The 72,089-nt window shown below is 45.2% G+C and overlaps 2 protein-coding genes, 4 long non-coding RNA genes and 3 pseudogenes across 15 annotated transcripts; 5 read left to right on the forward strand and 4 right to left on the reverse strand.

Moving 5' to 3' along the window:
* The first annotated feature begins 560 nt into the window (after positions 1-560).
* Positions 561-6,687, forward strand: LOC123421399 (annotated as a pseudogene).
* Positions 6,688-10,729: 4,042 nt separating this feature from the next.
* LOC123421391 lies at positions 10,730-16,793 on the reverse strand. 4 transcript variants are annotated; one of them, XR_006619692.1, is made up of 4 exons: positions 15,302-16,793; positions 15,099-15,209; positions 12,921-13,031; positions 10,730-12,406 (listed from the first exon to the last, which is right to left on the reverse strand). It is a non-coding gene; the product is annotated as an uncharacterized LOC123421391 (long non-coding RNA). The 4 variants fall into 4 exon arrangements; XR_006619691.1 differs by having other exon boundaries at positions 15,099-15,212; XR_006619689.1 differs by having other exon boundaries at positions 15,099-16,793.
* A 2,844-nt stretch (positions 16,794-19,637) lies between these two features.
* On the forward strand, positions 19,638-23,246 carry LOC123421396 (beta-galactosidase 1-like). The gene is made up of 11 exons (XM_045107534.1): positions 19,638-19,802; positions 19,898-20,173; positions 20,260-20,352; positions 20,481-20,633; positions 20,748-20,836; positions 21,001-21,106; positions 21,229-21,316; positions 21,446-21,567; positions 21,669-22,027; positions 22,119-22,207; positions 22,303-23,246. The coding sequence occupies exons 1-11, from the start codon at positions 19,638-19,640 to the stop codon at positions 23,244-23,246; spliced, it is 2,484 nt and encodes an 827-aa protein (XP_044963469.1).
* Positions 23,247-27,288: 4,042 nt separating this feature from the next.
* On the reverse strand, positions 27,289-33,352 carry LOC123421394. Its single transcript, XR_006619701.1, has 3 exons — positions 31,658-33,352; positions 29,480-29,590; positions 27,289-28,965 (listed from the first exon to the last, which is right to left on the reverse strand). It is a non-coding gene; the product is annotated as an uncharacterized LOC123421394 (long non-coding RNA).
* Positions 33,353-36,196: 2,844 nt separating this feature from the next.
* Positions 36,197-39,805, forward strand: LOC123421395 (beta-galactosidase 1-like). Its single transcript, XM_045107533.1, has 11 exons — positions 36,197-36,361; positions 36,457-36,732; positions 36,819-36,911; positions 37,040-37,192; positions 37,307-37,395; positions 37,560-37,665; positions 37,788-37,875; positions 38,005-38,126; positions 38,228-38,586; positions 38,678-38,766; positions 38,862-39,805. The coding sequence occupies exons 1-11, from the start codon at positions 36,197-36,199 to the stop codon at positions 39,803-39,805; spliced, it is 2,484 nt and encodes an 827-aa protein (XP_044963468.1).
* Positions 39,806-43,842: 4,037 nt separating this feature from the next.
* LOC123421393 lies at positions 43,843-49,902 on the reverse strand. Of its 4 annotated transcripts, none has more exons than XR_006619700.1 (4): positions 48,415-49,902; positions 48,212-48,322; positions 46,034-46,144; positions 43,843-45,519 (listed from the first exon to the last, which is right to left on the reverse strand). It is a non-coding gene; the product is annotated as an uncharacterized LOC123421393 (long non-coding RNA). The 4 variants fall into 4 exon arrangements; XR_006619699.1 differs by having other exon boundaries at positions 48,212-48,325; XR_006619697.1 differs by having other exon boundaries at positions 48,212-49,902.
* Positions 49,903-52,750: 2,848 nt separating this feature from the next.
* LOC123421398 lies at positions 52,751-56,360 on the forward strand (annotated as a pseudogene).
* Positions 56,361-60,395: 4,035 nt separating this feature from the next.
* On the reverse strand, positions 60,396-66,459 carry LOC123421392. Of its 4 annotated transcripts, none has more exons than XR_006619696.1 (4): positions 64,968-66,459; positions 64,765-64,875; positions 62,587-62,697; positions 60,396-62,072 (listed from the first exon to the last, which is right to left on the reverse strand). It is a non-coding gene; the product is annotated as an uncharacterized LOC123421392 (long non-coding RNA). The 4 variants fall into 4 exon arrangements; XR_006619695.1 differs by having other exon boundaries at positions 64,765-64,878; XR_006619693.1 differs by having other exon boundaries at positions 64,765-66,459.
* A 2,845-nt stretch (positions 66,460-69,304) lies between these two features.
* LOC123421390 overlaps positions 69,305-72,089 on the forward strand; it is a 3,609-nt pseudogene continuing 824 nt past the window's right edge.

Here is a 72,089-nt window from a genome sequence, read left to right on the forward strand (position 1 = left end):
GGGAGAGAGAAAAGGTGAGGTGAGGAGAGCCTACAGAAATATTACGAGACCGAAAGTTGAAGATTTTGGAGAGACATGCGCGGCCTTCTTAAAAAGAATACTGATAGAGGCAAACTAGATGTACACAAAATAGAATAGAGCAGCTCATAATGTCTAGCACTATACACAAAATAGGCAACTTCAGAGAAAAATAGTAGTCGTACTCTAGTGAGATTGTAGGGAGGCGCCAAACCAGATGAGATCATGCGAATAACAAATCATTTTTTTGTAAAGATCTTTCAGGTAGGCAAGAACCTGTTTTTTTTCCGTTTTGAACAACTATAATAGAGCTGGCAAATGGTTGGCTCCTTCTTACAAGTCATTCAAAAGAATAGAACAGCTCCGTGATGTCTAGCACTCGAAAGCAATATGCTTCATTTCAAAGAAGGAAAAACAAAAAGACTCATTTGACAGAATAATAGGGCCAGTTCAAACAAAATAGGCAACGTCGCAGAAAAATACTACTCTAATGAGCTGGATCATTTTTCTGTACCAAATCTGAGGAAATCTGAGAGGATGAGATGGGTCGGAGCAGCTTATTACTTCCTTTCTGGTTTAGGGTCTTGAGCAGCAGCACATGCCTCCTCTCCCATGGTGCCTTCCACGCTCGCCATGGCCGGTGATAGGGTTCAGGTTCCTCTTGCCTGCTAGGTCGCCATGGCCGCGGGCTAGGGAGGGAGGGACTGCTGCTGGTGTGGCCATGGCATCGAGCTAGGGTTTCGTCCTGAGCTGCTGGATTCGATCTGGGGTGTAGGGAGAGAAGGGTGGCGTAGAAGGCGGAGGCCGGAAGGTCGCCGACGAGTCTGGGAGTGGGGAGCTCGCCGGTTGTCGGAGAGGGAGGTGGTCATTGGCGGCTGGATGGGGATGGGGATGGGATGGGGATGGGGATGAGATGGGGTTGGGGTTGGGGTTGGGGGCGGGGTTGGTTGGGAATCGGGAAGGAGGGCCTATCGTCTCTACTGGTTGGTGTTTGGTTATCTTAAAAATCATTTTTAATTGGCACCGATGGGCCTGCCCGCTGCAATAGTTCAAAACCATGAAAAATTTCATGTGGTCTTGGCGGGCCTGTACGCGCCGGTTCGAAACGAATTTTCCTTCTGGCGCGGACCAACAAGAGCGCGCGAGCCATAGAAGGTTTTCGTCATCGACGAATGCTTCTGATTGGTCAGCGTTGAGCTCTCATGGATCGATCCCCTCCTTCCATTTGGTCCATTCATTTTTTCGAATCCAACGACATACACTTCACGTCACGTGGATCATGCTCATTGCTCTCTGTATATCCCGTTTAACGATTCTAGCCTAAACTTCCTTCACCTATTATATATAAATCTAAATGTAAAACCTAATAAACATGTTCAATACAAATATACTCCCTTCGTCTGGAATTACTTGTCGTAAAAGTAATAAAAATAAATGTATCTACAACTAAAATAAACCTAGATACATCCATTCCAAACGAAGGGACTACGAAACTAAGAAGACGTTCAACTTTGTTGGTATAAGTTTTTTCTTCATGTCTACCTCGTCCCGTGTTCCTCCCTCGTCTGATGGTGGACACCCGACTAGTCCCTATAAATTTGACCATCAACTTTGTTGGTATAAGTTTTTTCTTCATGTCTACCTCTCCTTTTGTTGCTATTATTTTGTCCCTATAAAAGGCACAGTGTCCACAACAGCAGCGATCAATTCATTGCATGCAATGGTATTAATTAGAAAAATTAACATTTTTTTTTCTTTTTTTTCTCTTCGTCTTGGCCGCGATGCACAACCTAAGATGACCTATACACCAAGAAGGAGGAAGTACCTCTCCTTGATACTACCCATAGTGGGAGTAACATAGGTAGTACTCCCTCAATCTGGGTTTTATAGAGCATGTGCTTAGTTCAACTTTGTTGATTCCATGCTTCATGGCGGTAAACGGGCTCAATGCAGTAAGGATCCCGGTGGGATGGTGGATTGCCACTGGAGATAACCCTCCGACTCCATACGTTGGAGGCTCTCTCCAAGCCTTGGACAACGCCTTTCGATGGGCAGAGTACGTAGTCTAATTCACGAAATTGATTTTTTTCGAAACTTATCAATACAAAATTAAAGGAATTATGAATTAATCAACACATTTGTGGATGTATTTGTAGGGCACGCAAGCTAGGAGTGATCATAGGCTTGCAAGAAGCTCTTCGGTTGGGATTATTTCTCAATCAACTTTCACTTTTGGCTATGTTGATGCAATTTCAAACAATGCTTTAGGTTGAATGGCCTACCACAGGAAGCTTCCGTGTCCTTGTACCTTTCTTACAGAATTTCTACCACAGGGAGTTTTTCCACATGGTTTCTCACGAAAGGTTTTTAATGAGGCAATATCAATGCAAGCATGGACGATATATGTCATTTTCTCTTTATTTTCCCACTGGGTTTTAGAAGGAGTTTTTCATGGCATATTGTATGTTTTCTTCTCAATTTTTTCCACAGGGTTTTGGAGGAGAACATTTCAAAGATGATGGGTCTCAAGGACAAGCGAGGATTAGGGGGTGTTAGGATTTATTTTAAACTAATTATAATAATTAGGGAATAATCCTCCCTTGTACAGAACCGCTTCGTGCGGGTTGCTAGCCAACCGACGCGACGGTTTTTTCACGACCCCCACGAGCGGACGCATCCGTTCGTGGCGACGGTTAATTCCCTGTGTATTTAATCCTCATGGATCATCAATGAAAGAGACAGTTCGATCAAATCATACTTTCACAGATGCATGTGCTCTCTCATCGCGACTCTCTCCCTTCCTAATCAAAGAATAGATAAAACGAATAGACCATCTGATTTAAAACAAGAGTCCATGTGAATATGCACTTCCATATACACACGCGTGCTTATCCTACTAATCCATGGCTCTAACGCAGTTTGTTAGCTGCACGCATGAGTGCGTGCGTGGCTCTTTGCTTATCCTACTAATCCACGCCAATATATCTGTTCTTTCCCAATAAATACACACGGCCGGCGGTGCGTGCGTGCATCCTTTCTTCTCCCTAGCTAGCAGCTTCTCGCCATGGAGCGCGTGTCGTGGCAACCACTTGCGCTCCTCCTCCTCGCGGCGGCCGCGGCCGTCGCCAGCGGCACTGAGGTCGGGTACGACGGCCGGTCGATGGTCATCGATGGCGAGCGCCGCCTCCTCATCTCCGCTCCATCCACTACCCCAGGAGCACGCCAGAGGTATGCATTGCACACGGAGCAGCAGATGAATACACCATCGTCTCGTCTTAGTTTCCATGAATGAATTGTAAGTCTCGATCGTTGCTTGCCTGCAGATGTGGCCGGATCTGATCAGGAAGGCCAAGGAGGGCGGGCTGGACGCCATCGAGACGTACGTCTTCTGGAACGGCCACGAGCCTCGCCGCGGCAGTACAACTTCGAGGGCAGCTACGACATCGTGCGCTTCTTCAAGGAGGTCCAGGACGCCGGCATGTACGCCATCCTCCGCATCGGCCCCTACATCTGCGGCGAGTGGAACTACGGCGGCCTGCCGACATGGCTGCGCGACATCTCCGGCATGCAGTTCCGCATGCACAACAACCCCTTCGAGGTACCCACACTGCTAGCAGATCCTTCCCAACAATATAATGGTTTTCCTTGAGGTCAAAATACGACCAAGTTATTGATGCTTGCAGCAAGAGATGGAGACCTTCACGACCCTCATCGTCGACAAGCTCAAGGAGGCCAAGATGTTCGCCGGACAGGGAGGCCCCATCATCCTCTCTCAGGTACGTAGTAACTAACTAATATTAATTATGTGAAACTTATCTAGCTTGCATTCCTAGCTACTTGTCGTCGACAAAAGAGTGGATCAGTGAATATAACATATATATATGTGAACAATTTACATATATAGATCGAGAACGAGTACGGGAACGTCATGGACAAGCTCAACAACGACGAGTCGGCGTCTGAGTACATCCACTGGTGCGCCGCCATGGCCAACAAGCAGAACGTAGGCGTGCCGTGGATCATGTGCCAGCAGGACCAAGACGTCCCACCCAACGTGGTCAGCGCATGCACATTTTCATCTTTCCTATTTTTGTCTCTACCAATTATTATTCTTCTTTCTTCCCAAGTGTAAAACAAAAAAACTCAATGCTAAGTCTTCTTAATTACTAGATCAACACCTGCAACGGCTTCTACTGCCACGACTGGTTCCCCAAGAGGACCGACATCCCCAAGATCTGGACTGAGAACTGGACTGGCTGGTACCCTACATATATATATACCTGGATCAACCTTTATATATTAATTTTCCTTCTTTTTTTCTTATGGAACCTACATGCATATGCGCGAAATTGGTTAGCACGTTCTACTATATGTTGAATGAAGTTCAGATTGCTCTTACATTTTATCCACGATATATAATTAGGTTCAAAGCCTGGGACAAGCCTGATTTCCACCGGTCCGCCGAAGACATCGCCTTCTCTGTTGCCATGTTCTTCCAGACGCGAGGATCGCTCCAGAACTACTACATGGTGATTGATTTATAACTAATCTATACTTTTCTCTTCTACATTAATTTCCATCCTCTAGCAGGCTGGCATGAACTGAATTTTACATCATTTGACATGTTGATCGTCAATTTATATGTGATCAGTACCATGGTGGCACCAACTTTGGCCGCACGTCGGGTGGCCCATACATCACAACCAGCTATGACTACGATGCCCCTCTCGATGAGTACGGTACGTGAACCATCTCTTGTTGTTCCTTCAATTCATATATTCGTCCCAAGCTTATTTGCATCTTGTAAATTAATAATTAGTGTCAATATGCAAATCATATTCATTATCCTTTTATGTTTTTGTTTTCAGGTAACATCAGGCAGCCAAAATACGGGCACCTCAAGGACCTCCACAATGTCCTCAAGTCCATGGAGAAGATCCTACTCCATGGGGACTACAAGGACACCACCATGGGCAACACCAACGTCATGGTAACTAACATGCATTCACATACAATACAAAAATCCTAGCACTGTTTTTAATGGTGTTCACAACAAAATTGATCCATTTGGTTCATCAATATCTACACTAGGTTACCAAGTACACGCTGGACAACTCCTCTGCCTGCTTCATCAGCAACAAGTTCGACGACAAGGAGGTCAATGTGACCCTCGACGACGGCGCAACCCATGTCGTGCCCGCATGGTCCGTGAGCATCCTGCCGGACTGCAAGACCGTCGCGTACAACAGCGCCAAGATCAAGACACAGACGTCGGTGATGGTGAAGAGGCCGGGGGTGGAAACCGTGACGGATGGCCTTGCTTGGTCGTGGATGCCCGAGAACCTCCATCCTTTCATGACGGACGAGAAGGGTAACTTCAGGAAGAACGAGCTGCTCGAGCAGATCGCGACGTCGGGCGACCAGAGCGACTACCTATGGTACAGGACAAGGTAATCAAACATCTTGATGCTTAATACAGAACTACACTGTTGCATAAGATTGAAATATAAATTAATCTCTGGTGATGATCAAAATGTGCAGCTTGGAGCACAAGGGGGAATCGAACTACAAGTTGCACGTGAACACGACTGGCCATGAGCTCTACGCTTTCGTCAATGGCAAGCTTGTTGGTGAGCGTCCCAATATACTCTGAGTGGTTTGCACACTGATGGATTAATGAACTTGATCAAGCTAATGTTAATTGATTTGATTAATTGGCATGCAGGGAGGCACTACGCTCCTAATGGCGGATTCGTCTTCCAAATGGAGACACCGGTGAAGCTCCACTCTGGCAAGAACTACATCTCCCTCCTCAGCGCCACCATCGGGCTCAAGAACTATGGTGCTCTGTTCGAGATGATGCCCGCCGGCATCGTGGGAGGGCCGGTGAAGCTCGTCGACACCGTCACCAACACCACCGCCTACGACCTCTCCAACAGCTCCTGGTCCTACAAGGCCGGCCTCGCCGGCGAGTACAGGGAGACCCACCTCGACAAGGCCAAGGACCGCAGCCAATGGAGAGGCGGCACCATCCCGGTGCACCGCCCCTTCACCTGGTACAAGGCGACCTTTGAGGCCCCCACCGGTGAGGAGCCCGTGGTGGCGGACCTGCTGGGGCTCGGCAAGGGCGTGGTGTGGGTCAACGGCAACAACCTGGGCCGCTACTGGCCGTCATACGTCGCCGCGGACATGGACGGCTGCCGGCGGTGCGACTACCGCGGCACATTCATGGCGGATGGCGACGGGCAGAAGTGCCTCACTGGCTGCAACGAGCCGTCCCAGAGGTTCTACCATGTGCCACGGTCGTTCCTCAAGGCCGGCGAGCCCAACACGATGGTGCTGTTCGAGGAGGCCGGCGGCGACCCGACGAGGGTGAGCTTCCACACCGTCGCTGTCGGGGCGGCGTGCGCGGAGGCCGCCGAGGTCGGCGACGAGGTGGCGCTGGCGTGCAGCCATGGCAGGACCATCTCCAGCGTGGACGTGGCCAGCCTCGGCGTCACGCGCGGCAAGTGCGGCGCGTACCAGGGCGGCTGCGAGTCCAAGGCGGCGCTGGCGGCGTTCACGGCAGCGTGCGTCGGCAAGGAGTCGTGCACGGTGCGGCACACGGAGGACTTCCGCGCCGGGTCCGGGTGTGACTCCGGCGTGCTCACCGTGCAGGCAACCTGCTGATCCCCACATGAACCAAGGAATAAATTATAGTTAGTGTCGTTTAGGCTTAGTGTTAGCTAACGTCAATCAGGAGCTAGGCATATGTGTTAGGGGGCTAAGTAATTAGCCCAGAACAATTACATGGTTCGCTTCATGTGATTTTCGATGGAGATCATCGAGGTTAAACCAAGAATTTTTCGCCTCCTCGATCAGTTTGCTATAGGGTGAAGATTTTCGGTTGAAGAAACAGGCAGACAATACATATGCGTTGGTAATTTCTATTTCTTATATACATATGGGTTTGCTTATTTGAATCACAAGTAACAACGTGGGAAAATAAATTTTGCACCTTTAATTAAATTAAATATTTAACAGCATCCACGTATAGTTTAAAAAAATTAACTTTTTCTACATAATGTTCCATTCATTTGGCACAAACAAATACACTTATTTATTTTTAATGTTCTTTCTCATGTCTCATTCTGTTGATAATAAAAAGGTTTGTTTAAACTTCTTGTAAATCTAAATAATACGATTTTCCATTGCTTAACAAAAAAGTATTATTTCATTCTATTACATATATTTTCTGATTAACTCGCACAGTGGCCCTCTCAAGTGTGCGAGCAAGTGTTCTACTATAACCATCACAAACATTATGTAAATAACGTATCACTTATGTGGTAAAGTTCTTTAAATAAGTTATATGACATTTCGGGGAAAACATTTTAAATTGATGATCAAATGTGGTCTTCACATGCGATTGTTAGTGCTCTAAGTGTTAGCTACCGTGAGGAACAGGTTAATTATTCTGCAGGATATGTGTTAGGGGGCTAATTAGCCTAGAACAAATGCATGGTTCAGTTCATGTGATTTTTGATGGATCAAGGTTCAATCTAGAATTTGTTGGGGTGATTGTGGCAGCTCGTTTTGTTATGGGGAAGATTTTCCGTCGGAGACACAGGCACATGAAGAATTTGTTGCGGTGATTTTCCAAGTTTCATATGTACTCATCACATAGTTTGAAACAATAAGGTTCTGTAACTATCACAAATGTTATTCAATTAAAGTCCGGACCAGGAGCATATAGAATTTTAGATCCCACATCTGCGATGCTAGCTACATGTACTAAACTTTTGCTACACCTGGACGAATTCCATGTACCGTATCATTCTGATGCATGTGATAATGCAGGGCTCTTGTGTTAATTATGGTACTATATGCCTATGGACCATCTACAATATCATTCTTATGCATGCGATAACGCAGGCCTCTTGTGTCATTCATCAGCACGTAACACCCTCATATTCTTCTCACACATAGTTGACAATAAGAGTTACACTCGGGGGGGGGGGGGGGGGGCTAAACCGGCAGTGTGGTGCAGTACGGAGCAGTTACACATGACGCTGTAACATTCACTTACTCTGGGAGTTGGTCGTAATACTTGGTTAGGCCATGTTGAAGATCTTCTGTTCGCCCCTGTAAACACTGAAGCAGTAACAAGTTCGCGAGTTTGCCTTAAAAAATGTACTATTATTCTATACTTGTAAGTTCTATATACTTCAGAGTCATACCAGACCAGGAGCATCTAGAATTTTAGATCCCACATCTGCGGTGCAAGGTACTAAACTGTTGCTACCTGAACGAATTCCATGTATCGTTCTTACTATCTCTTATGCATGTGATCTTGCATGGGCTCTTGTGTTGAGTATGGTATATGCCTCCTATGCATGTGTTATTCTTCACGTAACACCCTCATATTTTTCTGACACAGAGTTGGCAACAATACTGGCGATCGAGTTACAACTGGGATGTAGGTTAACCGGCGACATGCCGCTCTCAACGTGCAAGTGCAGCAGCCCTATAACGTGCGTCCACATGGATCTCTGCAGTTGGCCGGTGGAAATCCATGGTGATTCCTATGTATTTCTGGCAATGTGCAGGCTCACTGCTGGCGCTGGGTGGCTACTAGGGGCGTACAAAGGCGGCTAAGTTTTCCTTCATTTTAAATGGTATTCTTGATTTGCGACAATCCTAAGGGCCTATTTAGCGGGAAAAATCTACCAAAATACTTTACCTTGATTTTGGTGATACATTGGGTTTTCGAAGGCGGACCGAGAGGGAGCTCGAAGCACGCCTCCTGCAGGTGTAGATGGTCACGGTGGAACACATGGTTTGTGATTGATGAGATATTTTAGGAATTTTACGATGGAAGCCACCCGCAATTGCCCAACAATTTTGTGTGAATATTTACGAAAGAGTATGGCTTTGACATTTAAAACATTTGGACATGTCCGAAATGTCTTTGACATTGATTGAAATATGAAAACAATAGAAATTTATGTGAGTATTTATAAATTATGTTTGTGAGCATCGTGAGTGTACCTTTTCAAAGCTACATTTTTTGTTTTGTGCGTGTACCATACAGTATTGTACAGGTCGACCAGGATAGAAAACCATGCGTGTTAGGATCTTGTTGCATGCAGCGTCACCATACAATATGAAGGCTCATGCGAGGGATGGTTCCAACTAGACAAAGATAATCCGGTCTTGATAGAGGGGCAAGGCTGTCCCATCGACAGTTTTCTTGAAAAACCCTGCGATCGCTATGCACGTAGGAAGGGGGTTTGACAAAAAAGCGACGAATAGGTGAACGTCACCAATTTTTTAGATAAGAAAAAGGAGAAGAAGGATGTTTACCGTTTGCTAGCAGACCCTTATATTACGGACCTATATCGCGCGTTTACAGTTTGCAAAAAATCGCTTTTTACGACTAGCGAGGGTCGCGGCAAAACATAACCCGCATCGTGGAACTATAAAACAGAATATTCACGAATATTCTGTTCTACAGTTTCATGGGCAGGTTCTGTTCTGCCATGGCCCTTGCCAACCCGCAAATCGCAAGAATTCAAACTTACAATTTGGCATCAATTCCATTGATTTGTAGCAAATTTGAACAACCAAACACAATTTTCGCTCAAATTAAACCATTGTTTTTTTTATCAAGACACTAAAGAACATCATGCAAAAGCAACCACCATCTTCACCACCGTCTTGGTTCTCGTTTCTCTCCACAACCCCAAAAGAATCTCACGCAAAAGCCATTATCATCTCCGTGACCATCATCGTCAACATCATCACTCTCCATTTCCGCCACCCATTCCCCCACCGGCGCTGAAGTCATCACACCTTGCAGCCATCATTCTTCTCTTCAAGATTTCTTTTCTTGCCATATCATGTCATTCTTTGGTGATGTCGTTCATTTTATTGTGATTCATTGTCATGATCTTGTTCTCCTCTGCAAGAAGCTTGGACAAAGCCTTGTTCTCCTCGGTAAGGGCTTTCCTCTCCTCAATGGCGGCCTTGCACAACCCTTCTTCCTTGAGTAAGGGCCACTTTCTTGCTTCTCCTGCGCTTTCTTCTCGGCCAACTCCTGCTTCATCTCCTCATTTGATTGCACCATGATATCTATCTTATCATGCAAGCTTGATGCCTTCGATTCCCTCTTGATCTTGTCCTTCGCCTTTTTGTTTCCATCCGACTTGTTCTTGTTTCTTGGGCCATCATCATCTTCATCATCATCATCCGTCTCGGTGAGGGAGCCATTCTTCGGTGGGGATTCTTCCTCAATGAACTCCCAGTTTTGGCTATGTTGATGCAATTTCGAACAATGCTCTAGGTTGAATGACCTACCATGGGAAGCTTCCATGTCCTTGTACCTTTCTTGCACAATTACTCCTAAAAAACAAAAACAAAATTCAACATATGAAACATGTTTCAAACATTTAAAGTACAACGTGAGAAAGAACTCACATAGTTCAATTCAACGGTATCACTTGGTGGTGCATTGCGGTCTTATTCCAAGCAAGCAGCCCAACGGCTACAAACCGGCTTGATAGCGTCCCAACGACCTTGAAGAGACCTCAAGGTGAGCGGTGTTCTATTGGGATACTTCGCCATGAAGCAGAGGAATTGACCCTCTATCATTTGCCAATAGCACTTGGCGGTTTGTCTGTGATGGTCGTCGCATCAAGAGACACAACTTCCCACGCCTTGATAAAAAACTAACAAAAGAATTGTCACCGCATGTTAATTTTTATGCCAAACAAACTAACAACAAGAAGCTATGCATATTCTTCTTATTATTCCACTCAAATCATGGTGAAGTCAGATTTGATACAGGGGATTACTCCACTTTAAGATTATATACAATTTAAAGTTCAGAACCGAGTGACCATACCAGCAGAGGAGAGTAGTCTACTTTGAACCATGCTTGCGCCTTTGTTCTCAAATCACGCGAGAAAACCAAAACATACAAACTGTGCGTGCTATGCAGATGTGGAGGAGGGGGGAAGCTCACCATGTTTGCTAGGATGGGCAAGCAGCCATCCGTCTGCTAGTCCTTCCACATGACCAATGTCCAGTCTATAATGAGCAAGCTAAAAAAAGTGTAATGTATGTGTCCAGTAAACATGCACACAACAAAATAGCAATCGGCCGGTCATCTAATCTATGTAAAACAATTCAGTGATCCCACTCCTATCTTGCATTGTTTCATTGACAAAACCCATTAAAATGAGAGTCATGAATGAGTGAAAAGAAATACATGTTCTGTTATGGAGCTAGCAGTTAGGAAATAGCATGTCTAGCTTTCCAAATCAAGAAGATTTAGACAATCGAGCAACAATAGATGATCAAGCAACAGTGAAAATGACCAAATGAACTGTACATGATCATAGGAACGATTGATATCAGGAATGCACTGTTAGGGTACATAGGACAGAACATGCCAGAATTTGATAACAACCCTAGGAATCAAACAACCATGTCATCACTAGTAGACGAATCAGAGTTATAGTGTTTTAGAGGACATGCCATAAGGGGCTTCTTTATAACAAAGCCTGGTAAACCATCACACATATCACACAGCCAAAACATTCCAACCACTGGCATGGAGATCAACCAAGGACCAACTGCAACCAGCACACACATTACCCAGCACGTCGACAAGGGAAACACTCCAGCGCATGCAACACAATACCCGGCAAAAGACAAAAACTCATAGGACTAAAATTGAGGGCTAAATCCACTAATTATTTTACCATAATCACCACGAGAAGCACAAGTGCTTGCATTAGAGACCATCAGCGCAACCCAGAATCCTAGAAATTGCCATGTAATTAAATGTACCAAGGATGGATGGTCATCAGCACAAGTGCTTGCATTGCAAGACGAGTGTTTGTGACTCCTTGAGCATCTCAATGAGTTCAAATCGATTTCCGAATGCAACATCATATGTGAACTATAATTATGTGCAATAATTCTGCCAACATAAACAAAATGATACGAAAACAAGGCATGATCGTACTGAAGAAAACTAATAAAATGAGCCTACTACTAAGTTTTCCACTCATTCAAAATTCATTTGTACTTTCAAGTAATACTTTGACAAAAACTCAGGTATAACTTGGTATTTATAATATAGCAGGCCCCCAAAACAAAACGAAAATAACAAATGGCAACTCATATGTGACAATTCTAGTAAAAAGCAGCAGCAAGTGTGATAAAAGGAAGTTCTTGTACTAGGTTGTAGTAGCAGTTGCTAGTACCTTTCTTCACGGACAGATGAAGAACAATAATGTTCTCTTCCTTTTCCTGACTGAGATCAGCACCACAATCTAGAATGTAACTGAAGAAGGGCGGGTTTAAGCCATCCACGGTGTGCCCCAACCTCCAGGGGAACCTTGACAATGTAACAATTTAATTCATGACACTGACAAAGACCAACATGTATATATATTAGGAAGTAGTAACAAACATGAGCAGGCTAATGGACATGGGAAGTGTGTAATCGTGTAAGGACAGGCTATGGTTTGATATATTCCAAATTATCACCATTTACATGAAAACCAAAAAGAACTGGACATATATTCACATGTTGAGCTATACTGTTTTTCCTGAATCCGAATAATGATAGGATGCCCAGTTTACATAGTGCCTACTCCAGCCACCAAGTCTCTAATTTAGAAAGAATGGGCTATATTCTACACTAACCCAGCAACACAGACATGATGATTCACTCCAACTGTATTTGAATATAAAATATATGTTTGGACCCCGGCTAGTCCCAGGGCCTATGCTAGTCCCAGGTTCCATTGAAACTAGTATAGAGCTTGCAAGTTGCAATTGTTGCATCAACATTGTGTACAATGATGTTTTGCCGGGGGGATGAGAATAGGAACGCGATGATGTGACACCTTTTGCACGCATCCTGGATAGGAGCAGTTAGTAGATACGTGCTTTGCCGACTACTAGAACCGTGGTCCATGGCCATCAATACCACAAATGGAAGGACAGGCTAGTTGGTTCTGTAAATTGAAAAAAAAACATTATTTCCATGTCAAAGTATTATGATAACAATCCGAAAATAGGAAATGGCCGATACTGAAATTTAAAGTATTGAACGTCACAAGCATGGGTACAGCTAGTGTCACACGTCCAACAATCTAAAGTGAGACTACTGCTGCTATCACTGGCAGTGGAGCAGGAAAGGCGCTAGTTTTGACAACTTGTATGTGTACTACTGCAAATGAACCAGATCAACCATGCGGCTAACTGAAAAATGGAAACAAAGTCCTCCACATGCCTTGGAATTATTTCTCACATGTTGACCCGACAAACAATTAACTAGTTGATTACTCGGATGTATGCAGACCGTTATTTATTTCTTCAAGTAATTTTTCGTTTCAGGTGATCCAAGTCTAGCCAGAATTGCACGAGGAATCGTACTTGCAAAATTAACTTGATGCTCGCGAGACTGGAGAGTGCTGCTACATGCACAAATTCAGTCTTCCAGGTTGACCTCTCAAATATTTTAGGTCTTGATAGATGACCATGTCATGGGCTCATGGCAACCTATGGTCACCATAGTACTATTAGAGTATCTCTAGCAGACCCCCTAAAAGGGCCGAACCCGCAAAATAACCGCCAAAATACAGGTCAAGGCGGAAAATGCTGCTAGACCAGACCCCACTACCGCGTCCGGCCCGTAATTTTTTTTTGCGGGGCGCGACAAAATGCCCACCCTAACCCGCGAAAATGCAGGTTCTTCCGCCCACCCCGTCGGTGCCCTGTATATATCTAAGCGGTTAGTTGGTGGGACATTTCACCCGCGCTTTTCCCCCACCTACCGCCGCCGGGTGCCGCCTTCGATTCCGGCCGTACCAGCCGTCCGGATCATGACGGTGGGCCGCCGCAGTCCCAAGATCGGCCTCCACCACGCCCTCGTGCCTCGGCTTACCGGAAAGCTACAAATCGGTGGTTGTTTTGTCGCGACCACCAGATTGGCTTTTCCAGCCACCGTTGGCTGCACCAAAGCCATGGATTGGTCGGGAGCACCCCGCACAGCCTCGGCAAAGCGCGAGCGCCGCATGCAGGTACTGGTTCCATCCTCTAGTTGCTGGCGTCGGTTTGCCGGCAAGGACTCTTCCGGCCATCGCTTGGGCTCGGCTTGCCGATGCCACTCATAGAGTGCGATGACTGCCTAGAAACAGTGTTGCGGCTCACATCCAACACACGGCAGCACCTCGGATGGGTATTCTTCAAATGCAGAAACGACGGGGTATGCCCTTCTTCCTCTTCTGCTTTGTCAACTTATTTGGTTAAATTATGGTAGCTTATTGAGGTGTTCATCTGTGTAGGAAGGTAGATGCTAATTTTGGTATTGGAAAGAAGAATACATCGATCTATTGATAGAAAGAAACTTAATAGATGTTCGTGCACTCCTTAGTATAATTGAACCTAACGATGCAGCTGCATGTGCAATTAGAATAGATATTAGAGGTGAATCAACGTCTAATTGTTTAGAATCAAAGCCGAAGAATGAAGAATGCAAGATGAAGAACCCCTGGATCAACAATGAATGCATGGAGAAGATGTTGATCCAACTAGTGGGAGCAGTTATGGAAGTTGGATATCTTCTAAAATGTCTAATTGTGGTTCTTGTTTTTTTTGGTCTTGCTGTTTTAGCAATAATTTGGTGAATTATGATGTATCCAATGCCTTTGAAGAAAATAAAGAAGCAACTAAATGTGTTTTCATGCCTGAAAATGCAATGGAAATAATAGATTTCGCAGGCCAGCGTGGGCGGCGGCCCAGCAGACCCCGTAAAATGGACCCTCATAAAAGGATATTTTGCCGCACACGCCGGTCCACAAAAGGGTTTTTCCGCGAACTGCAAACGACTTTTGCGGATCGGCTTTATACGAGGTCTGCTATAGATGCTCTTACATATAAGCAGGAGTCAAATACACGAATTCAGACTGAAGAAGCCATACGTACATGTTCCATATATTATCATCTATCATATAAATGAAGCAGGTATTTGTTCTACCCGAGCGCAACCAGAGGGGAGCAGGGGAAGGAGAGGAGCTAACCATGACTGTTATGGAGCCGATGCCGAACAGGCAGCGGGTCCAACGAAAGAGCCTACCACCACACACCTCGATGAACCCCTTGTCATCTCGTGTACCGATGGAATCCTGCTGCTGCTGCACAAGAAGGACATAACGAATGTTGATCTCAAATGGAGAAGGAAAAGAAGAAATCATGTCCTAGTAATGGATCCAGTAACAAAGACCTGTCCTAGACGCTGGAGCGGGGCTCCATGGAGTTCAGCTTGGGGGTGCCCTCCCTGGGTGAGCTTGTCGAGCCCCACCAACACGTACCAATGTTTAGCACCTGCACATGCAGTGCAAAAAAGAGGTCAATCAACATACCAAAGTGATGAGAGGTTTATGACCATTGTCAACCTGAACCCATGGTCAATACTGTTCGATCTAGTACTGGTTTCCGTGTGGATGTGTGCCTAGCCAGTATTCAAATTTATTGATTGAGCTCAATCCTTCTGCTCATGAACTTGCTCGTAGGGCTGCACGGTGGGTTTTTCCTGAAAAGGATGGACCTTTCATGTAGTTAATTCTGCTGGTATGACTTTAATCTTGTTCCTCCAAAATGGGGTAGAACATGGTGGTTTGATGACATATTTATCTGTTGTGGTTACTCTCAGTATCCGGCAATTACTTTCACCAACTCAAGAAATTATACGAGGCCATGAAGTTCAAAATTTTGGATAGACATGTGTCACTTTTTAAAAAGAATGTTGATACAGAAGTGCATCTCTCTCGAAGAAAAAGATACAGCTTTTTTGAAAACACATATACTATAGATAGGCAAGAACCTGTTTTTTTTTTCTTTTCTTTTAGAACAAATATAATAGACTTGGCAAATGGCTGGACCTGTTTTACACGTTATTCAACAGAAGAGCATATAATGAACATTTTATTCCACAGTAATGTCAATGTGAGCACTCAAAAGCAATATGCTTCATTTCAATGGAGGAAAAAATATCCATTTGACACAGGGATACGGTCAATTTCAACAACAAAATAGGCAACATCACAGAAAAATAGAACTCCGGTGAGATTGTAGAGGTGTTGGCAAGAGCCTCTCTCTCTCCCAATGGATGCACACACGCGCGCAAGCTGTTGGAGCAAATTGACACAAGCAAAAACAGAGGAGGAGGAGAGCAGCACACACACAGATTTGTTTTGCAGGCAACGGATGCCTTTTTTCTTTCTTCTTGCTTGACCAACAACACACACCGGTTCTGCTTTTGATGTCCAGTTACAAAAATCATTTTCTTGTACCGAATTTGAGAGGGGAAGATGGGTTAGAGCAGCTTACTACCTTGACGAGCGAGGAGAACCAGAGGAGGGATGTCCATGGCGTACAGAGCAGCAGCACAACAAGCAGGTGCATGTCCCCTAGAGCAGCAGTACAGCAGGCGGATGAAACAACCTTCCTCTCCCATGGCGAAGGTGCTCGATCAGGGAGAGAGAAAAGGTGAGGTGAGGAAGAGCCTACAGAAATATTACGAGACCGAAAGTTGAAGATTTTGGAGAGACATGCGCGGCCTTCTTAAAAAGAATACTGATAGAGGCAAACTAGATGTACACAAAATAGAATAGAGCAGCTCATAATGTCTAGCACTATACACAAAATAGGCAACTTCAGAGAAAAATAGTAGTCGTACTCTAGTGAGATTGTAGGGAGGCGCCAAACCAGATGAGATCATGCGAATAACAAATCATTTTTTTGTAAAGATCTTTCAGGTAGGCAAGAACCTGTTTTTTTTTCGTTTTGAACAACTATAATAGAGCTGGCAAATGGTTGGCTCCTTCTTACAAGTCATTCAAAAGAATAGAACAGCTCCGTGATGTCTAGCACTCGAAAGCAATATGCTTCATTTCAAAGAAGGAAAAACAAAAAGACTCATTTGACAGAATAATAGGGCCAGTTCAACAACAAAATAGGCAACGTCGCAGAAAAATACTACTCTAATGAGCTGGATCATTTTCTTGTACCAAATCTGAGGAAATCTGAGAGGATGAGATGGGTCGGAGCAGCTTATTACTTCCTTTCTGGTTTAGGGTCTTGAGCAGCAGCACATGCCTCCTCTCCCATGGTGCCTTCCACGCTCGCCATGGCCGGTGATAGGGTTCAGGTTCCTCTTGCCTGCTAGGTCGCCATGGCCGCGGGCTAGGGAGGGAGGGACTGCTGCTGGTGTGGCCATGGCATCGAGCTAGGGTTTCGTCCTGAGCTGCTGGATTCGATCTGGGGTGTAGGGAGAGAAGGGTGGCGTAGAAGGCGGAGGCCGGAAGGTCGCCGACGAGTCTGGGAGTGGGGAGCTCGCCGGTTGTCGGAGAGGGAGGTGGTCATTGGCGGCTGGATGGGGATGGGGATGGGATGGGGATGGGGATGAGATGGGGTTGGGGTTGGGGTTGGGGGCGGGGTTGGTTGGGAATCGGGAAGGAGGGCCTATCGTCTCTACTGGTTGGTGTTTGGTTATCTTAAAAATCATTTTTAATTGGCACCGATGGGCCTGCCCGCTGCAATAGTTCAAAACCATGAAAAATTTCATGTGGTCTTGGCGGGCCTGTACGCGCCGGTTCGAAACGAATTTTCCTTCTGGCGCGGACCAACAAGAGCGCGCGAGCCATAGAAGGTTTTCGTCATCGACGAATGCTTCTGATTGGTCAGCGTTGAGCTCTCATGGATCGATCCCCTCCTTCCATTTGGTCCATTCATTTTTTCGAATCCAACGACATACACTTCACGTCACGTGGATCATGCTCATTGCTCTCTGTATATCCCGTTTAACGATTCTAGCCTAAACTTCCTTCACCTATTATATATAAATCTAAATGTAAAACCTAATAAACATGTTCAATACAAATATACTCCCTTCGTCTGGAATTACTTGTCGTAAAAGTAATAAAAATAAATGTATCTACAACTAAAATAAACCTAGATACATCCATTCCAAACGAAGGGACTACGAAACTAAGAAGACGTTCAACTTTGTTGGTATAAGTTTTTTCTTCATGTCTACCTCGTCCCGTGTTCCTCCCTCGTCTGATGGTGGACACCCGACTAGTCCCTATAAATTTGACCATCAACTTTGTTGGTATAAGTTTTTTCTTCATGTCTACCTCTCCTTTTGTTGCTATTATTTTGTCCCTATAAAAGGCACAGTGTCCACAACAGCAGCGATCAATTCATTGCATGCAATGGTATTAATTAGAAAAATTAACATTTTTTTTTCTTTTTTTTCTCTTCGTCTTGGCCGCGATGCACAACCTAAGATGACCTATACACCAAGAAGGAGGAAGTACCTCTCCTTGATACTACCCATAGTGGGAGTAACATAGGTAGTACTCCCTCAATCTGGGTTTTATAGAGCATGTGCTTAGTTCAACTTTGTTGATTCCATGCTTCATGGCGGTAAACGGGCTCAATGCAGTAAGGATCCCGGTGGGATGGTGGATTGCCACTGGAGATAACCCTCCGACTCCATACGTTGGAGGCTCTCTCCAAGCCTTGGACAACGCCTTTCGATGGGCAGAGTACGTAGTCTAATTCACGAAATTGATTTTTTTCGAAACTTATCAATACAAAATTAAAGGAATTATGAATTAATCAACACATTTGTGGATGTATTTGTAGGGCACGCAAGCTAGGAGTGATCATAGGCTTGCAAGAAGCTCTTCGGTTGGGATTATTTCTCAATCAACTTTCACTTTTGGCTATGTTGATGCAATTTCAAACAATGCTTTAGGTTGAATGGCCTACCACAGGAAGCTTCCGTGTCCTTGTACCTTTCTTACAGAATTTCTACCACAGGGAGTTTTTCCACATGGTTTCTCACGAAAGGTTTTTAATGAGGCAATATCAATGCAAGCATGGACGATATATGTCATTTTCTCTTTATTTTCCCACTGGGTTTTAGAAGGAGTTTTTCATGGCATATTGTATGTTTTCTTCTCAATTTTTTCCACAGGGTTTTGGAGGAGAACATTTCAAAGATGATGGGTCTCAAGGACAAGCGAGGATTAGGGGGTGTTAGGATTTATTTTAAACTAATTATAATAATTAGGGAATAATCCTCCCTTGTACAGAACCGCTTCGTGCGGGTTGCTAGCCAACCGACGCGACGGTTTTTTCACGACCCCCACGAGCGGACGCATCCGTTCGTGGCGACGGTTAATTCCCTGTGTATTTAATCCTCATGGATCATCAATGAAAGAGACAGTTCGATCAAATCATACTTTCACAGATGCATGTGCTCTCTCATCGCGACTCTCTCCCTTCCTAATCAAAGAATAGATAAAACGAATAGACCATCTGATTTAAAACAAGAGTCCATGTGAATATGCACTTCCATATACACACGCGTGCTTATCCTACTAATCCATGGCTCTAACGCAGTTTGTTAGCTGCACGCATGAGTGCGTGCGTGGCTCTTTGCTTATCCTACTAATCCACGCCAATATATCTTTCTTTCCCCAATAAATACACACGGCCGGCGGTGCGTGCGTGCATCCTTTCTTCTCCCTAGCTAGCAGCTTCTCGCCATGGAGCGCGTGTCGTGGCAACCACTTGCGCTCCTCCTCCTCGCGGCGGCCGCGGCCGTCGCCAGCGGCACTGAGGTCGGGTACGACGGCCGGTCGATGGTCATCGATGGCGAGCGCCGCCTCCTCATCTCCGGCTCCATCCACTACCCCAGGAGCACGCCAGAGGTATGCATTGCACACGGAGCAGCAGATGAATACACCATCGTCTCGTCTTAGTTTCCATGAATGAATTGTAAGTCTCGATCGTTGCTTGCCTGCAGATGTGGCCGGATCTGATCAGGAAGGCCAAGGAGGGCGGGCTGGACGCCATCGAGACGTACGTCTTCTGGAACGGCCACGAGCCTCGCCGCCGGCAGTACAACTTCGAGGGCAGCTACGACATCGTGCGCTTCTTCAAGGAGGTCCAGGACGCCGGCATGTACGCCATCCTCCGCATCGGCCCCTACATCTGCGGCGAGTGGAACTACGGCGGCCTGCCGGCATGGCTGCGCGACATCTCCGGCATGCAGTTCCGCATGCACAACAACCCCTTCGAGGTACCCACACTGCTAGCAGATCCTTCCCAACAATATAATGGTTTTCCTTGGAGGTCAAAATACGACCAAGTTATTGATGCTTGCAGCAAGAGATGGAGACCTTCACGACCCTCATCGTCGACAAGCTCAAGGAGGCCAAGATGTTCGCCGGACAGGGAGGCCCCATCATCCTCTCTCAGGTACGTAGTAACTAACTAATATTAATTATGTGAAACTTATCTAGCTTGCATTCCTAGCTACTTGTCGTCGACAAAAGAGTGGATCAGTGAATATAACATATATATATGTGAACAATTTACATATATAGATCGAGAACGAGTACGGGAACGTCATGGACAAGCTCAACAACGACGAGTCGGCGTCTGAGTACATCCACTGGTGCGCCGCCATGGCCAACAAGCAGAACGTAGGCGTGCCGTGGATCATGTGCCAGCAGGACCAAGACGTCCCACCCAACGTGGTCAGCGCATGCACATTTTCATCTTTCCTATTTTTGTCTCTACCAATTATTATTCTTCTTTCTTCCCAAGTGTAAAACAAAAAAAACTCAATGCTAAGTCTTCTTAATTACTAGATCAACACCTGCAACGGCTTCTACTGCCACGACTGGTTCCCCAAGAGGACCGACATCCCCAAGATCTGGACTGAGAACTGGACTGGCTGGTACCCTACATATATATATACCTGGATCAACCTTTATATATTAATTTTCCTTCTTTTTTTCTTATGGAACCTACATGCATATGCGCGAAATTGGTTAGCACGTTCTACTATATGTTGAATGAAGTTCAGATTGCTCTTACATTTTATCCACGATATATAATTAGGTTCAAAGCCTGGGACAAGCCTGATTTCCACCGGTCCGCCGAAGACATCGCCTTCTCTGTTGCCATGTTCTTCCAGACGCGAGGATCGCTCCAGAACTACTACATGGTGATTGATTTATAACTAATCTATACTTTTCTCTTCTACATTAATTTCCATCCTCTAGCAGGCTGGCATGAACTGAATTTTACATCATTTGACATGTTGATCGTCAATTTATATGTGATCAGTACCATGGTGGCACCAACTTTGGCCGCACGTCGGGTGGCCCATACATCACAACCAGCTATGACTACGATGCCCCTCTCGATGAGTACGGTACGTGAACCATCTCTTGTTGTTCCTTCAATTCATATATTCGTCCCAAGCTTATTTGCATCTTGTAAATTAATAATTAGTGTCAATATGCAAATCATATTCATTATCCTTTTATGTTTTTGTTTTCAGGTAACATCAGGCAGCCAAAATACGGGCACCTCAAGGACCTCCACAATGTCCTCAAGTCCATGGAGAAGATCCTACTCCATGGGGACTACAAGGACACCACCATGGGCAACACCAACGTCATGGTAACTAACATGCATTCACATACAATACAAAAATCCTAGCACTGTTTTTAATGGTGTTCACAACAAAATTGATCCATTTGGTTCATCAATATCTACACTAGGTTACCAAGTACACGCTGGACAACTCCTCTGCCTGCTTCATCAGCAACAAGTTCGACGACAAGGAGGTCAATGTGACCCTCGACGACGGCGCAACCCATGTCGTGCCCGCATGGTCCGTGAGCATCCTGCCGGACTGCAAGACCGTCGCGTACAACAGCGCCAAGATCAAGACACAGACGTCGGTGATGGTGAAGAGGCCGGGGGTGGAAACCGTGACGGATGGCCTTGCTTGGTCGTGGATGCCCGAGAACCTCCATCCTTTCATGACGGACGAGAAGGGTAACTTCAGGAAGAACGAGCTGCTCGAGCAGATCGCGACGTCGGGCGACCAGAGCGACTACCTATGGTACAGGACAAGGTAATCAAACATCTTGATGCTTAATACAGAACTACACTGTTGCATAAGATTGAAATATAAATTAATCTCTGGTGATGATCAAAATGTGCAGCTTGGAGCACAAGGGGGAATCGAACTACAAGTTGCACGTGAACACGACTGGCCATGAGCTCTACGCTTTCGTCAATGGCAAGCTTGTTGGTGAGCGTCCCAATATACTCTGAGTGGTTTGCACACTGATGGATTAATGAACTTGATCAAGCTAATGTTAATTGATTTGATTAATTGGCATGCAGGGAGGCACTACGCTCCTAATGGCGGATTCGTCTTCCAAATGGAGACACCGGTGAAGCTCCACTCTGGCAAGAACTACATCTCCCTCCTCAGCGCCACCATCGGGCTCAAGAACTATGGTGCTCTGTTCGAGATGATGCCCGCCGGCATCGTGGGAGGGCCGGTGAAGCTCGTCGACACCGTCACCAACACCACCGCCTACGACCTCTCCAACAGCTCCTGGTCCTACAAGGCCGGCCTCGCCGGCGAGTACAGGGAGACCCACCTCGACAAGGCCAAGGACCGCAGCCAATGGAGAGGCGGCACCATCCCGGTGCACCGCCCCTTCACCTGGTACAAGGCGACCTTTGAGGCCCCCACCGGTGAGGAGCCCGTGGTGGCGGACCTGCTGGGGCTCGGCAAGGGCGTGGTGTGGGTCAACGGCAACAACCTGGGCCGCTACTGGCCGTCATACGTCGCCGCGGACATGGACGGCTGCCGGCGGTGCGACTACCGCGGCACATTCATGGCGGATGGCGACGGGCAGAAGTGCCTCACTGGCTGCAACGAGCCGTCCCAGAGGTTCTACCATGTGCCACGGTCGTTCCTCAAGGCCGGCGAGCCCAACACGATGGTGCTGTTCGAGGAGGCCGGCGGCGACCCGACGAGGGTGAGCTTCCACACCGTCGCTGTCGGGGCGGCGTGCGCGGAGGCCGCCGAGGTCGGCGACGAGGTGGCGCTGGCGTGCAGCCATGGCAGGACCATCTCCAGCGTGGACGTGGCCAGCCTCGGCGTCACGCGCGGCAAGTGCGGCGCGTACCAGGGCGGCTGCGAGTCCAAGGCGGCGCTGGCGGCGTTCACGGCAGCGTGCGTCGGCAAGGAGTCGTGCACGGTGCGGCACACGGAGGACTTCCGCGCCGGGTCCGGGTGTGACTCCGGCGTGCTCACCGTGCAGGCAACCTGCTGATCCCCACATGAACCAAGGAATAAATTATAGTTAGTGTCGTTTAGGCTTAGTGTTAGCTAACGTCAATCAGGAGCTAGGCATATGTGTTAGGGGGCTAAGTAATTAGCCCAGAACAATTACATGGTTCGCTTCATGTGATTTTCGATGGAGATCATCGAGGTTAAACCAAGAATTTTTCGCCTCCTCGATCAGTTTGCTATAGGGTGAAGATTTTCGGTTGAAGAAACAGGCAGACAATACATATGCGTTGGTAATTTCTATTTCTTATATACATATGGGTTTGCTTATTTGAATCACAAGTAACAACGTGGGAAAATAAATTTTGCACCTTTAATTAAATTAAATATTTAACAGCATCCACGTATAGTTTAAAAAAATTAACTTTTTCTACATAATGTTCCATTCATTTGGCACAAACAAATACACTTATTTATTTTTAATGTTCTTTCTCATGTCTCATTCTGTTGATAATAAAAAGGTTTGTTTAAACTTCTTGTAAATCTAAATAATACGATTTTCCATTGCTTAACAAAAAAGTATTATTTCATTCTATTACATATATTTTCTGATTAACTCGCACAGTGGCCCTCTCAAGTGTGCGAGCAAGTGTTCTACTATAACCATCACAAACATTATGTAAATAACGTATCACTTATGTGGTAAAGTTCTTTAAATAAGTTATATGACATTTCGGGGAAAACATTTTAAATTGATGATCAAATGTGGTCTTCACATGCGATTGTTAGTGCTCTAAGTGTTAGCTACCGTGAGGAACAGGTTAATTATTCTGCAGGATATGTGTTAGGGGGCTAATTAGCCTAGAACAAATGCATGGTTCAGTTCATGTGATTTTTGATGGATCAAGGTTCAATCTAGAATTTGTTGGGGTGATTGTGGCAGCTCGTTTTGTTATGGGGAAGATTTTCCGTCGGAGACACAGGCACATGAAGAATTTGTTGCGGTGATTTTCCAAGTTTCATATGTACTCATCACATAGTTTGAAACAATAAGGTTCTGTAACTATCACAAATGTTATTCAATTAAAGTCCGGACCAGGAGCATATAGAATTTTAGATCCCACATCTGCGATGCTAGCTACATGTACTAAACTTTTGCTACACCTGGACGAATTCCATGTACCGTATCATTCTGATGCATGTGATAATGCAGGGCTCTTGTGTTAATTATGGTACTATATGCCTATGGACCATCTACAATATCATTCTTATGCATGCGATAACGCAGGCCTCTTGTGTCATTCATCAGCACGTAACACCCTCATATTCTTCTCACACATAGTTGACAATAAGAGTTACACTCGGGGGGGGGGGGGGGGGGGCTAAACCGGCAGTGTGGTGCAGTACGGAGCAGTTACACATGACGCTGTAACATTCACTTACTCTGGGAGTTGGTCGTAATACTTGGTTAGGCCATGTTGAAGATCTTCTGTTCGCCCCTGTAAACACTGACGCAGTAACAAGTTCGCGAGTTTGCCTTAAAAAATGTACTATTATTCTATACTTGTAAGTTCTATATACTTCAGAGTCATACCAGACCAGGAGCATCTAGAATTTTAGATCCCACATCTGCGGTGCAAGGTACTAAACTGTTGCTACCTGAACGAATTCCATGTATCGTTCTTACTATCTCTTATGCATGTGATCTTGCATGGGCTCTTGTGTTGAGTATGGTATATGCCTCCTATGCATGTGTTATTCTTCACGTAACACCCTCATATTTTTCTGACACAGAGTTGGCAACAATACTGGCGATCGAGTTACAACTGGGATGTAGGTTAACCGGCGACATGCCGCTCTCAACGTGCAAGTGCAGCAGCCCTATAACGTGCGTCCACATGGATCTCTGCAGTTGGCCGGTGGAAATCCATGGTGATTCCTATGTATTTCTGGCAATGTGCAGGCTCACTGCTGGCGCTGGGTGGCTACTAGGGGCGTACAAAGGCGGCTAAGTTTTCCTTCATTTTAAATGGTATTCTTGATTTGCGACAATCCTAAGGGCCTATTTAGCGGGAAAAATCTACCAAAATACTTTACCTTGATTTTGGTGATACATTGGGTTTTCGAAGGCGGACCGAGAGGGAGCTCGAAGCACGCCTCCTGCAGGTGTAGATGGTCACGGTGGAACACATGGTTTGTGATTGATGAGATATTTTAGGAATTTTACGATGGAAGCCACCCGCAATTGCCCAACAATTTTGTGTGAATATTTACGAAAGAGTATGGCTTTGACATTTAAAACATTTGGACATGTCCGAAATGTCTTTGACATTGATTGAAATATGAAAACAATAGAAATTTATGTGAGTATTTATAAATTATGTTTGTGAGCATCGTGAGTGTACCTTTTCAAAGCTACATTTTTGTTTTGTGCGTGTACCATACAGTATTGTACAGGTCGACCAGGATAGAAAACCATGCGTGTTAGGATCTTGTTGCATGCAGCGTCACCATACAATATGAAGGCTCATGCGAGGGATGGTTCCAACTAGACAAAGATAATCCGGTCTTGATAGAGGGGCAAGGCTGTCCCGTCGACAGTTTTCTTGAAAAACCCTGCGATCGCTATGCACGTAGGAAGGGGGTTTGACAAAAAAGCGACGAATAGGTGAACGTCACCAATTTTTTAGATAAGAAAAAGGAGAAGAAGGATGTTTACCGTTTGCTAGCAGACCCTTATATTACGGACCTATATCGCGCGTTTACAGTTTGCAAAAAATCGCTTTTTACGACTAGCGAGGGTCGCGGCAAAACATAACCCGCATCGTGGAACTATAAAACAGAATATTCACGAATATTCTGTTCTACAGTTTCATGGGCAGGTTCTGTTCTGCCATGGCCCTTGCCAACCCGCAAATCGCAAGAATTCAAACTTACAATTTGGCATCAATTCCATTGATTTGTAGCAAATTTGAACAACCAAACACAATTTTCGCTCAAATTAAACCATTGTTTTTTTTATCAAGACACTAAAGAACATCATGCAAAAGCAACCACCATCTTCACCACCGTCTTGGTTCTCGTTTCTCTCCACAACCCCAAAAGAATCTCACGCAAAAGCCATTATCATCTCCGTGACCATCATCGTCAACATCATCACTCTCCATTTCCGCCACCCATTCCCCCACCGGCGCTGAAGTCATCACACCTTGCAGCCATCATTCTTCTCTTCAAGATTTCTTTTCTTGCCATATCATGTCATTCTTTGGTGATGTCGTTCATTTTATTGTGATTCATTGTCATGATCTTGTTCTCCTCTGCAAGAAGCTTGGACAAAGCCTTGTTCTCCTCGGTAAGGGCTTTCCTCTCCTCAATGGCGGCCTTGCACAACCCTTCTTCCTTGAGTAAGGGCCACTTTCTTGCTTCTCCTGCGCTTTCTTCTCGGCCAACTCCTGCTTCATCTCCTCATTTGATTGCACCATGATATCTATCTTATCATGCAAGCTTGATGCCTTCGATTCCCTCTTGATCTTGTCCTTCGCCTTTTTGTTTCCATCCGACTTGTTCTTGTTTCTTGGGCCATCATCATCTTCATCATCATCATCCGTCTCGGTGAGGGAGCCATTCTTCGGTGGGGATTCTTCCTCAATGAACTCCCAGTTTTGGCTATGTTGATGCAATTTCGAACAATGCTCTAGGTTGAATGACCTACCATGGGAAGCTTCCATGTCCTTGTACCTTTCTTGCACAATTACTCCTAAAAAACAAAAACAAAATTCAACATATGAAACATGTTTCAAACATTTAAAGTACAACGTGAGAAAGAACTCACATAGTTCAATTCAACGGTATCACTTGGTGGTGCATTGCGGTCTTATTCCAAGCAAGCAGCCCAACGGCTACAAACCGGCTTGATAGCGTCCCAACGACCTTGAAGAGACCTCAAGGTGAGCGGTGTTCTATTGGGATACTTCGCCATGAAGCAGAGGAATTGACCCTCTATCATTTGCCAATAGCACTTGGCGGTTTGTCTGTGATGGTCGTCGCATCAAGAGACACAACTTCCCACGCCTTGATAAAAAACTAACAAAAGAATTGTCACCGCATGTTAATTTTTATGCCAAACAAACTAACAACAAGAAGCTATGCATATTCTTCTTATTATTCCACTCAAATCATGGTGAAGTCAGATTTGATACAGGGGATTACTCCACTTTAAGATTATATACAATTTAAAGTTCAGAACCGAGTGACCATACCAGCAGAGGAGAGTAGTCTACTTTGAACCATGCTTGCGCCTTTGTTCTCAAATCACGCGAGAAAACCAAAACATACAAACTGTGCGTGCTATGCAGATGTGGAGGAGGGGGGAAGCTCACCATGTTTGCTAGGATGGGCAAGCAGCCATCCGTCTGCTAGTCCTTCCACATGACCAATGTCCAGTCTATAATGAGCAAGCTAAAAAAAGTGTAATGTATGTGTCCAGTAAACATGCACACAACAAAATAGCAATCGGCCGGTCATCTAATCTATGTAAAACAATTCAGTGATCCCACTCCTATCTTGCATTGTTTCATTGACAAAACCCATTAAAATGAGAGTCATGAATGAGTGAAAAGAAATACATGTTCTGTTATGGAGCTAGCAGTTAGGAAATAGCATGTCTAGCTTTCCAAATCAAGAAGATTTAGACAATCGAGCAACAATAGATGATCAAGCAACAGTGAAAATGACCAAATGAACTGTACATGATCATAGGAACGATTGATATCAGGAATGCACTGTTAGGGTACATAGGACAGAACATGCCAGAATTTGATAACAACCCTAGGAATCAAACAACCATGTCATCACTAGTAGACGAATCAGAGTTATAGTGTTTTAGAGGACATGCCATAAGGGGCTTCTTTATAACAAAGCCTGGTAAACCATCACACATATCACACAGCCAAAACATTCCAACCACTGGCATGGAGATCAACCAAGGACCAACTGCAACCAGCACACACATTACCCAGCACGTCGACAAGGGAAACACTCCAGCGCATGCAACACAATACCCGGCAAAAGACAAAAACTCATAGGACTAAAATTGAGGGCTAAATCCACTAATTATTTTACCATAATCACCACGAGAAGCACAAGTGCTTGCATTAGAGACCATCAGCGCAACCCAGAATCCTAGAAATTGCCATGTAATTAAATGTACCAAGGATGGATGGTCATCAGCACAAGTGCTTGCATTGCAAGACGAGTGTTTGTGACTCCTTGAGCATCTCAATGAGTTCAAATCGATTTCCGAATGCAACATCATATGTGAACTATAATTATGTGCAATAATTCTGCCAACATAAACAAAATGATACGAAAACAAGGCATGATCGTACTGAAGAAAACTAATAAAATGAGCCTACTACTAAGTTTTCCACTCATTCAAAATTCATTTGTACTTTCAAGTAATACTTTGACAAAAACTCAGGTATAACTTGGTATTTATAATATAGCAGGCCCCCAAAACAAAACGAAAATAACAAATGGCAACTCATATGTGACAATTCTAGTAAAAAGCAGCAGCAAGTGTGATAAAAGGAAGTTCTTGTACTAGGTTGTAGTAGCAGTTGCTAGTACCTTTCTTCACGGACAGATGAAGAACAATAATGTTCTCTTCCTTTTCCTGACTGAGATCAGCACCACAATCTAGAATGTAACTGAAGAAGGGCGGGTTTAAGCCATCCACGGTGTGCCCCAACCTCCAGGGGAACCTTGACAATGTAACAATTTAATTCATGACACTGACAAAGACCAACATGTATATATATTAGGAAGTAGTAACAAACATGAGCAGGCTAATGGACATGGGAAGTGTGTAATCGTGTAAGGACAGGCTATGGTTTGATATATTCCAAATTATCACCATTTACATGAAAACCAAAAAGAACTGGACATATATTCACATGTTGAGCTATACTGTTTTTCCTGAATCCGAATAATGATAGGATGCCCAGTTTACATAGTGCCTACTCCAGCCACCAAGTCTCTAATTTAGAAAGAATGGGCTATATTCTACACTAACCCAGCAACACAGACATGATGATTCACTCCAACTGTATTTGAATATAAAATATATGTTTGGACCCCGGCTAGTCCCAGGGCCTATGCTAGTCCCAGGTTCCATTGAAACTAGTATAGAGCTTGCAAGTTGCAATTGTTGCATCAACATTGTGTACAATGATGTTTTGCCGGGGGGATGAGAATAGGAACGCGATGATGTGACACCTTTTGCACGCATCCTGGATAGGAGCAGTTAGTAGATACGTGCTTTGCCGACTACTAGAACCGTGGTCCATGGCCATCAATACCACAAATGGAAGGACAGGCTAGTTGGTTCTGTAAATTGAAAAAAAAACATTATTTCCATGTCAAAGTATTATGATAACAATCCGAAAATAGGAAATGGCCGATACTGAAATTTAAAGTATTGAACGTCACAAGCATGGGTACAGCTAGTGTCACACGTCCAACAATCTAAAGTGAGACTACTGCTGCTATCACTGGCAGTGGAGCAGGAAAGGCGCTAGTTTTGACAACTTGTATGTGTACTACTGCAAATGAACCAGATCAACCATGCGGCTAACTGAAAAATGGAAACAAAGTCCTCCACATGCCTTGGAATTATTTCTCACATGTTGACCCGACAAACAATTAACTAGTTGATTACTCGGATGTATGCAGACCGTTATTTATTTCTTCAAGTAATTTTTCGTTTCAGGTGATCCAAGTCTAGCCAGAATTGCACGAGGAATCGTACTTGCAAAATTAACTTGATGCTCGCGAGACTGGAGAGTGCTGCTACATGCACAAATTCAGTCTTCCAGGTTGACCTCTCAAATATTTTAGGTCTTGATAGATGACCATGTCATGGGCTCATGGCAACCTATGGTCACCATAGTACTATTAGAGTATCTCTAGCAGACCCCCTAAAAGGGCCGAACCCGCAAAATAACCGCCAAAATACAGGTCAAGGCGGAAAATGCTGCTAGACCAGACCCCACTACCGCGTCCGGCCCGTAATTTTTTTTTGCGGGGCGCGACAAAATGCCCACCCTAACCCGCGAAAATGCAGGTTCTTCCGCCCACCCCGTCGGTGCCCTGTATATATCTAAGCGGTTAGTTGGTGGGACATTTCACCCGCGCTTTTCCCCCACCTACCGCCGCCGGGTGCCGCCTTCGATTCCGGCCGTACCAGCCGTCCGGATCATGACGGTGGGCCGCCGCAGTCCCAAGATCGGCCTCCACCACGCCCTCGTGCCTCGGCTTACCGGAAAGCTACAAATCGGTGGTTGTTTTGTCGCGACCACCAGATTGGCTTTTCCAGCCACCGTTGGCTGCACCAAAGCCATGGATTGGTCGGGAGCACCCCGCACAGCCTCGGCAAAGCGCGAGCGCCGCATGCAGGTACTGGTTCCATCCTCTAGTTGCTGGCGTCGGTTTGCCGGCAAGGACTCTTCCGGCCATCGCTTGGGCTCGGCTTGCCGATGCCACTCATAGAGTGCGATGACTGCCTAGAAACAGTGTTGCGGCTCACATCCAACACACGGCAGCACCTCGGATGGGTATTCTTCAAATGCAGAAACGACGGGGTATGCCCTTCTTCCTCTTCTGCTTTGTCAACTTATTTGGTTAAATTATGGTAGCTTATTGAGGTGTTCATCTGTGTAGGAAGGTAGATGCTAATTTTGGTATTGGAAAGAAGAATACATCGATCTATTGATAGAAAGAAACTTAATAGATGTTCGTGCACTCCTTAGTATAATTGAACCTAACGATGCAGCTGCATGTGCAATTAGAATAGATATTAGAGGTGAATCAACGTCTAATTGTTTAGAATCAAAGCCGAAGAATGAAGAATGCAAGATGAAGAACCCCTGGATCAACAATGAATGCATGGAGAAGATGTTGATCCAACTAGTGGGAGCAGTTATGGAAGTTGGATATCTTCTAAAATGTCTAATTGTGGTTCTTGTTTTTTTTGGTCTTGCTGTTTTAGCAATAATTTGGTGAATTATGATGTATCCAATGCCTTTGAAGAAAATAAAGAAGCAACTAAATGTGTTTTCATGCCTGAAAATGCAATGGAAATAATAGATTTCGCAGGCCAGCGTGGGCGGCGGCCCAGCAGACCCCGTAAAATGGACCCTCATAAAAGGATATTTTGCCGCACACGCCGGTCCACAAAAGGGTTTTTCCGCGAACTGCAAACGACTTTTGCGGATCGGCTTTATACGAGGTCTGCTATAGATGCTCTTACATATAAGCAGGAGTCAAATACACGAATTCAGACTGAAGAAGCCATACGTACATGTTCCATATATTATCATCTATCATATAAATGAAGCAGGTATTTGTTCTACCCGAGCGCAACCAGAGGGGAGCAGGGGAAGGAGAGGAGCTAACCATGACTGTTATGGAGCCGATGCCGAACAGGCAGCGGGTCCAACGAAAGAGCCTACCACCACACACCTCGATGAACCCCTTGTCATCTCGTGTACCGATGGAATCCTGCTGCTGCTGCACAAGAAGGACATAACGAATGTTGATCTCAAATGGAGAAGGAAAAGAAGAAATCATGTCCTAGTAATGGATCCAGTAACAAAGACCTGTCCTAGACGCTGGAGCGGGGCTCCATGGAGTTCAGCTTGGGGGTGCCCTCCCTGGGTGAGCTTGTCGAGCCCCACCAACACGTACCAATGTTTAGCACCTGCACATGCAGTGCAAAAAAGAGGTCAATCAACATACCAAAGTGATGAGAGGTTTATGACCATTGTCAACCTGAACCCATGGTCAATACTGTTCGATCTAGTACTGGTTTCCGTGTGGATGTGTGCCTAGCCAGTATTCAAATTTATTGATTGAGCTCAATCCTTCTGCTCATGAACTTGCTCGTAGGGCTGCACGGTGGGTTTTTCCTGAAAAGGATGGACCTTTCATGTAGTTAATTCTGCTGGTATGACTTTAATCTTGTTCCTCCAAAATGGGGTAGAACATGGTGGTTTGATGACATATTTATCTGTTGTGGTTACTCTCAGTATCCGGCAATTACTTTCACCAACTCAAGAAATTATACGAGGCCATGAAGTTCAAAATTTTGGATAGACATGTGTCACTTTTTAAAAAGAATGTTGATACAGAAGTGCATCTCTCTCGAAGAAAAAGATACAGCTTTTTTGAAAACACATATACTATAGATAGGCAAGAACCTGTTTTTTTTTTCTTTTCTTTTAGAACAAATATAATAGACTTGGCAAATGGCTGGACCTGTTTTACACGTTATTCAACAGAAGAGCATATAATGAACATTTTATTCCACAGTAATGTCAATGTGAGCACTCAAAAGCAATATGCTTCATTTCAATGGAGGAAAAAATATCCATTTGACACAGGGATACGGTCAATTTCAACAACAAAATAGGCAACATCACAGAAAAATAGAACTCCGGTGAGATTGTAGAGGTGTTGGCAAGAGCCTCTCTCTCTCCCAATGGATGCACACACGCGCGCAAGCTGTTGGAGCAAATTGACACAAGCAAAAACAGAGGAGGAGGAGAGCAGCACACACACAGATTTGTTTTGCAGGCAACGGATGCCTTTTTTCTTTCTTCTTGCTTGACCAACAACACACACCGGTTCTGCTTTTGATGTCCAGTTACAAAAATCATTTTCTTGTACCGAATTTGAGAGGGGAAGATGGGTTAGAGCAGCTTACTACCTTGACGAGCGAGGAGAACCAGAGGAGGGATGTCCATGGCGTACAGAGCAGCAGCACAACAAGCAGGTGCATGTCCCCTAGAGCAGCAGTACAGCAGGCGGATGAAACAACCTTCCTCTCCCATGGCGAAGGTGCTCGATCAGGGAGAGAGAAAAGGTGAGGTGAGGAAGAGCCTACAGAAATATTACGAGACCGAAAGTTGAAGATTTTGGAGAGACATGCGCGGCCTTCTTAAAAAGAATACTGATAGAGGCAAACTAGATGTACACAAAATAGAATAGAGCAGCTCATAATGTCTAGCACTATACACAAAATAGGCAACTTCAGAGAAAAATAGTAGTCGTACTCTAGTGAGATTGTAGGGAGGCGCCAAACCAGATGAGATCATGCGAATAACAAATCATTTTTTTGTAAAGATCTTTCAGGTAGGCAAGAACCTGTTTTTTTTTCGTTTTGAACAACTATAATAGAGCTGGCAAATGGTTGGCTCCTTCTTACAAGTCATTCAAAAGAATAGAACAGCTCCGTGATGTCTAGCACTCGAAAGCAATATGCTTCATTTCAAAGAAGGAAAAACAAAAAGACTCATTTGACAGAATAATAGGGCCAGTTCAACAACAAAATAGGCAACGTCGCAGAAAAATACTACTCTAATGAGCTGGATCATTTTCTTGTACCAAATCTGAGGAAATCTGAGAGGATGAGATGGGTCGGAGCAGCTTATTACTTCCTTTCTAGTTTAGGGTCTTGAGCAGCAGCACATGCCTCCTCTCCCATGGTGCCTTCCACGCTCGCCATGGCCGGTGATAGGGTTCAGGTTCCTCTTGCCTGCTAGGTCGCCATGGCCGCGGGCTAGGGAGGGAGGGACTGCTGCTGGTGTGGCCATGGCATCGAGCTAGGGTTTCGTCCTGAGCTGCTGGATTCGATCTGGGGTGTAGGGAGAGAAGGGTGGCGTAGAAGGCGGAGGCCGGAAGGTCGCCGACGAGTCTGGGAGTGGGGAGCTCGCCGGTTGTCGGAGAGGGAGGTGGTCATTGGCGGCTGGATGGGGATGGGGATGGGATGGGGATGGGGATGAGATGGGGTTGGGGTTGGGGTTGGGGGCGGGGTTGGTTGGGAATCGGGAAGGAGGGCCTATCGTCTCTACTGGTTGGTGTTTGGTTATCTTAAAAATCATTTTTAATTGGCACCGATGGGCCTGCCCGCTGCAATAGTTCAAAACCATGAAAAATTTCATGTGGTCTTGGCGGGCCTGTACGCGCCGGTTCGAAACGAATTTTCCTTCTGGCGCGGACCAACAAGAGCGCGCGAGCCATAGAAGGTTTTCGTCATCGACGAATGCTTCTGATTGGTCAGCGTTGAGCTCTCATGGATCGATCCCCTCCTTCCATTTGGTCCATTCATTTTTTCGAATCCAACGACATACACTTCACGTCACGTGGATCATGCTCATTGCTCTCTGTATATCCCGTTTAACGATTCTAGCCTAAACTTCCTTCACCTATTATATATAAATCTAAATGTAAAACCTAATAAACATGTTCAATACAAATATACTCCCTTCGTCTGGAATTACTTGTCGTAAAAGTAATAAAAATAAATGTATCTACAACTAAAATAAACCTAGATACATCCATTCCAAACGAAGGGACTACGAAACTAAGAAGACGTTCAACTTTGTTGGTATAAGTTTTTTCTTCATGTCTACCTCGTCCCGTGTTCCTCCCTCGTCTGATGGTGGACACCCGACTAGTCCCTATAAATTTGACCATCAACTTTGTTGGTATAAGTTTTTTCTTCATGTCTACCTCTCCTTTTGTTGCTATTATTTTGTCCCTATAAAAGGCACAGTGTCCACAACAGCAGCGATCAATTCATTGCATGCAATGGTATTAATTAGAAAAATTAACATTTTTTTTTCTTTTTTTTCTCTTCGTCTTGGCCGCGATGCACAACCTAAGATGACCTATACACCAAGAAGGAGGAAGTACCTCTCCTTGATACTACCCATAGTGGGAGTAACATAGGTAGTACTCCCTCAATCTGGGTTTTATAGAGCATGTGCTTAGTTCAACTTTGTTGATTCCATGCTTCATGGCGGTAAACGGGCTCAATGCAGTAAGGATCCCGGTGGGATGGTGGATTGCCACTGGAGATAACCCTCCGACTCCATACGTTGGAGGCTCTCTCCAAGCCTTGGACAACGCCTTTCGATGGGCAGAGTACGTAGTCTAATTCACGAAATTGATTTTTTTCGAAACTTATCAATACAAAATTAAAGGAATTATGAATTAATCAACACATTTGTGGATGTATTTGTAGGGCACGCAAGCTAGGAGTGATCATAGGCTTGCAAGAAGCTCTTCGGTTGGGATTATTTCTCAATCAACTTTCACTTTTGGCTATGTTGATGCAATTTCAAACAATGCTTTAGGTTGAATGGCCTACCACAGGAAGCTTCCGTGTCCTTGTACCTTTCTTACAGAATTTCTACCACAGGGAGTTTTTCCACATGGTTTCTCACGAAAGGTTTTTAATGAGGCAATATCAATGCAAGCATGGACGATATATGTCATTTTCTCTTTATTTTCCCACTGGGTTTTAGAAGGAGTTTTTCATGGCATATTGTATGTTTTCTTCTCAATTTTTTCCACAGGGTTTTGGAGGAGAACATTTCAAAGATGATGGGTCTCAAGGACAAGCGAGGATTAGGGGGTGTTAGGATTTATTTTAAACTAATTATAATAATTAGGGAATAATCCTCCCTTGTACAGAACCGCTTCGTGCGGGTTGCTAGCCAACCGACGCGACGGTTTTTTCACGACCCCCACGAGCGGACGCATCCGTTCGTGGCGACGGTTAATTCCCTGTGTATTTAATCCTCATGGATCATCAATGAAAGAGACAGTTCGATCAAATCATACTTTCACAGATGCATGTGCTCTCTCATCGCGACTCTCTCCCTTCCTAATCAAAGAATAGATAAAACGAATAGACCATCTGATTTAAAACAAGAGTCCATGTGAATATGCACTTCCATATACACACGCGTGCTTATCCTACTAATCCATGGCTCTAACGCAGTTTGTTAGCTGCACGCATGAGTGCGTGCGTGGCTCTTTGCTTATCCTACTAATCCACGCCAATATATCTTTCTTTCCCCAATAAATACACACGGCCGGCGGTGCGTGCGTGCATCCTTTCTTCTCCCTAGCTAGCAGCTTCTCGCCATGGAGCGCGTGTCGTGGCAACCACTTGCGCTCCTCCTCCTCGCGGCGGCCGCGGCCGTCGCCAGCGGCACTGAGGTCGGGTACGACGGCCGGTCGATGGTCATCGATGGCGAGCGCCGCCTCCTCATCTCCGGCTCCATCCACTACCCCAGGAGCACGCCAGAGGTATGCATTGCACACGGAGCAGCAGATGAATACACCATCGTCTCGTCTTAGTTTCCATGAATGAATTGTAAGTCTCGATCGTTGCTTGCCTGCAGATGTGGCCGGATCTGATCAGGAAGGCCAAGGAGGGCGGGCTGGACGCCATCGAGACGTACGTCTTCTGGAACGGCCACGAGCCTCGCCGCCGGCAGTACAACTTCGAGGGCAGCTACGACATCGTGCGCTTCTTCAAGGAGGTCCAGGACGCCGGCATGTACGCCATCCTCCGCATCGGCCCCTACATCTGCGGCGAGTGGAACTACGGCGGCCTGCCGGCATGGCTGCGCGACATCTCCGGCATGCAGTTCCGCATGCACAACAACCCCTTCGAGGTACCCACACTGCTAGCAGATCCTTCCCAACAATATAATGGTTTTCCTTGGAGGTCAAAATACGACCAAGTTATTGATGCTTGCAGCAAGAGATGGAGACCTTCACGACCCTCATCGTCGACAAGCTCAAGGAGGCCAAGATGTTCGCCGGACAGGGAGGCCCCATCATCCTCTCTCAGGTACGTAGTAACTAACTAATATTAATTATGTGAAACTTATCTAGCTTGCATTCCTAGCTACTTGTCGTCGACAAAAGAGTGGATCAGTGAATATAACATATATATATGTGAACAATTTACATATATAGATCGAGAACGAGTACGGGAACGTCATGGACAAGCTCAACAACGACGAGTCGGCGTCTGAGTACATCCACTGGTGCGCCGCCATGGCCAACAAGCAGAACGTAGGCGTGCCGTGGATCATGTGCCAGCAGGACCAAGACGTCCCACCCAACGTGGTCAGCGCATGCACATTTTCATCTTTCCTATTTTTGTCTCTACCAATTATTATTCTTCTTTCTTCCCAAGTGTAAAACAAAAAAAACTCAATGCTAAGTCTTCTTAATTACTAGATCAACACCTGCAACGGCTTCTACTGCCACGACTGGTTCCCCAAGAGGACCGACATCCCCAAGATCTGGACTGAGAACTGGACTGGCTGGTACCCTACATATATATATACCTGGATCAACCTTTATATATTAATTTTCCTTCTTTTTTTCTTATGGAACCTACATGCATATGCGCGAAATTGGTTAGCACGTTCTACTATATGTTGAATGAAGTTCAGATTGCTCTTACATTTTATCCACGATATATAATTAGGTTCAAAGCCTGGGACAAGCCTGATTTCCACCGGTCCGCCGAAGACATCGCCTTCTCTGTTGCCATGTTCTTCCAGACGCGAGGATCGCTCCAGAACTACTACATGGTGATTGATTTATAACTAATCTATACTTTTCTCTTCTACATTAATTTCCATCCTCTAGCAGGCTGGCATGAACTGAATTTTACATCATTTGACATGTTGATCGTCAATTTATATGTGATCAGTACCATGGTGGCACCAACTTTGGCCGCACGTCGGGTGGCCCATACATCACAACCAGCTATGACTACGATGCCCCTCTCGATGAGTACGGTACGTGAACCATCTCTTGTTGTTCCTTCAATTCATATATTCGTCCCAAGCTTATTTGCATCTTGTAAATTAATAATTAGTGTCAATATGCAAATCATATTCATTATCCTTTTATGTTTTTGTTTTCAGGTAACATCAGGCAGCCAAAATACGGGCACCTCAAGGACCTCCACAATGTCCTCAAGTCCATGGAGAAGATCCTACTCCATGGGGACTACAAGGACACCACCATGGGCAACACCAACGTCATGGTAACTAACATGCATTCACATACAATACAAAAATCCTAGCACTGTTTTTAATGGTGTTCACAACAAAATTGATCCATTTGGTTCATCAATATCTACACTAGGTTACCAAGTACACGCTGGACAACTCCTCTGCCTGCTTCATCAGCAACAAGTTCGACGACAAGGAGGTCAATGTGACCCTCGACGACGGCGCAACCCATGTCGTGCCCGCATGGTCCGTGAGCATCCTGCCGGACTGCAAGACCGTCGCGTACAACAGCGCCAAGATCAAGACACAGACGTCGGTGATGGTGAAGAGGCCGGGGGTGGAAACCGTGACGGATGGCCTTGCTTGGTCGTGGATGCCCGAGAACCTCCATCCTTTCATGACGGACGAGAAGGGTAACTTCAGGAAGAACGAGCTGCTCGAGCAGATCGCGACGTCGGGCGACCAGAGCGACTACCTATGGTACAGGACAAGGTAATCAAACATCTTGATGCTTAATACAGAACTACACTGTTGCATAAGATTGAAATATAAATTAATCTCTGGTGATGATCAAAATGTGCAGCTTGGAGCACAAGGGGGAATCGAACTACAAGTTGCACGTGAACACGACTGGCCATGAGCTCTACGCTTTCGTCAATGGCAAGCTTGTTGGTGAGCGTCCCAATATACTCTGAGTGGTTTGCACACTGATGGATTAATGAACTTGATCAAGCTAATGTTAATTGATTTGATTAATTGGCATGCAGGGAGGCACTACGCTCCTAATGGCGGATTCGTCTTCCAAATGGAGACACCGGTGAAGCTCCACTCTGGCAAGAACTACATCTCCCTCCTCAGCGCCACCATCGGGCTCAAGAACTATGGTGCTCTGTTCGAGATGATGCCCGCCGGCATCGTGGGAGGGCCGGTGAAGCTCGTCGACACCGTCACCAACACCACCGCCTACGACCTCTCCAACAGCTCCTGGTCCTACAAGGCCGGCCTCGCCGGCGAGTACAGGGAGACCCACCTCGACAAGGCCAAGGACCGCAGCCAATGGAGAGGCGGCACCATCCCGGTGCACCGCCCCTTCACCTGGTACAAGGCGACCTTTGAGGCCCCCACCGGTGAGGAGCCCGTGGTGGCGGACCTGCTGGGGCTCGGCAAGGGCGTGGTGTGGGTCAACGGCAACAACCTGGGCCGCTACTGGCCGTCATACGTCGCCGCGGACATGGACGGCTGCCGGCGGTGCGACTACCGCGGCACATTCATGGCGGATGGCGACGGGCAGAAGTGCCTCACTGGCTGCAACGAGCCGTCCCAGAGGTTCTACCATGTGCCACGGTCGTTCCTCAAGGCCGGCGAGCCCAACACGATGGTGCTGTTCGAGGAGGCCGGCGGCGACCCGACGAGGGTGAGCTTCCACACCGTCGCTGTCGGGGCGGCGTGCGCGGAGGCCGCCGAGGTCGGCGACGAGGTGGCGCTGGCGTGCAGCCATGGCAGGACCATCTCCAGCGTGGACGTGGCCAGCCTCGGCGTCACGCGCGGCAAGTGCGGCGCGTACCAGGGCGGCTGCGAGTCCAAGGCGGCGCTGGCGGCGTTCACGGCAGCGTGCGTCGGCAAGGAGTCGTGCACGGTGCGGCACACGGAGGACTTCCGCGCCGGGTCCGGGTGTGACTCCGGCGTGCTCACCGTGCAGGCAACCTGCTGATCCCCACATGAACCAAGGAATAAATTATAGTTAGTGTCGTTTAGGCTTAGTGTTAGCTAACGTCAATCAGGAGCTAGGCATATGTGTTAGGGGGCTAAGTAATTAGCCCAGAACAATTACATGGTTCGCTTCATGTGATTTTCGATGGAGATCATCGAGGTTAAACCAAGAATTTTTCGCCTCCTCGATCAGTTTGCTATAGGGTGAAGATTTTCGGTTGAAGAAACAGGCAGACAATACATATGCGTTGGTAATTTCTATTTCTTATATACATATGGGTTTGCTTATTTGAATCACAAGTAACAACGTGGGAAAATAAATTTTGCACCTTTAATTAAATTAAATATTTAACAGCATCCACGTATAGTTTAAAAAAATTAACTTTTTCTACATAATGTTCCATTCATTTGGCACAAACAAATACACTTATTTATTTTTAATGTTCTTTCTCATGTCTCATTCTGTTGATAATAAAAAGGTTTGTTTAAACTTCTTGTAAATCTAAATAATACGATTTTCCATTGCTTAACAAAAAAGTATTATTTCATTCTATTACATATATTTTCTGATTAACTCGCACAGTGGCCCTCTCAAGTGTGCGAGCAAGTGTTCTACTATAACCATCACAAACATTATGTAAATAACGTATCACTTATGTGGTAAAGTTCTTTAAATAAGTTATATGACATTTCGGGGAAAACATTTTAAATTGATGATCAAATGTGGTCTTCACATGCGATTGTTAGTGCTCTAAGTGTTAGCTACCGTGAGGAACAGGTTAATTATTCTGCAGGATATGTGTTAGGGGGCTAATTAGCCTAGAACAAATGCATGGTTCAGTTCATGTGATTTTTGATGGATCAAGGTTCAATCTAGAATTTGTTGGGGTGATTGTGGCAGCTCGTTTTGTTATGGGGAAGATTTTCCGTCGGAGACACAGGCACATGAAGAATTTGTTGCGGTGATTTTCCAAGTTTCATATGTACTCATCACATAGTTTGAAACAATAAGGTTCTGTAACTATCACAAATGTTATTCAATTAAAGTCCGGACCAGGAGCATATAGAATTTTAGATCCCACATCTGCGATGCTAGCTACATGTACTAAACTTTTGCTACACCTGGACGAATTCCATGTACCGTATCATTCTGATGCATGTGATAATGCAGGGCTCTTGTGTTAATTATGGTACTATATGCCTATGGACCATCTACAATATCATTCTTATGCATGCGATAACGCAGGCCTCTTGTGTCATTCATCAGCACGTAACACCCTCATATTCTTCTCACACATAGTTGACAATAAGAGTTACACTCGGGGGGGGGGGGGGCTAAACCGGCAGTGTGGTGCAGTACGGAGCAGTTACACATGACGCTGTAACATTCACTTACTCTGGGAGTTGGTCGTAATACTTGGTTAGGCCATGTTGAAGATCTTCTGTTCGCCCCTGTAAACACTGACGCAGTAACAAGTTCGCGAGTTTGCCTTAAAAAATGTACTATTATTCTATACTTGTAAGTTCTATATACTTCAGAGTCATACCAGACCAGGAGCATCTAGAATTTTAGATCCCACATCTGCGGTGCAAGGTACTAAACTGTTGCTACCTGAACGAATTCCATGTATCGTTCTTACTATCTCTTATGCATGTGATCTTGCATGGGCTCTTGTGTTGAGTATGGTATATGCCTCCTATGCATGTGTTATTCTTCACGTAACACCCTCATATTTTTCTGACACAGAGTTGGCAACAATACTGGCGATCGAGTTACAACTGGGATGTAGGTTAACCGGCGACATGCCGCTCTCAACGTGCAAGTGCAGCAGCCCTATAACGTGCGTCCACATGGATCTCTGCAGTTGGCCGGTGGAAATCCATGGTGATTCCTATGTATTTCTGGCAATGTGCAGGCTCACTGCTGGCGCTGGGTGGCTACTAGGGGCGTACAAAGGCGGCTAAGTTTTCCTTCATTTTAAATGGTATTCTTGATTTGCGACAATCCTAAGGGCCTATTTAGCGGGAAAAATCTACCAAAATACTTTACCTTGATTTTGGTGATACATTGGGTTTTCGAAGGCGGACCGAGAGGGAGCTCGAAGCACGCCTCCTGCAGGTGTAGATGGTCACGGTGGAACACATGGTTTGTGATTGATGAGATATTTTAGGAATTTTACGATGGAAGCCACCCGCAATTGCCCAACAATTTTGTGTGAATATTTACGAAAGAGTATGGCTTTGACATTTAAAACATTTGGACATGTCCGAAATGTCTTTGACATTGATTGAAATATGAAAACAATAGAAATTTATGTGAGTATTTATAAATTATGTTTGTGAGCATCGTGAGTGTACCTTTTCAAAGCTACATTTTTGTTTTGTGCGTGTACCATACAGTATTGTACAGGTCGACCAGGATAGAAAACCATGCGTGTTAGGATCTTGTTGCATGCAGCGTCACCATACAATATGAAGGCTCATGCGAGGGATGGTTCCAACTAGACAAAGATAATCCGGTCTTGATAGAGGGGCAAGGCTGTCCCGTCGACAGTTTTCTTGAAAAACCCTGCGATCGCTATGCACGTAGGAAGGGGGTTTGACAAAAAAGCGACGAATAGGTGAACGTCACCAATTTTTTAGATAAGAAAAAGGAGAAGAAGGATGTTTACCGTTTGCTAGCAGACCCTTATATTACGGACCTATATCGCGCGTTTACAGTTTGCAAAAAATCGCTTTTTACGACTAGCGAGGGTCGCGGCAAAACATAACCCGCATCGTGGAACTATAAAACAGAATATTCACGAATATTCTGTTCTACAGTTTCATGGGCAGGTTCTGTTCTGCCATGGCCCTTGCCAACCCGCAAATCGCAAGAATTCAAACTTACAATTTGGCATCAATTCCATTGATTTGTAGCAAATTTGAACAACCAAACACAATTTTCGCTCAAATTAAACCATTGTTTTTTTTATCAAGACACTAAAGAACATCATGCAAAAGCAACCACCATCTTCACCACCGTCTTGGTTCTCGTTTCTCTCCACAACCCCAAAAGAATCTCACGCAAAAGCCATTATCATCTCCGTGACCATCATCGTCAACATCATCACTCTCCATTTCCGCCACCCATTCCCCCACCGGCGCTGAAGTCATCACACCTTGCAGCCATCATTCTTCTCTTCAAGATTTCTTTTCTTGCCATATCATGTCATTCTTTGGTGATGTCGTTCATTTTATTGTGATTCATTGTCATGATCTTGTTCTCCTCTGCAAGAAGCTTGGACAAAGCCTTGTTCTCCTCGGTAAGGGCTTTCCTCTCCTCAATGGCGGCCTTGCACAACCCTTCTTCCTTGAGTAAGGGCCACTTTCTTGCTTCTCCTGCGCTTTCTTCTCGGCCAACTCCTGCTTCATCTCCTCATTTGATTGCACCATGATATCTATCTTATCATGCAAGCTTGATGCCTTCGATTCCCTCTTGATCTTGTCCTTCGCCTTTTTGTTTCCATCCGACTTGTTCTTGTTTCTTGGGCCATCATCATCTTCATCATCATCATCCGTCTCGGTGAGGGAGCCATTCTTCGGTGGGGATTCTTCCTCAATGAACTCCCAGTTTTGGCTATGTTGATGCAATTTCGAACAATGCTCTAGGTTGAATGACCTACCATGGGAAGCTTCCATGTCCTTGTACCTTTCTTGCACAATTACTCCTAAAAAACAAAAACAAAATTCAACATATGAAACATGTTTCAAACATTTAAAGTACAACGTGAGAAAGAACTCACATAGTTCAATTCAACGGTATCACTTGGTGGTGCATTGCGGTCTTATTCCAAGCAAGCAGCCCAACGGCTACAAACCGGCTTGATAGCGTCCCAACGACCTTGAAGAGACCTCAAGGTGAGCGGTGTTCTATTGGGATACTTCGCCATGAAGCAGAGGAATTGACCCTCTATCATTTGCCAATAGCACTTGGCGGTTTGTCTGTGATGGTCGTCGCATCAAGAGACACAACTTCCCACGCCTTGATAAAAAACTAACAAAAGAATTGTCACCGCATGTTAATTTTTATGCCAAACAAACTAACAACAAGAAGCTATGCATATTCTTCTTATTATTCCACTCAAATCATGGTGAAGTCAGATTTGATACAGGGGATTACTCCACTTTAAGATTATATACAATTTAAAGTTCAGAACCGAGTGACCATACCAGCAGAGGAGAGTAGTCTACTTTGAACCATGCTTGCGCCTTTGTTCTCAAATCACGCGAGAAAACCAAAACATACAAACTGTGCGTGCTATGCAGATGTGGAGGAGGGGGGAAGCTCACCATGTTTGCTAGGATGGGCAAGCAGCCATCCGTCTGCTAGTCCTTCCACATGACCAATGTCCAGTCTATAATGAGCAAGCTAAAAAAAGTGTAATGTATGTGTCCAGTAAACATGCACACAACAAAATAGCAATCGGCCGGTCATCTAATCTATGTAAAACAATTCAGTGATCCCACTCCTATCTTGCATTGTTTCATTGACAAAACCCATTAAAATGAGAGTCATGAATGAGTGAAAAGAAATACATGTTCTGTTATGGAGCTAGCAGTTAGGAAATAGCATGTCTAGCTTTCCAAATCAAGAAGATTTAGACAATCGAGCAACAATAGATGATCAAGCAACAGTGAAAATGACCAAATGAACTGTACATGATCATAGGAACGATTGATATCAGGAATGCACTGTTAGGGTACATAGGACAGAACATGCCAGAATTTGATAACAACCCTAGGAATCAAACAACCATGTCATCACTAGTAGACGAATCAGAGTTATAGTGTTTTAGAGGACATGCCATAAGGGGCTTCTTTATAACAAAGCCTGGTAAACCATCACACATATCACACAGCCAAAACATTCCAACCACTGGCATGGAGATCAACCAAGGACCAACTGCAACCAGCACACACATTACCCAGCACGTCGACAAGGGAAACACTCCAGCGCATGCAACACAATACCCGGCAAAAGACAAAAACTCATAGGACTAAAATTGAGGGCTAAATCCACTAATTATTTTACCATAATCACCACGAGAAGCACAAGTGCTTGCATTAGAGACCATCAGCGCAACCCAGAATCCTAGAAATTGCCATGTAATTAAATGTACCAAGGATGGATGGTCATCAGCACAAGTGCTTGCATTGCAAGACGAGTGTTTGTGACTCCTTGAGCATCTCAATGAGTTCAAATCGATTTCCGAATGCAACATCATATGTGAACTATAATTATGTGCAATAATTCTGCCAACATAAACAAAATGATACGAAAACAAGGCATGATCGTACTGAAGAAAACTAATAAAATGAGCCTACTACTAAGTTTTCCACTCATTCAAAATTCATTTGTACTTTCAAGTAATACTTTGACAAAAACTCAGGTATAACTTGGTATTTATAATATAGCAGGCCCCCAAAACAAAACGAAAATAACAAATGGCAACTCATATGTGACAATTCTAGTAAAAAGCAGCAGCAAGTGTGATAAAAGGAAGTTCTTGTACTAGGTTGTAGTAGCAGTTGCTAGTACCTTTCTTCACGGACAGATGAAGAACAATAATGTTCTCTTCCTTTTCCTGACTGAGATCAGCACCACAATCTAGAATGTAACTGAAGAAGGGCGGGTTTAAGCCATCCACGGTGTGCCCCAACCTCCAGGGGAACCTTGACAATGTAACAATTTAATTCATGACACTGACAAAGACCAACATGTATATATATTAGGAAGTAGTAACAAACATGAGCAGGCTAATGGACATGGGAAGTGTGTAATCGTGTAAGGACAGGCTATGGTTTGATATATTCCAAATTATCACCATTTACATGAAAACCAAAAAGAACTGGACATATATTCACATGTTGAGCTATACTGTTTTTCCTGAATCCGAATAATGATAGGATGCCCAGTTTACATAGTGCCTACTCCAGCCACCAAGTCTCTAATTTAGAAAGAATGGGCTATATTCTACACTAACCCAGCAACACAGACATGATGATTCACTCCAACTGTATTTGAATATAAAATATATGTTTGGACCCCGGCTAGTCCCAGGGCCTATGCTAGTCCCAGGTTCCATTGAAACTAGTATAGAGCTTGCAAGTTGCAATTGTTGCATCAACATTGTGTACAATGATGTTTTGCCGGGGGGATGAGAATAGGAACGCGATGATGTGACACCTTTTGCACGCATCCTGGATAGGAGCAGTTAGTAGATACGTGCTTTGCCGACTACTAGAACCGTGGTCCATGGCCATCAATACCACAAATGGAAGGACAGGCTAGTTGGTTCTGTAAATTGAAAAAAAAACATTATTTCCATGTCAAAGTATTATGATAACAATCCGAAAATAGGAAATGGCCGATACTGAAATTTAAAGTATTGAACGTCACAAGCATGGGTACAGCTAGTGTCACACGTCCAACAATCTAAAGTGAGACTACTGCTGCTATCACTGGCAGTGGAGCAGGAAAGGCGCTAGTTTTGACAACTTGTATGTGTACTACTGCAAATGAACCAGATCAACCATGCGGCTAACTGAAAAATGGAAACAAAGTCCTCCACATGCCTTGGAATTATTTCTCACATGTTGACCCGACAAACAATTAACTAGTTGATTACTCGGATGTATGCAGACCGTTATTTATTTCTTCAAGTAATTTTTCGTTTCAGGTGATCCAAGTCTAGCCAGAATTGCACGAGGAATCGTACTTGCAAAATTAACTTGATGCTCGCGAGACTGGAGAGTGCTGCTACATGCACAAATTCAGTCTTCCAGGTTGACCTCTCAAATATTTTAGGTCTTGATAGATGACCATGTCATGGGCTCATGGCAACCTATGGTCACCATAGTACTATTAGAGTATCTCTAGCAGACCCCCTAAAAGGGCCGAACCCGCAAAATAACCGCCAAAATACAGGTCAAGGCGGAAAATGCTGCTAGACCAGACCCCACTACCGCGTCCGGCCCGTAATTTTTTTTTGCGGGGCGCGACAAAATGCCCACCCTAACCCGCGAAAATGCAGGTTCTTCCGCCCACCCCGTCGGTGCCCTGTATATATCTAAGCGGTTAGTTGGTGGGACATTTCACCCGCGCTTTTCCCCCACCTACCGCCGCCGGGTGCCGCCTTCGATTCCGGCCGTACCAGCCGTCCGGATCATGACGGTGGGCCGCCGCAGTCCCAAGATCGGCCTCCACCACGCCCTCGTGCCTCGGCTTACCGGAAAGCTACAAATCGGTGGTTGTTTTGTCGCGACCACCAGATTGGCTTTTCCAGCCACCGTTGGCTGCACCAAAGCCATGGATTGGTCGGGAGCACCCCGCACAGCCTCGGCAAAGCGCGAGCGCCGCATGCAGGTACTGGTTCCATCCTCTAGTTGCTGGCGTCGGTTTGCCGGCAAGGACTCTTCCGGCCATCGCTTGGGCTCGGCTTGCCGATGCCACTCATAGAGTGCGATGACTGCCTAGAAACAGTGTTGCGGCTCACATCCAACACACGGCAGCACCTCGGATGGGTATTCTTCAAATGCAGAAACGACGGGGTATGCCCTTCTTCCTCTTCTGCTTTGTCAACTTATTTGGTTAAATTATGGTAGCTTATTGAGGTGTTCATCTGTGTAGGAAGGTAGATGCTAATTTTGGTATTGGAAAGAAGAATACATCGATCTATTGATAGAAAGAAACTTAATAGATGTTCGTGCACTCCTTAGTATAATTGAACCTAACGATGCAGCTGCATGTGCAATTAGAATAGATATTAGAGGTGAATCAACGTCTAATTGTTTAGAATCAAAGCCGAAGAATGAAGAATGCAAGATGAAGAACCCCTGGATCAACAATGAATGCATGGAGAAGATGTTGATCCAACTAGTGGGAGCAGTTATGGAAGTTGGATATCTTCTAAAATGTCTAATTGTGGTTCTTGTTTTTTTTGGTCTTGCTGTTTTAGCAATAATTTGGTGAATTATGATGTATCCAATGCCTTTGAAGAAAATAAAGAAGCAACTAAATGTGTTTTCATGCCTGAAAATGCAATGGAAATAATAGATTTCGCAGGCCAGCGTGGGCGGCGGCCCAGCAGACCCCGTAAAATGGACCCTCATAAAAGGATATTTTGCCGCACACGCCGGTCCACAAAAGGGTTTTTCCGCGAACTGCAAACGACTTTTGCGGATCGGCTTTATACGAGGTCTGCTATAGATGCTCTTACATATAAGCAGGAGTCAAATACACGAATTCAGACTGAAGAAGCCATACGTACATGTTCCATATATTATCATCTATCATATAAATGAAGCAGGTATTTGTTCTACCCGAGCGCAACCAGAGGGGAGCAGGGGAAGGAGAGGAGCTAACCATGACTGTTATGGAGCCGATGCCGAACAGGCAGCGGGTCCAACGAAAGAGCCTACCACCACACACCTCGATGAACCCCTTGTCATCTCGTGTACCGATGGAATCCTGCTGCTGCTGCACAAGAAGGACATAACGAATGTTGATCTCAAATGGAGAAGGAAAAGAAGAAATCATGTCCTAGTAATGGATCCAGTAACAAAGACCTGTCCTAGACGCTGGAGCGGGGCTCCATGGAGTTCAGCTTGGGGGTGCCCTCCCTGGGTGAGCTTGTCGAGCCCCACCAACACGTACCAATGTTTAGCACCTGCACATGCAGTGCAAAAAAGAGGTCAATCAACATACCAAAGTGATGAGAGGTTTATGACCATTGTCAACCTGAACCCATGGTCAATACTGTTCGATCTAGTACTGGTTTCCGTGTGGATGTGTGCCTAGCCAGTATTCAAATTTATTGATTGAGCTCAATCCTTCTGCTCATGAACTTGCTCGTAGGGCTGCACGGTGGGTTTTTCCTGAAAAGGATGGACCTTTCATGTAGTTAATTCTGCTGGTATGACTTTAATCTTGTTCCTCCAAAATGGGGTAGAACATGGTGGTTTGATGACATATTTATCTGTTGTGGTTACTCTCAGTATCCGGCAATTACTTTCACCAACTCAAGAAATTATACGAGGCCATGAAGTTCAAAATTTTGGATAGACATGTGTCACTTTTTAAAAAGAATGTTGATACAGAAGTGCATCTCTCTCGAAGAAAAAGATACAGCTTTTTTGAAAACACATATACTATAGATAGGCAAGAACCTGTTTTTTTTTTCTTTTCTTTTAGAACAAATATAATAGACTTGGCAAATGGCTGGACCTGTTTTACACGTTATTCAACAGAAGAGCATATAATGAACATTTTATTCCACAGTAATGTCAATGTGAGCACTCAAAAGCAATATGCTTCATTTCAATGGAGGAAAAAATATCCATTTGACACAGGGATACGGTCAATTTCAACAACAAAATAGGCAACATCACAGAAAAATAGAACTCCGGTGAGATTGTAGAGGTGTTGGCAAGAGCCTCTCTCTCTCCCAATGGATGCACACACGCGCGCAAGCTGTTGGAGCAAATTGACACAAGCAAAAACAGAGGAGGAGGAGAGCAGCACACACACAGATTTGTTTTGCAGGCAACGGATGCCTTTTTTCTTTCTTCTTGCTTGACCAACAACACACACCGGTTCTGCTTTTGATGTCCAGTTACAAAAATCATTTTCTTGTACCGAATTTGAGAGGGGAAGATGGGTTAGAGCAGCTTACTACCTTGACGAGCGAGGAGAACCAGAGGAGGGATGTCCATGGCGTACAGAGCAGCAGCACAACAAGCAGGTGCATGTCCCCTAGAGCAGCAGTACAGCAGGCGGATGAAACAACCTTCCTCTCCCATGGCGAAGGTGCTCGATCAGGGAGAGAGAAAAGGTGAGGTGAGGAAGAGCCTACAGAAATATTACGAGACCGAAAGTTGAAGATTTTGGAGAGACATGCGCGGCCTTCTTAAAAAGAATACTGATAGAGGCAAACTAGATGTACACAAAATAGAATAGAGCAGCTCATAATGTCTAGCACTATACACAAAATAGGCAACTTCAGAGAAAAATAGTAGTCGTACTCTAGTGAGATTGTAGGGAGGCGCCAAACCAGATGAGATCATGCGAATAACAAATCATTTTTTTGTAAAGATCTTTCAGGTAGGCAAGAACCTGTTTTTTTTTCATTTTGAACAACTATAATAGAGCTGGCAAATGGTTGGCTCCTTCTTACAAGTCATTCAAAAGAATAGAACAGCTCCGTGATGTCTAGCACTCGAAAGCAATATGCTTCATTTCAAAGAAGGAAAAACAAAAAGACTCATTTGACAGAATAATAGGGCCAGTTCAACAACAAAATAGGCAACGTCGCAGAAAAATACTACTCTAATGAGCTGGATCATTTTCTTGTACCAAATCTGAGGAAATCTGAGAGGATGAGATGGGTCGGAGCAGCTTATTACTTCCTTTCTGGTTTAGGGTCTTGAGCAGCAGCACATGCCTCCTCTCCCATGGTGCCTTCCACGCTCGCCATGGCCGGTGATAGGGTTCAGGTTCCTCTTGCCTGCTAGGTCGCCATGGCCGCGGGCTAGGGAGGGAGGGACTGCTGCTGGTGTGGCCATGGCATCGAGCTAGGGTTTCGTCCTGAGCTGCTGGATTCGATCTGGGGTGTAGGGAGAGAAGGGTGGCGTAGAAGGCGGAGGCCGGAAGGTCGCCGACGAGTCTGGGAGTGGGGAGCTCGCCGGTTGTCGGAGAGGGAGGTGGTCATTGGCGGCTGGATGGGGATGGGGATGGGATGGGGATGGGGATGAGATGGGGTTGGGGTTGGGGTTGGGGGCGGGGTTGGTTGGGAATCGGGAAGGAGGGCCTATCGTCTCTACTGGTTGGTGTTTGGTTATCTTAAAAATCATTTTTAATTGGCACCGATGGGCCTGCCCGCTGCAATAGTTCAAAACCATGAAAAATTTCATGTGGTCTTGGCGGGCCTGTACGCGCCGGTTCGAAACGAATTTTCCTTCTGGCGCGGACCAACAAGAGCGCGCGAGCCATAGAAGGTTTTCGTCATCGACGAATGCTTCTGATTGGTCAGCGTTGAGCTCTCATGGATCGATCCCCTCCTTCCATTTGGTCCATTCATTTTTTCGAATCCAACGACATACACTTCACGTCACGTGGATCATGCTCATTGCTCTCTGTATATCCCGTTTAACGATTCTAGCCTAAACTTCCTTCACCTATTATATATAAATCTAAATGTAAAACCTAATAAACATGTTCAATACAAATATACTCCCTTCGTCTGGAATTACTTGTCGTAAAAGTAATAAAAATAAATGTATCTACAACTAAAATAAACCTAGATACATCCATTCCAAACGAAGGGACTACGAAACTAAGAAGACGTTCAACTTTGTTGGTATAAGTTTTTTCTTCATGTCTACCTCGTCCCGTGTTCCTCCCTCGTCTGATGGTGGACACCCGACTAGTCCCTATAAATTTGACCATCAACTTTGTTGGTATAAGTTTTTTCTTCATGTCTACCTCTCCTTTTGTTGCTATTATTTTGTCCCTATAAAAGGCACAGTGTCCACAACAGCAGCGATCAATTCATTGCATGCAATGGTATTAATTAGAAAAATTAACATTTTTTTTTCTTTTTTTTCTCTTCGTCTTGGCCGCGATGCACTACCTAAGATGACCTATACACCAAGAAGGAGGAAGTACCTCTCCTTGATACTACCCATAGTGGGAGTAACATAGGTAGTACTCCCTCAATCTGGGTTTTATAGAGCATGTGCTTAGTTCAACTTTGTTGATTCCATGCTTCATGGCGGTAAACGGGCTCAATGCAGTAAGGATCCCGGTGGGATGGTGGATTGCCACTGGAGATAACCCTCCGACTCCATACGTTGGAGGCTCTCTCCAAGCCTTGGACAACGCCTTTCGATGGGCAGAGTACGTAGTCTAATTCACGAAATTGATTTTTTTCGAAACTTATCAATACAAAATTAAAGGAATTATGAATTAATCAACACATTTGTGGATGTATTTGTAGGGCACGCAAGCTAGGAGTGATCATAGGCTTGCAAGAAGCTCTTCGGTTGGGATTATTTCTCAATCAACTTTCACTTTTGGCTATGTTGATGCAATTTCAAACAATGCTTTAGGTTGAATGGCCTACCACAGGAAGCTTCCGTGTCCTTGTACCTTTCTTACAGAATTTCTACCACAGGGAGTTTTTCCACATGGTTTCTCACGAAAGGTTTTTAATGAGGCAATATCAATGCAAGCATGGACGATATATGTCATTTTCTCTTTATTTTCCCACTGGGTTTTAGAAGGAGTTTTTCATGGCATATTGTATGTTTTCTTCTCAATTTTTTCCACAGGGTTTTGGAGGAGAACATTTCAAAGATGATGGGTCTCAAGGACAAGCGAGGATTAGGGGGTGTTAGGATTTATTTTAAACTAATTATAATAATTAGGGAATAATCCTCCCTTGTACAGAACCGCTTCGTGCGGGTTGCTAGCCAACCGACGCGACGGTTTTTTCACGACCCCCACGAGCGGACGCATCCGTTCGTGGCGACGGTTAATTCCCTGTGTATTTAATCCTCATGGATCATCAATGAAAGAGACAGTTCGATCAAATCATACTTTCACAGATGCATGTGCTCTCTCATCGCGACTCTCTCCCTTCCTAATCAAAGAATAGATAAAACGAATAGACCATCTGATTTAAAACAAGAGTCCATGTGAATATGCACTTCCATATACACACGCGTGCTTATCCTACTAATCCATGGCTCTAACGCAGTTTGTTAGCTGCACGCATGAGTGCGTGCGTGGCTCTTTGCTTATCCTACTAATCCACGCCAATATATCTTTCTTTCCCCAATAAATACACACGGCCGGCGGTGCGTGCGTGCATCCTTTCTTCTCCCTAGCTAGCAGCTTCTCGCCATGGAGCGCGTGTCGTGGCAACCACTTGCGCTCCTCCTCCTCGCGGCGGCCGCGGCCGTCGCCAGCGGCACTGAGGTCGGGTACGACGGCCGGTCGATGGTCATCGATGGCGAGCGCCGCCTCCTCATCTCCGGCTCCATCCACTACCCCAGGAGCACGCCAGAGGTATGCATTGCACACGGAGCAGCAGATGAATACACCATCGTCTCGTCTTAGTTTCCATGAATGAATTGTAAGTCTCGATCGTTGCTTGCCTGCAGATGTGGCCGGATCTGATCAGGAAGGCCAAGGAGGGCGGGCTGGACGCCATCGAGACGTACGTCTTCTGGAACGGCCACGAGCCTCGCCGCCGGCAGTACAACTTCGAGGGCAGCTACGACATCGTGCGCTTCTTCAAGGAGGTCCAGGACGCCGGCATGTACGCCATCCTCCGCATCGGCCCCTACATCTGCGGCGAGTGGAACTACGGCGGCCTGCCGGCATGGCTGCGCGACATCTCCGGCATGCAGTTCCGCATGCACAACAACCCCTTCGAGGTACCCACACTGCTAGCAGATCCTTCCCAACAATATAATGGTTTTCCTTGGAGGTCAAAATACGACCAAGTTATTGATGCTTGCAGCAAGAGATGGAGACCTTCACGACCCTCATCGTCGACAAGCTCAAGGAGGCCAAGATGTTCGCCGGACAGGGAGGCCCCATCATCCTCTCTCAGGTACGTAGTAACTAACTAATATTAATTATGTGAAACTTATCTAGCTTGCATTCCTAGCTACTTGTCGTCGACAAAAGAGTGGATCAGTGAATATAACATATATATATGTGAACAATTTACATATATAGATCGAGAACGAGTACGGGAACGTCATGGACAAGCTCAACAACGACGAGTCGGCGTCTGAGTACATCCACTGGTGCGCCGCCATGGCCAACAAGCAGAACGTAGGCGTGCCGTGGATCATGTGCCAGCAGGACCAAGACGTCCCACCCAACGTGGTCAGCGCATGCACATTTTCATCTTTCCTATTTTTGTCTCTACCAATTATTATTCTTCTTTCTTCCCAAGTGTAAAACAAAAAAAACTCAATGCTAAGTCTTCTTAATTACTAGATCAACACCTGCAACGGCTTCTACTGCCACGACTGGTTCCCCAAGAGGACCGACATCCCCAAGATCTGGACTGAGAACTGGACTGGCTGGTACCCTACATATATATATACCTGGATCAACCTTTATATATTAATTTTCCTTCTTTTTTTCTTATGGAACCTACATGCATATGTGCGAAATTGGTTAGCACGTTCTACTATATGTTGAATGAAGTTCAGATTGCTCTTACATTTTATCCACGATATATAATTAGGTTCAAAGCCTGGGACAAGCCTGATTTCCACCGGTCCGCCGAAGACATCGCCTTCTCTGTTGCCATGTTCTTCCAGACGCGAGGATCGCTCCAGAACTACTACATGGTGATTGATTTATAACTAATCTATACTTTTCTCTTCTACATTAATTTCCATCCTCTAGCAGGCTGGCATGAACTGAATTTTACATCATTTGACATGTTGATCGTCAATTTATATGTGATCAGTACCATGGTGGCACCAACTTTGGCCGCACGTCGGGTGGCCCATACATCACAACCAGCTATGACTACGATGCCCCTCTCGATGAGTACGGTACGTGAACCATCTCTTGTTGTTCCTTCAATTCATATATTCGTCCCAAGCTTATTTGCATCTTGTAAATTAATAATTAGTGTCAATATGCAAATCATATTCATTATCCTTTTATGTTTTTGTTTTCAGGTAACATCAGGCAGCCAAAATACGGGCACCTCAAGGACCTCCACAATGTCCTCAAGTCCATGGAGAAGATCCTACTCCATGGGGACTACAAGGACACCACCATGGGCAACACCAACGTCATGGTAACTAACATGCATTCACATACAATACAAAAATCCTAGCACTGTTTTTAATGGTGTTCACAACAAAATTGATCCATTTGGTTCATCAATATCTACACTAGGTTACCAAGTACACGCTGGACAACTCCTCTGCCTGCTTCATCAGCAACAAGTTCGACGACAAGGAGGTCAATGTGACCCTCGACGACGGCGCAACCCATGTCGTGCCCGCATGGTCCGTGAGCATCCTGCCGGACTGCAAGACCGTCGCGTACAACAGCGCCAAGATCAAGACACAGACGTCGGTGATGGTGAAGAGGCCGGGGGTGGAAACCGTGACGGATGGCCTTGCTTGGTCGTGGATGCCCGAGAACCTCCATCCTTTCATGACGGACGAGAAGGGTAACTTCAGGAAGAACGAGCTGCTCGAGCAGATCGCGACGTCGGGCGACCAGAGCGACTACCTATGGTACAGGACAAGGTAATCAAACATCTTGATGCTTAATACAGAACTACACTGTTGCATAAGATTGAAATATAAATTAATCTCTGGTGATGATCAAAATGTGCAGCTTGGAGCACAAGGGGGAATCGAACTACAAGTTGCACGTGAACACGACTGGCCATGAGCTCTACGCTTTCGTCAATGGCAAGCTTGTTGGTGAGCGTCCCAATATACTCTGAGTGGTTTGCACACTGATGGATTAATGAACTTGATCAAGCTAATGTTAATTGATTTGATTAATTGGCATGCAGGGAGGCACTACGCTCCTAATGGCGGATTCGTCTTCCAAATGGAGACACCGGTGAAGCTCCACTCTGGCAAGAACTACATCTCCCTCCTCAGCGCCACCATCGGGCTCAAGAACTATGGTGCTCTGTTCGAGATGATGCCCGCCGGCATCGTGGGAGGGCCGGTGAAGCTCGTCGACACCGTCACCAACACCACCGCCTACGACCTCTCCAACAGCTCCTGGTCCTACAAGGCCGGCCTCGCCGGCGAGTACAGGGAGACCCACCTCGACAAGGCCAAGGACCGCAGCCAATGGAGAGGCGGGCACCATCCCGGTGCACCGCCCCTTCACCTGGTACAAGGCGACCTTTGAGGCCCCCACCGGTGAGGAGCCCGTGGTGGCGGACCTGCTGGGGCTCGGCAAGGGCGTGGTGTGGGTCAACGGCAACAACCTGGGCCGCTACTGGCCGTCATACGTCGCCGCGGACATGGACGGCTGCCGGCGGTGCGACTACCGCGGCACATTCATGGCGGATGGCGACGGGCAGAAGTGCCTCACTGGCTGCAACGAGCCGTCCCAGAGGTTCTACCATGTGCCACGGTCGTTCCTCAAGGCCGGCGAGCCCAACACGATGGTGCTGTTCGAGGAGGCCGGCGGCGACCCGACGAGGGTGAGCTTCCACACCGTCGCTGTCGGGGCGGCGTGCGCGGAGGCCGCCGAGGTCGGCGACGAGGTGGCGCTGGCGTGCAGCCATGGCAGGACCATCTCCAGCGTGGACGTGGCCAGCCTCGGCGTCACGCGCGGCAAGTGCGGCGCGTACCAGGGCGGCTGCGAGTCCAAGGCGGCGCTGGCGGCGTTCACGGCAGCGTGCGTCGGCAAGGAGTCGTGCACGGTGCGGCACACGGAGGACTTCCGCGCCGGGTCCGGGTGTGACTCCGGCGTGCTCACCGTGCAGGCAACCTGCTGATCCCCACATGAACCAAGGAATAAATTATAGTTAGTGTCGTTTAGGCTTAGTGTTAGCTAACGTCAATCAGGAGCTAGGCATATGTGTTAGGGGGCTAAGTAATTAGCCCAGAACAATTACATGGTTCGCTTCATGTGATTTTCGATGGAGATCATCGAGGTTAAACCAAGAATTTTTCGCCTCCTCGATCAGTTTGCTATAGGGTGAAGATTTTCGGTTGAAGAAACAGGCAGACAATACATATGCGTTGGTAATTTCTATTTCTTATATACATATGGGTTTGCTTATTTGAATCACAAGTAACAACGTGGGAAAATAAATTTTGCACCTTTAATTAAATTAAATATTTAACAGCATCCACGTATAGTTTAAAAAAATTAACTTTTTCTACATAATGTTCCATTCATTTGGCACAAACAAATACACTTATTTATTTTTAATGTTCTTTCTCATGTCTCATTCTGTTGATAATAAAAAGGTTTGTTTAAACTTCTTGTAAATCTAAATAATACGATTTTCCATTGCTTAACAAAAAAGTATTATTTCATTCTATTACATATATTTTCTGATTAACTCGCACAGTGGCCCTCTCAAGTGTGCGAGCAAGTGTTCTACTATAACCATCACAAACATTATGTAAATAACGTATCACTTATGTGGTAAAGTTCTTTAAATAAGTTATATGACATTTCGGGGAAAACATTTTAAATTGATGATCAAATGTGGTCTTCACATGCGATTGTTAGTGCTCTAAGTGTTAGCTACCGTGAGGAACAGGTTAATTATTCTGCAGGATATGTGTTAGGGGGCTAATTAGCCTAGAACAAATGCATGGTTCAGTTCATGTGATTTTTGATGGATCAAGGTTCAATCTAGAATTTGTTGGGGTGATTGTGGCAGCTCGTTTTGTTATGGGGAAGATTTTCCGTCGGAGACACAGGCACATGAAGAATTTGTTGCGGTGATTTTCCAAGTTTCATATGTACTCATCACATAGTTTGAAACAATAAGGTTCTGTAACTATCACAAATGTTATTCAATTAAAGTCCGGACCAGGAGCATATAGAATTTTAGATCCCACATCTGCGATGCTAGCTACATGTACTAAACTTTTGCTACACCTGGACGAATTCCATGTATCGTATCATTCTGATGCATGTGATAATGCAGGGCTCTTGTGTTAATTATGGTACTATATGCCTATGGACCATCTACAATATCATTCTTATGCATGCGATAACGCAGGCCTCTTGTGTCATTCATCAGCACGTAACACCCTCATATTCTTCTCACACATAGTTGACAATAAGAGTTACACTCGGGGGGGGGGGGCTAAACCGGCAGTGTGGTGCAGTACGGAGCAGTTACACATGACGCTGTAACATTCACTTACTCTGGGAGTTGGTCGTAATACTTGGTTAGGCCATGTTGAAGATCTTCTGTTCGCCCCTGTAAACACTGACGCAGTAACAAGTTCGCGAGTTTGCCTTAAAAAATGTACTATTATTCTATACTTGTAAGTTCTATATACTTCAGAGTCATACCAGACCAGGAGCATCTAGAATTTTAGATCCCACATCTGCGGTGCAAGGTACTAAACTGTTGCTACCTGAACGAATTCCATGTATCGTTCTTACTATCTCTTATGCATGTGATCTTGCATGGGCTCTTGTGTTGAGTATGGTATATGCCTCCTATGCATGTGTTATTCTTCACGTAACACCCTCATATTTTTCTGACACAGAGTTGGCAACAATACTGGCGATCGAGTTACAACTGGGATGTAGGTTAACCGGCGACATGCCGCTCTCAACGTGCAAGTGCAGCAGCCCTATAACGTGCGTCCACATGGATCTCTGCAGTTGGCCGGTGGAAATCCATGGTGATTCCTATGTATTTCTGGCAATGTGCAGGCTCACTGCTGGCGCTGGGTGGCTACTAGGGGCGTACAAAGGCGGCTAAGTTTTCCTTCATTTTAAATGGTATTCTTGATTTGCGACAATCCTAAGGGCCTATTTAGCGGGAAAAATCTACCAAAATACTTTACCTTGATTTTGGTGATACATTGGGTTTTCGAAGGCGGACCGAGAGGGAGCTCGAAGCACGCCTCCTGCAGGTGTAGATGGTCACGGTGGAACACATGGTTTGTGATTGATGAGATATTTTAGGAATTTTACGATGGAAGCCACCCGCAATTGCCCAACAATTTTGTGTGAATATTTACGAAAGAGTATGGCTTTGACATTTAAAACATTTGGACATGTCCGAAATGTCTTTGACATTGATTGAAATATGAAAACAATAGAAATTTATGTGAGTATTTATAAATTATGTTTGTGAGCATCGTGAGTGTACCTTTTCAAAGCTACATTTTTGTTTTGTGCGTGTACCATACAGTATTGTACAGGTCGACCAGGATAGAAAACCATGCGTGTTAGGATCTTGTTGCATGCAGCGTCACCATACAATATGAAGGCTCATGCGAGGGATGGTTCCAACTAGACAAAGATAATCCGGTCTTGATAGAGGGGCAAGGCTGTCCCGTCGACAGTTTTCTTGAAAAACCCTGCGATCGCTATGCACGTAGGAAGGGGGTTTGACAAAAAAGCGACGAATAGGTGAACGTCACCAATTTTTTAGATAAGAAAAAGGAGAAGAAGGATGTTTACCGTTTGCTAGCAGACCCTTATATTACGGACCTATATCGCGCGTTTACAGTTTGCAAAAAATCGCTTTTTACGACTAGCGAGGGTCGCGGCAAAACATAACCCGCATCGTGGAACTATAAAACAGAATATTCACGAATATTCTGTTCTACAGTTTCATGGGCAGGTTCTGTTCTGCCATGGCCCTTGCCAACCCGCAAATCGCAAGAATTCAAACTTACAATTTGGCATCAATTCCATTGATTTGTAGCAAATTTGAACAACCAAACACAATTTTCGCTCAAATTAAACCATTGTTTTTTTTATCAAGACACTAAAGAACATCATGCAAAAGCAACCACCATCTTCACCACCGTCTTGGTTCTCGTTTCTCTCCACAACCCCAAAAGAATCTCACGCAAAAGCCATTATCATCTCCGTGACCATCATCGTCAACATCATCACTCTCCATTTCCGCCACCCATTCCCCCACCGGCGCTGAAGTCATCACACCTTGCAGCCATCATTCTTCTCTTCAAGATTTCTTTTCTTGCCATATCATGTCATTCTTTGGTGATGTCGTTCATTTTATTGTGATTCATTGTCATGATCTTGTTCTCCTCTGCAAGAAGCTTGGACAAAGCCTTGTTCTCCTCGGTAAGGGCTTTCCTCTCCTCAATGGCGGCCTTGCACAACCCTTCTTCCTTGAGTAAGGGCCACTTTCTTGCTTCTCCTGCGCTTTCTTCTCGGCCAACTCCTGCTTCATCTCCTCATTTGATTGCACCATGATATCTATCTTATCATGCAAGCTTGATGCCTTCGATTCCCTCTTGATCTTGTCCTTCGCCTTTTTGTTTCCATCCGACTTGTTCTTGTTTCTTGGGCCATCATCATCTTCATCATCATCATCCGTCTCGGTGAGGGAGCCATTCTTCGGTGGGGATTCTTCCTCAATGAACTCCCAGTTTTGGCTATGTTGATGCAATTTCGAACAATGCTCTAGGTTGAATGACCTACCATGGGAAGCTTCCATGTCCTTGTACCTTTCTTGCACAATTACTCCTAAAAAACAAAAACAAAATTCAACATATGAAACATGTTTCAAACATTTAAAGTACAACGTGAGAAAGAACTCACATAGTTCAATTCAACGGTATCACTTGGTGGTGCATTGCGGTCTTATTCCAAGCAAGCAGCCCAACGGCTACAAACCGGCTTGATAGCGTCCCAACGACCTTGAAGAGACCTCAAGGTGAGCGGTGTTCTATTGGGATACTTCGCCATGAAGCAGAGGAATTGACCCTCTATCATTTGCCAATAGCACTTGGCGGTTTGTCTGTGATGGTCGTCGCATCAAGAGACACAACTTCCCACGCCTTGATAAAAAACTAACAAAAGAATTGTCACCGCATGTTAATTTTTATGCCAAACAAACTAACAACAAGAAGCTATGCATATTCTTCTTATTATTCCACTCAAATCATGGTGAAGTCAGATTTGATACAGGGGATTACTCCACTTTAAGATTATATACAATTTAAAGTTCAGAACCGAGTGACCATACCAGCAGAGGAGAGTAGTCTACTTTGAACCATGCTTGCGCCTTTGTTCTCAAATCACGCGAGAAAACCAAAACATACAAACTGTGCGTGCTATGCAGATGTGGAGGAGGGGGGAAGCTCACCATGTTTGCTAGGATGGGCAAGCAGCCATCCGTCTGCTAGTCCTTCCACATGACCAATGTCCAGTCTATAATGAGCAAGCTAAAAAAAGTGTAATGTATGTGTCCAGTAAACATGCACACAACAAAATAGCAATCGGCCGGTCATCTAATCTATGTAAAACAATTCAGTGATCCCACTCCTATCTTGCATTGTTTCATTGACAAAACCCATTAAAATGAGAGTCATGAATGAGTGAAAAGAAATACATGTTCTGTTATGGAGCTAGCAGTTAGGAAATAGCATGTCTAGCTTTCCAAATCAAGAAGATTTAGACAATCGAGCAACAATAGATGATCAAGCAACAGTGAAAATGACCAAATGAACTGTACATGATCATAGGAACGATTGATATCAGGAATGCACTGTTAGGGTACATAGGACAGAACATGCCAGAATTTGATAACAACCCTAGGAATCAAACAACCATGTCATCACTAGTAGACGAATCAGAGTTATAGTGTTTTAGAGGACATGCCATAAGGGGCTTCTTTATAACAAAGCCTGGTAAACCATCACACATATCACACAGCCAAAACATTCCAACCACTGGCATGGAGATCAACCAAGGACCAACTGCAACCAGCACACACATTACCCAGCACGTCGACAAGGGAAACACTCCAGCGCATGCAACACAATACCCGGCAAAAGACAAAAACTCATAGGACTAAAATTGAGGGCTAAATCCACTAATTATTTTACCATAATCACCACGAGAAGCACAAGTGCTTGCATTAGAGACCATCAGCGCAACCCAGAATCCTAGAAATTGCCATGTAATTAAATGTACCAAGGATGGATGGTCATCAGCACAAGTGCTTGCATTGCAAGACGAGTGTTTGTGACTCCTTGAGCATCTCAATGAGTTCAAATCGATTTCCGAATGCAACATCATATGTGAACTATAATTATGTGCAATAATTCTGCCAACATAAACAAAATGATACGAAAACAAGGCATGATCGTACTGAAGAAAACTAATAAAATGAGCCTACTACTAAGTTTTCCACTCATTCAAAATTCATTTGTACTTTCAAGTAATACTTTGACAAAAACTCAGGTATAACTTGGTATTTATAATATAGCAGGCCCCCAAAACAAAACGAAAATAACAAATGGCAACTCATATGTGACAATTCTAGTAAAAAGCAGCAGCAAGTGTGATAAAAGGAAGTTCTTGTACTAGGTTGTAGTAGCAGTTGCTAGTACCTTTCTTCACGGACAGATGAAGAACAATAATGTTCTCTTCCTTTTCCTGACTGAGATCAGCACCACAATCTAGAATGTAACTGAAGAAGGGCGGGTTTAAGCCATCCACGGTGTGCCCCAACCTCCAGGGGAACCTTGACAATGTAACAATTTAATTCATGACACTGACAAAGACCAACATGTATATATATTAGGAAGTAGTAACAAACATGAGCAGGCTAATGGACATGGGAAGTGTGTAATCGTGTAAGGACAGGCTATGGTTTGATATATTCCAAATTATCACCATTTACATGAAAACCAAAAAGAACTGGACATATATTCACATGTTGAGCTATACTGTTTTTCCTGAATCCGAATAATGATAGGATGCCCAGTTTACATAGTGCCTACTCCAGCCACCAAGTCTCTAATTTAGAAAGAATGGGCTATATTCTACACTAACCCAGCAACACAGACATGATGATTCACTCCAACTGTATTTGAATATAAAATATATGTTTGGACCCCGGCTAGTCCCAGGGCCTATGCTAGTCCCAGGTTCCATTGAAACTAGTATAGAGCTTGCAAGTTGCAATTGTTGCATCAACATTGTGTACAATGATGTTTTGCCGGGGGGATGAGAATAGGAACGCGATGATGTGACACCTTTTGCACGCATCCTGGATAGGAGCAGTTAGTAGATACGTGCTTTGCCGACTACTAGAACCGTGGTCCATGGCCATCAATACCACAAATGGAAGGACAGGCTAGTTGGTTCTGTAAATTGAAAAAAAAACATTATTTCCATGTCAAAGTATTATGATAACAATCCGAAAATAGGAAATGGCCGATACTGAAATTTAAAGTATTGAACGTCACAAGCATGGGTACAGCTAGTGTCACACGTCCAACAATCTAAAGTGAGACTACTGCTGCTATCACTGGCAGTGGAGCAGGAAAGGCGCTAGTTTTGACAACTTGTATGTGTACTACTGCAAATGAACCAGATCAACCATGCGGCTAACTGAAAAATGGAAACAAAGTCCTCCACATGCCTTGGAATTATTTCTCACATGTTGACCCGACAAACAATTAACTAGTTGATTACTCGGATGTATGCAGACCGTTATTTATTTCTTCAAGTAATTTTTCGTTTCAGGTGATCCAAGTCTAGCCAGAATTGCACGAGGAATCGTACTTGCAAAATTAACTTGATGCTCGCGAGACTGGAGAGTGCTGCTACATGCACAAATTCAGTCTTCCAGGTTGACCTCTCAAATATTTTAGGTCTTGATAGATGACCATGTCATGGGCTCATGGCAACCTATGGTCACCATAGTACTATTAGAGTATCTCTAGCAGACCCCCTAAAAGGGCCGAACCCGCAAAATAACCGCCAAAATACAGGTCAAGGCGGAAAATGCTGCTAGACCAGACCCCACTACCGCGTCCGGCCCGTAATTTTTTTTTGCGGGGCGCGACAAAATGCCCACCCTAACCCGCGAAAATGCAGGTTCTTCCGCCCACCCCGTCGGTGCCCTGTATATATCTAAGCGGTTAGTTGGTGGGACATTTCACCCGCGCTTTTCCCCCACCTACCGCCGCCGGGTGCCGCCTTCGATTCCGGCCGTACCAGCCGTCCGGATCATGACGGTGGGCCGCCGCAGTCCCAAGATCGGCCTCCACCACGCCCTCGTGCCTCGGCTTACCGGAAAGCTACAAATCGGTGGTTGTTTTGTCGCGACCACCAGATTGGCTTTTCCAGCCACCGTTGGCTGCACCAAAGCCATGGATTGGTCGGGAGCACCCCGCACAGCCTCGGCAAAGCGCGAGCGCCGCATGCAGGTACTGGTTCCATCCTCTAGTTGCTGGCGTCGGTTTGCCGGCAAGGACTCTTCCGGCCATCGCTTGGGCTCGGCTTGCCGATGCCACTCATAGAGTGCGATGACTGCCTAGAAACAGTGTTGCGGCTCACATCCAACACACGGCAGCACCTCGGATGGGTATTCTTCAAATGCAGAAACGACGGGGTATGCCCTTCTTCCTCTTCTGCTTTGTCAACTTATTTGGTTAAATTATGGTAGCTTATTGAGGTGTTCATCTGTGTAGGAAGGTAGATGCTAATTTTGGTATTGGAAAGAAGAATACATCGATCTATTGATAGAAAGAAACTTAATAGATGTTCGTGCACTCCTTAGTATAATTGAACCTAACGATGCAGCTGCATGTGCAATTAGAATAGATATTAGAGGTGAATCAACGTCTAATTGTTTAGAATCAAAGCCGAAGAATGAAGAATGCAAGATGAAGAACCCCTGGATCAACAATGAATGCATGGAGAAGATGTTGATCCAACTAGTGGGAGCAGTTATGGAAGTTGGATATCTTCTAAAATGTCTAATCGTGGTTCTTGTTTTTTTTGGTCTTGCTGTTTTAGCAATAATTTGGTGAATTATGATGTATCCAATGCCTTTGAAGAAAATAAAGAAGCAACTAAATGTGTTTTCATGCCTGAAAATGCAATGGAAATAATAGATTTCGCAGGCCAGCGTGGGCGGCGGCCCAGCAGACCCCGTAAAATGGACCCTCATAAAAGGATATTTTGCCGCACACGCCGGTCCACAAAAGGGTTTTTCCGCGAACTGCAAACGACTTTTGCGGATCGGCTTTATACGAGGTCTGCTATAGATGCTCTTACATATAAGCAGGAGTCAAATACACGAATTCAGACTGAAGAAGCCATACGTACATGTTCCATATATTATCATCTATCATATAAATGAAGCAGGTATTTGTTCTACCCGAGCGCAACCAGAGGGGAGCAGGGGAAGGAGAGGAGCTAACCATGACTGTTATGGAGCCGATGCCGAACAGGCAGCGGGTCCAACGAAAGAGCCTACCACCACACACCTCGATGAACCCCTTGTCATCTCGTGTACCGATGGAATCCTGCTGCTGCTGCACAAGAAGGACATAACGAATGTTGATCTCAAATGGAGAAGGAAAAGAAGAAATCATGTCCTAGTAATGGATCCAGTAACAAAGACCTGTCCTAGACGCTGGAGCGGGGCTCCATGGAGTTCAGCTTGGGGGTGCCCTCCCTGGGTGAGCTTGTCGAGCCCCACCAACACGTACCAATGTTTAGCACCTGCACATGCAGTGCAAAAAAGAGGTCAATCAACATACCAAAGTGATGAGAGGTTTATGACCATTGTCAACCTGAACCCATGGTCAATACTGTTCGATCTAGTACTGGTTTCCGTGTGGATGTGTGCCTAGCCAGTATTCAAATTTATTGATTGAGCTCAATCCTTCTGCTCATGAACTTGCTCGTAGGGCTGCACGGTGGGTTTTTCCTGAAAAGGATGGACCTTTCATGTAGTTAATTCTGCTGGTATGACTTTAATCTTGTTCCTCCAAAATGGGGTAGAACATGGTGGTTTGATGACATATTTATCTGTTGTGGTTACTCTCAGTATCCGGCAATTACTTTCACCAACTCAAGAAATTATACGAGGCCATGAAGTTCAAAATTTTGGATAGACATGTGTCACTTTTTAAAAAGAATGTTGATACAGAAGTGCATCTCTCTCGAAGAAAAAGATACAGCTTTTTTGAAAACACATATACTATAGATAGGCAAGAACCTGTTTTTTTTTTCTTTTCTTTTAGAACAAATATAATAGACTTGGCAAATGGCTGGACCTGTTTTACACGTTATTCAACAGAAGAGCATATAATGAACATTTTATTCCACAGTAATGTCAATGTGAGCACTCAAAAGCAATATGCTTCATTTCAATGGAGGAAAAAATATCCATTTGACACAGGGATACGGTCAATTTCAACAACAAAATAGGCAACATCACAGAAAAATAGAACTCCGGTGAGATTGTAGAGGTGTTGGCAAGAGCCTCTCTCTCTCCCAATGGATGCACACACGCGCGCAAGCTGTTGGAGCAAATTGACACAAGCAAAAACAGAGGAGGAGGAGAGCAGCACACACACAGATTTGTTTTGCAGGCAACGGATGCCTTTTTTCTTTCTTCTTGCTTGACCAACAACACACACCGGTTCTGCTTTTGATGTCCAGTTACAAAAATCATTTTCTTGTACCGAATTTGAGAGGGGAAGATGGGTTAGAGCAGCTTACTACCTTGACGAGCGAGGAGAACCAGAGGAGGGATGTCCATGGCGTACAGAGCAGCAGCACAACAAGCAGGTGCATGTCCCCTAGAGCAGCAGTACAGCAGGCGGATGAAACAACCTTCCTCTCCCATGGCGAAGGTGCTCGATCAGGGAGAGAGAAAAGGTGAGGTGAGGAAGAGCCTACAGAAATATTACGAGACCGAAAGTTGAAGATTTTGGAGAGACATGCGCGGCCTTCTTAAAAAGAATACTGATAGAGGCAAACTAGATGTACACAAAATAGAATAGAGCAGCTCATAATGTCTAGCACTATACACAAAATAGGCAACTTCAGAGAAAAATAGTAGTCGTACTCTAGTGAGATTGTAGGGAGGCGCCAAACCAGATGAGATCATGCGAATAACAAATCATTTTTTTGTAAAGATCTTTCAGGTAGGCAAGAACCTGTTTTTTTTTTCGTTTTGAACAACTATAATAGAGCTGGCAAATGGTTGGCTCCTTCTTACAAGTCATTCAAAAGAATAGAACAGCTCCGTGATGTCTAGCACTCGAAAGCAATATGCTTCATTTCAAAGAAGGAAAAACAAAAAGACTCATTTGACAGAATAATAGGGCCAGTTCAACAACAAAATAGGCAACGTCGCAGAAAAATACTACTCTAATGAGCTGGATCATTTTCTTGTACCAAATCTGAGGAAATCTGAGAGGATGAGATGGGTCGGAGCAGCTTATTACTTCCTTTCTGGTTTAGGGTCTTGAGCAGCAGCACATGCCTCCTCTCCCATGGTGCCTTCCACGCTCGCCATGGCCGGTGATAGGGTTCAGGTTCCTCTTGCCTGCTAGGTCGCCATGGCCGCGGGCTAGGGAGGGAGGGACTGCTGCTGGTGTGGCCATGGCATCGAGCTAGGGTTTCGTCCTGAGCTGCTGGATTCGATCTGGGGTGTAGGGAGAGAAGGGTGGCGTAGAAGGCGGAGGCCGGAAGGTCGCCGACGAGTCTGGGAGTGGGGAGCTCGCCGGTTGTCGGAGAGGGAGGTGGTCATTGGCGGCTGGATGGGGATGGGGATGGGATGGGGATGGGGATGAGATGGGGTTGGGGTTGGGGTTGGGGGCGGGGTTGGTTGGGAATCGGGAAGGAGGGCCTATCGTCTCTACTGGTTGGTGTTTGGTTATCTTAAAAATCATTTTTAATTGGCACCGATGGGCCTGCCCGCTGCAATAGTTCAAAACCATGAAAAATTTCATGTGGTCTTGGCGGGCCTGTACGCGCCGGTTCGAAACGAATTTTCCTTCTGGCGCGGACCAACAAGAGCGCGCGAGCCATAGAAGGTTTTCGTCATCGACGAATGCTTCTGATTGGTCAGCGTTGAGCTCTCATGGATCGATCCCCTCCTTCCATTTGGTCCATTCATTTTTTCGAATCCAACGACATACACTTCACGTCACGTGGATCATGCTCATTGCTCTCTGTATATCCCGTTTAACGATTCTAGCCTAAACTTCCTTCACCTATTATATATAAATCTAAATGTAAAACCTAATAAACATGTTCAATACAAATATACTCCCTTCGTCTGGAATTACTTGTCGTAAAAGTAATAAAAATAAATGTATCTACAACTAAAATAAACCTAGATACATCCATTCCAAACGAAGGGACTACGAAACTAAGAAGACGTTCAACTTTGTTGGTATAAGTTTTTTCTTCATGTCTACCTCGTCCCGTGTTCCTCCCTCGTCTGATGGTGGACACCCGACTAGTCCCTATAAATTTGACCATCAACTTTGTTGGTATAAGTTTTTTCTTCATGTCTACCTCTCCTTTTGTTGCTATTATTTTGTCCCTATAAAAGGCACAGTGTCCACAACAGCAGCGATCAATTCATTGCATGCAATGGTATTAATTAGAAAAATTAACATTTTTTTTTCTTTTTTTTCTCTTCGTCTTGGCCGCGATGCACAACCTAAGATGACCTATACACCAAGAAGGAGGAAGTACCTCTCCTTGATACTACCCATAGTGGGAGTAACATAGGTAGTACTCCCTCAATCTGGGTTTTATAGAGCATGTGCTTAGTTCAACTTTGTTGATTCCATGCTTCATGGCGGTAAACGGGCTCAATGCAGTAAGGATCCCGGTGGGATGGTGGATTGCCACTGGAGATAACCCTCCGACTCCATACGTTGGAGGCTCTCTCCAAGCCTTGGACAACGCCTTTCGATGGGCAGAGTACGTAGTCTAATTCACGAAATTGATTTTTTTCGAAACTTATCAATACAAAATTAAAGGAATTATGAATTAATCAACACATTTGTGGATGTATTTGTAGGGCACGCAAGCTAGGAGTGATCATAGGCTTGCAAGAAGCTCTTCGGTTGGGATTATTTCTCAATCAACTTTCACTTTTGGCTATGTTGATGCAATTTCAAACAATGCTTTAGGTTGAATGGCCTACCACAGGAAGCTTCCGTGTCCTTGTACCTTTCTTACAGAATTTCTACCACAGGGAGTTTTTCCACATGGTTTCTCACGAAAGGTTTTTAATGAGGCAATATCAATGCAAGCATGGACGATATATGTCATTTTCTCTTTATTTTCCCACTGGGTTTTAGAAGGAGTTTTTCATGGCATATTGTATGTTTTCTTCTCAATTTTTTCCACAGGGTTTTGGAGGAGAACATTTCAAAGATGATGGGTCTCAAGGACAAGCGAGGATTAGGGGGTGTTAGGATTTATTTTAAACTAATTATAATAATTAGGGAATAATCCTCCCTTGTACAGAACCGCTTCGTGCGGGTTGCTAGCCAACCGACGCGACGGTTTTTTCACGACCCCCACGAGCGGACGCATCCGTTCGTGGCGACGGTTAATTCCCTGTGTATTTAATCCTCATGGATCATCAATGAAAGAGACAGTTCGATCAAATCATACTTTCACAGATGCATGTGCTCTCTCATCGCGACTCTCTCCCTTCCTAATCAAAGAATAGATAAAACGAATAGACCATCTGATTTAAAACAAGAGTCCATGTGAATATGCACTTCCATATACACACGCGTGCTTATCCTACTAATCCATGGCTCTAACGCAGTTTGTTAGCTGCACGCATGAGTGCGTGCGTGGCTCTTTGCTTATCCTACTAATCCACGCCAATATATCTTTCTTTCCCCAATAAATACACACGGCCGGCGGTGCGTGCGTGCATCCTTTCTTCTCCCTAGCTAGCAGCTTCTCGCCATGGAGCGCGTGTCGTGGCAACCACTTGCGCTCCTCCTCCTCGCGGCGGCCGCGGCCGTCGCCAGCGGCACTGAGGTCGGGTACGACGGCCGGTCGATGGTCATCGATGGCGAGCGCCGCCTCCTCATCTCCGGCTCCATCCACTACCCCAGGAGCACGCCAGAGGTATGCATTGCACACGGAGCAGCAGATGAATACACCATCGTCTCGTCTTAGTTTCCATGAATGAATTGTAAGTCTCGATCGTTGCTTGCCTGCAGATGTGGCCGGATCTGATCAGGAAGGCCAAGGAGGGCGGGCTGGACGCCATCGAGACGTACGTCTTCTGGAACGGCCACGAGCCTCGCCGCCGGCAGTACAACTTCGAGGGCAGCTACGACATCGTGCGCTTCTTCAAGGAGGTCCAGGACGCCGGCATGTACGCCATCCTCCGCATCGGCCCCTACATCTGCGGCGAGTGGAACTACGGCGGCCTGCCGGCATGGCTGCGCGACATCTCCGGCATGCAGTTCCGCATGCACAACAACCCCTTCGAGGTACCCACACTGCTAGCAGATCCTTCCCAACAATATAATGGTTTTCCTTGGAGGTCAAAATACGACCAAGTTATTGATGCTTGCAGCAAGAGATGGAGACCTTCACGACCCTCATCGTCGACAAGCTCAAGGAGGCCAAGATGTTCGCCGGACAGGGAGGCCCCATCATCCTCTCTCAGGTACGTAGTAACTAACTAATATTAATTATGTGAAACTTATCTAGCTTGCATTCCTAGCTACTTGTCGTCGACAAAAGAGTGGATCAGTGAATATAACATATATATATGTGAACAATTTACATATATAGATCGAGAACGAGTACGGGAACGTCATGGACAAGCTCAACAACGACGAGTCGGCGTCTGAGTACATCCACTGGTGCGCCGCCATGGCCAACAAGCAGAACGTAGGCGTGCCGTGGATCATGTGCCAGCAGGACCAAGACGTCCCACCCAACGTGGTCAGCGCATGCACATTTTCATCTTTCCTATTTTTGTCTCTACCAATTATTATTCTTCTTTCTTCCCAAGTGTAAAACAAAAAAAACTCAATGCTAAGTCTTCTTAATTACTAGATCAACACCTGCAACGGCTTCTACTGCCACGACTGGTTCCCCAAGAGGACCGACATCCCCAAGATCTGGACTGAGAACTGGACTGGCTGGTACCCTACATATATATATACCTGGATCAACCTTTATATATTAATTTTCCTTCTTTTTTTCTTATGGAACCTACATGCATATGCGCGAAATTGGTTAGCACGTTCTACTATATGTTGAATGAAGTTCAGATTGCTCTTACATTTTATCCACGATATATAATTAGGTTCAAAGCCTGGGACAAGCCTGATTTCCACCGGTCCGCCGAAGACATCGCCTTCTCTGTTGCCATGTTCTTCCAGACGCGAGGATCGCTCCAGAACTACTACATGGTGATTGATTTATAACTAATCTATACTTTTCTCTTCTACATTAATTTCCATCCTCTAGCAGGCTGGCATGAACTGAATTTTACATCATTTGACATGTTGATCGTCAATTTATATGTGATCAGTACCATGGTGGCACCAACTTTGGCCGCACGTCGGGTGGCCCATACATCACAACCAGCTATGACTACGATGCCCCTCTCGATGAGTACGGTACGTGAACCATCTCTTGTTGTTCCTTCAATTCATATATTCGTCCCAAGCTTATTTGCATCTTGTAAATTAATAATTAGTGTCAATATGCAAATCATATTCATTATCCTTTTATGTTTTTGTTTTCAGGTAACATCAGGCAGCCAAAATACGGGCACCTCAAGGACCTCCACAATGTCCTCAAGTCCATGGAGAAGATCCTACTCCATGGGGACTACAAGGACACCACCATGGGCAACACCAACGTCATGGTAACTAACATGCATTCACATACAATACAAAAATCCTAGCACTGTTTTTAATGGTGTTCACAACAAAATTGATCCATTTGGTTCATCAATATCTACACTAGGTTACCAAGTACACGCTGGACAACTCCTCTGCCTGCTTCATCAGCAACAAGTTCGACGACAAGGAGGTCAATGTGACCCTCGACGACGGCGCAACCCATGTCGTGCCCGCATGGTCCGTGAGCATCCTGCCGGACTGCAAGACCGTCGCGTACAACAGCGCCAAGATCAAGACACAGACGTCGGTGATGGTGAAGAGGCCGGGGGTGGAAACCGTGACGGATGGCCTTGCTTGGTCGTGGATGCCCGAGAACCTCCATCCTTTCATGACGGACGAGAAGGGTAACTTCAGGAAGAACGAGCTGCTCGAGCAGATCGCGACGTCGGGCGACCAGAGCGACTACCTATGGTACAGGACAAGGTAATCAAACATCTTGATGCTTAATACAGAACTACACTGTTGCATAAGATTGAAATATAAATTAATCTCTGGTGATGATCAAAATGTGCAGCTTGGAGCACAAGGGGGAATCGAACTACAAGTTGCACGTGAACACGACTGGCCATGAGCTCTACGCTTTCGTCAATGGCAAGCTTGTTGGTGAGCGTCCCAATATACTCTGAGTGGTTTGCACACTGATGGATTAATGAACTTGATCAAGCTAAATGTTAATTGATTTGATTAATTGGCATGCAGGGAGGCACTACGCTCCTAATGGCGGATTCGTCTTCCAAATGGAGACACCGGTGAAGCTCCACTCTGGCAAGAACTACATCTCCCTCCTCAGCGCCACCATCGGGCTCAAGAACTATGGT

Source organism: Hordeum vulgare, unplaced genomic scaffold (genome assembly GCF_904849725.1).
Source record: "Hordeum vulgare subsp. vulgare unplaced genomic scaffold, MorexV3_pseudomolecules_assembly, whole genome shotgun sequence".
In the NCBI taxonomy this organism is placed as follows: domain Eukaryota; kingdom Viridiplantae; phylum Streptophyta; class Magnoliopsida; order Poales; family Poaceae; genus Hordeum; species Hordeum vulgare.

Bases quoted from the DNA above. Each gene is read 5' to 3' on its own strand.
- LOC123421396 (XM_045107534.1), top strand. From the start codon at position 19,638: ATGGAGCGCGTGTCGTGGCAACCACTTGCGCTCCTCCTCCTCGCGGCG. The intron at 20,353-20,480 runs GTACGTAGTAAC...TTACATATATAG, and splicing joins GCCCCATCATCCTCTCTCAG to ATCGAGAACGAGTACGGGAA. The intron at 20,837-21,000 runs GTACCCTACATA...ATATATAATTAG, and splicing joins ACTGAGAACTGGACTGGCTG to GTTCAAAGCCTGGGACAAGC.
- LOC123421395 (XM_045107533.1), top strand. From the start codon at position 36,197: ATGGAGCGCGTGTCGTGGCAACCACTTGCGCTCCTCCTCCTCGCGGCG. The intron at 36,912-37,039 runs GTACGTAGTAAC...TTACATATATAG, and splicing joins GCCCCATCATCCTCTCTCAG to ATCGAGAACGAGTACGGGAA. The intron at 38,587-38,677 runs GTAATCAAACAT...CAAAATGTGCAG, and splicing joins TACCTATGGTACAGGACAAG to CTTGGAGCACAAGGGGGAAT.